Below are 72,089 nucleotides of genomic sequence, written 5' to 3' on the forward strand. Positions count from 1 at the left end.
AAGAAATTGTAAAAGTAGAGTGGGGCCCCTAAAGTTTTCAAGCGTAGGGTCTCGAAAATCGTTGATCCGCAGATGATATAGTGAAAAGTGATATACAGAAGCGACTATCTGGTGCGTCCTGTTACTAGAAATTCTCTGAAAATAATACATGTATTCTGAAGACAACATCGTCAAACCCGATGAAACCGGGTTACTTTTTAAACTTCCAATGGAAAAAAATGTGCCCGTGGAAAACTTTTCAAAGAAAGACTTCTGGGTTGGTACTTGCCAACATATCAGGATTTGAAAAGAGGAAGCTGTTTGTCAAATATCAATGGGTAGAACGAGCAGATGGTGTGATAACCAAGATCCCACCCACAATCATTATTAATTAATTATTTAATTTCTTCAAAATAACAAGAAAAGGTATGATTCTTGGAGAAAAATATTTCCCATACCAAAATCATTCATTTAAATAGTTCACAGTTCTTTCTAGTTTCTACACTACAATCAGTTCAATGAATTCTGAGGAGAATTTTAAAGGAACTATGCTTTTATGGCTGCAATCTCTAAGTTTATTGATCTGAGGCTACAATACACACCATCTGTAATGTCTAACATTATTAAATGTATAGAAGTCCTTTTCAGAAAATTCATCTATTGAAATATATATAAATAAATCAGTCTTCATTAATGTACAATGGTTAATTCAACTTGAATATTGAATCCACAGTGAACTTTTGTTAATGAATTGATTCAACTATATTAATTCAAATTCCTTCCAAAGTGCATTGAATTCTTTAGTAAATTTCTCAGTTATTCTATAATCATTAGTGAGAGTAATATGCTCATAATTAGAAAGCATGCCATTCAATGTGAAATTCATAGAGCCAAAAAACATTTTAGCTGAAGCTTTATCATCTTCATCTACAATACAAAACTTATGGTGTATACAGCTATTTTCTCCTTGAGTCTTAACAGGAATCCCTATAAAAATTATATTAATAAGAAATTTCTCTCAACATTAATATATATATATATATATATATATATATATATATAATTATTTTGGTAATGATCGTTAGGAATATGTTATTCTCAGGATAAGGGATGTCGATCAATGATTACGTGAGATATTATTTACTCTTTATTCATAAAGCCAAGCTTTCGAATAGTTATGAATAAAGAGTAAGTAATCATTGATCGACATCCCTTATCCTGAGATATGAAGCTTTTAGCGTTCGAATTCTATTTTTATTGAAATAATTATTCAAATTTTGGTTACCCAAATTTTACCTATTCTTCCAAGTTTCTGTAGTTTCGGAGAATTTACACCTATCATTTCTCTGTCCATAATTATTTTAACTTCTACGCCTTTATGATGTGCTTTTATAAGCTCTTCGAATATGTTGAATAACTGCAAGGTAAGTACACAAATACTTATCGATTGTTTTGCAGTTGCAATAAAATTCGTCAATAATATGAGATGATTTTGTGGACAATTATTATCACAAGGTTTCAACTTGATGAGGTGATCTCTACATGATTGAGTATAGAAAAGGAATATATTCTTGTAATAATATTTTTCCTGGCCATATAATTTAATTGATTCTTTTTTTTTTATCTTCACAAAATAAGCAAAGATAATAGGTGCTATTGTAAAGCACACATAAAGTAACTTAGAGAAAGTTTGCATATTTGTATCACAGATAACAGAGTGGTTTGTATTTATAACTTTTGAGGCACAGAATATCCATATTTTAGTCATAGACCTAATATCCATATGGATATTAGGTCTATGTTAAGTCATAGACCTAATATGGATATTAGATCTATGATTTAAGTAGATTTATGCTTTTATATTTACCTATTTATGGTACATACATATACTGCGTTCGGCAAATCCGCACCGGTGCAGAACGTGCGGTGTAAGGCGCGAACCAGGGGGGCGAAACCCAGTGTTACCAATGCTACTACATAGAATCCGAATTCTATGTAAAAAAAATCCGCGTCATCCGAAAAAAATCCGCTAGTTCATAGAACCATATATTATTTAACAAAAGTAAAAAAAATTGGATATTTTCCAGGCGCTCAAGTTGAAGAAAACATTTGACTGGCTCTTTCTGGTTTACAACGAATGCCCAATATTTATTTAACAATATGCAATATGGTTTCGCTGGGGCTGCTATCTAACATTAATATTTAACGGAATAGTTTGCCTATAAGTTCCAGCAATACATGTAGGTGGATTGTGAATTACAGGATTTTCAATCTAGAAGATCAATACGCTCTATTAGTGATGACGTCACACACCGCCATTTTAGTTCTCCTGTCAGTGTTCGGAATCCAAACAAAAAAATTGTCCTTCAAATTAGAACGTTGTCGTTGAAGAAATTGGCTTACATCGAAAATAAGATTATTTAAGGAACGATTTAACTATTAATTGATAGGCAGAAGAAACGATATTAATGCCAGTAAGTTCGAACTTGAAGTTCAACTAAGAAACAAGGATTTTTACAAAATCTGGGTAATGCTACAGGATTCAAACTTACTGGTATTAACCTCGTTCTTTCTGTCTATCAATTAATACTGAAATCGTTCCTCAAATACTCTTATTTATGAAAATAAGCCAATTTTTTCAACGACACCGTACTAATTTGAATGACAATTTATTTGTTTGGATTCCGAACACTGACAGGAGAACCAAAAATGGCGGTGTGTGACGTCACACTAATAGAGCGTATAGCGAAGGCGCAATATTCGAAAAGAATGAAGATTGAAATATTGGAATTCTTGTCCTGAACAAAACTTTTTTTCTGATACAGAAAAAAAAATACAAAACATATAATTCTAACAGTTCATTGCAATAAAATGCAATATTTGTAGGATTGCACTCTTGAATAGTTGAAATGGAAGTGTTAATGCACATAATAAAACCCAGATTGAAAACATTTCTTGATTCAAAACGAATCAACATCACAACATATTTCATCACATTGAAGCATTCTCAATAGAATGCATAAGCCGTCAGTGAGTAAATCCAAAAAAAAAATCCGCAATATTTTAAAATCCGAAAAAATCCGCCAGACCGAAAAAAATCAGCAGATTGGATTAAAGTCACATAAAAATATCTCTATTTATTGCATCAAAAAGCAAATACATAATTATTTTTTTCAAAACTATTGATAATAAATAACATACATCAATATTAATAATTAATTGATAATTAAACAATTTCGTTCATTTAATATTTTTTTATTATTACTATTACTTCCATAGGCGAATCAAAATAAGCGCTACGCCACCTGGTGACAATCAGAGTAACTCGAAATGTTTACATAGTTCAGGTTCTTGCCTCAGAGGTAGTCAGTCCTTTTCATTCTTCTGAGGTTCTTGCATTCTGCTTTGTTTTTGTGTGATATTCTACAAATATTTTTTTTAAATCATTTCAATAGTTATGAGACGTTCGAATCACTATTGTTCAGTTCGTCGGTGTTCTTCCTGGGAAAAACAAAGTTCATATATCAATTTCCATGCTTTTCCTGAAACTGGTAATAAATATCGTGTTTGGGTGGAAGGGAAATTGGGGAGTAAAGTGCTGATGGATCGACAAAAAGCTTGGCAACTGAAATTCAAAATCGATAAACCAGTGACAAGAAATATAAAAGTATGTTCCCTGTATTTTATCGATGATGATTATTTTTATCGACAGGGCCCCCGCAACCGCGCGTTCAACGCGTGCACCGCACGCGGGCGCCACTCTTAAGGGGCGCCAAAATCTCTTATAGACCGCATGAAAATCCGAAAGACCAAAGGTTTTTGAAAAAAATTTTTTTTTATTTTTTCAACAATTTTAAACATTCAAAGACATCTTTTACACATCCAAACAAGTACCCGAACGTCACAATCCCTATAAAATAACCTCGGCCACACATTGTAATTATACGATTCTTTACGAGTAAACAAATCATAAATAATCATCCCTTTGTCGGTACGGGATTTCTTTATGGACCACCTTGCACCGGACGGCGGGCACCATTTCTTCGATCATCACTAAAACGCATATGGTACACATAAACAATCATAAATACCGAAGCGATAGCTTTTAGCCAGGGGAATTACTGAAACTTTCTCCACCATCTGTAGGAAAAATACTACATGTTACAGAGAATTTCTGAAACTACCAAAATCTGCTTGCTATGCTATAACATCAGAAACCTATCCAAAAAATAGTTATTTTGTTTCGAAACGTTTAGGGGTTGAGGTCAAAACGCAAAAAATTAAAATACTCAGATAATTGGAAAGATTTGTATTTTGTGTAATTGTGGTTTGTTTTACTGTTTCTTGTTGTGATTAAATTAAATTTTATGAAATGGTAAGTACCTATCCACATACAGTGTTAGCATTTTTATTAGTTTATAAAATTCGATTTTTTTTTTCTGTTTAAAATGGTGCACATCCTAAATTAGCCATTACCTATATACTATATTATTATTTTTATTTGCTTCAAATAGGGAAGTATTGTTTGTAATCGTGAAAAAATTGAATCGACTTTGATATTTTGAATTTGTTACCTGGGGCCACCATCTTAATTTTTTTTTTAATATGCACCCTGGATCTGTATTATTTATTTGATGTTCGTAGCCGTTTGACATTCTAAAAAAATTATATTTCACTATTGCCCAAAATTAATTATTATAACAGGAACAGAGTATGTGCTTCAGATCGGTCTTAACTTATTATTACTATTAATATTAACTCCGTTTAGGTTTAAAGGCTCGGATTTAAGGTTTAAATTCATAACAATGAAAACATACGGGTTATTCTCAAAGGGATGGCGCAAAGTAAATCATGGGTGAATGTCCTTACCAATTTTGGATCAAGTTTTTCTTAAATTCTAGGAGCCATACAAGAGAAAACGACCTTCTGGTGCAAAATTTCGAGAGCAAAAAAAAGCTAGACTTCAACAAAGGGAGAAGATGGCTGGGAGTATGGAATAATATTTAATAATTATTAATAATAATATTATCATAATATTTTAATATAATATTATGAATAATTTAAAGAAGAATAAAGCTCGAGTTTTGAAAACTCTGCAGTTTCATTACAAAATTAAAATAAAATGCGGTTTTGATCGAATGCTTGAATAAAATAATGAAACATTTAAAAAATGTATTATGCAACAACTGACAGCATAAAGTTCTTAAGGCATTCAATGAAGGTTTCTGATAGTTTTTTTAACCCTTCTACAAATAAATTCCTAACAAAAACTGAAACATTTTTTGCCGATTATCCTGCGACGTTTTTCTCCACTTCCCCCCTTTTTGGGGCGCCAAAATATTTTCGGCACGCGGGCGTGGATGACCCTTGCGGGGGCCCTGTTTATCGAGGTAAGCACTGATAGCACATGGAATTTCAGATTATATTTATGGGGATAATAATAATAATCGTTTACAGATTCCAGCTCTACACAGAAAAAATGTTTGGAAATGACTGCTGTGTCTTCCAGAAATCTTACTGTTGGATCTACTACCACAAAGGAAGAACCTGAATGTTCTAGTAGTAGATCTGAAAGATTGAAGCAAAGAAATATCAACAAAGAAAAACTTGTTGCTGAAGAATGCTCTTGTTAAGAACAAATATTATTGTATGAAAATATTGTTCGAGGAAATTGTTTACATAAAACAATAAAAAATATATTTTTCAAATAATTATGTATTAGCTTTTTGATCCAATAAATGAAGATATTTTTATGTGAGAAAATAAAATGGATTAACCTAATTATTCATTTGAACTGTCGTTGAAATAGCATAAGAAAATAACATCATGGCATGCAGACAATTATAGTTTTCTTATATTAATTCACAGATATTGAAACCATTATTTCGTTAAAAAAGCGTTCGTAAACTCAAGGTAAATCTATAATTCAGCATAAAATGCAGGGCTCTTTCTCCAGCATTTTGCTGGTACAGCGCTGTCAGTCAAGCGCATTCAACAGCGCTGACTTTCCGAACTCGCTCATATATAGCATCCATAATTATTGCTCTATTACGGAACATATCCCTTAGCTGTCATTTTGATGCGCGCGTTGTTTCTTTCAAACGCTTGCCCAATGTATCTCCGCCATATTTCAATACTCGTGTGGTAAAAATTGCTTATAGAATGTATTGTATCAAGTCTATATAGGAAAGTGTTGTATTTATGGTCATAAATATTAAAATTTAAGTTGCAACCATGGAAACAAGTAATAGCAAAGATGATGCATTGCATGATACAACTAATTCTAAAGATTTGGATGAAGATGAGGTAAGATGAGGTTTTTGTCAAATATTCGCGCCTTCTGATAATAATGTATTATTTACAATTGATATGTTTCTATAATTCAACATTTAAGTGTTGGTATAGTTTTCCAAGTTTGAGTTTAATAAGACTCAAGATTGCATATTAATATTAAGACATTTTGAGGTTCGAATTTATATTACAGTTTGTCATTACTTATTCTGTGTTTAATCTTTTTTCAGTCCTTCGTGACTAAAGTACGTTCCAGAGTGTCTGGAATATTGAGCTCGTCTTTCTCAAGATTATTTAAGAATCCAAGTGAACGATCTGGTGTTGTAAGACTAAGATGTAATGAAGACGATGAAACCAATGAAAGTCAACCCCCCCGAAAAAGAGCCAGAGGAATTGAACATGATACAGTGTCTTCACATCATTTCCGAGATAATAATACTCTAATTCACTCCGAATTTGTGACTAAATTGAATAATGAATCAGAAGTTGCAAACACTATAGTAGAACCTATTGCCGGTCCATCTTTCATTTCCCGTAGAAGTACTCAGAAAACAGTTTCTAATGCTTCAGAAGAATTGTCTGATAAAGATAATCATTTATGCAGTGAACAAACCAGTGGGTATTTAACAATGACAAAATTATATGATAAGCAGACAGTTCTTGGAATGAAGAGTAGTACTCCTGCAAGTATGATCAAACCAGTTAAAAGTATATTTAATGAGAGGAAATCACTATTCCATAATTCAAGTAAGTTCATTTATATACACTTAACATTTATATTGATAGCCTAGATTGATAAGCTGAAAGGTTTTTGGAAAATCCTAATGCTTGTTAGTAATTTCTCTACTTAATTATTTATATTCACTAAAATGAAGTAGATTGTATGATGTGACTTGACAATTTGTATTATTTTAAAAATATTAGTGACAATAGCAATAAGAAACCAAATTTTCATTAATAATAATAGATTGGCATTTCTCTCTCTTTTTTTTTTGAGATGGTTGTTACCTGATTTAAAACTTTATCTCTAGACCTCCACAGTAACAGACAGGAGCGATCGAGAGAATGTCAATGATGGCAAGATTTTCACCTTATCTGAAAATTTATTAATATAATAATTACTGCTTTTGACAAATTACATAATAAGGTTGGGTCACAATAAAGTCCTGCATTTGGGAGGCTTATAACTTTTGATAGGAGAGTCATAGAGTACTCAAACTTTTATAAAGGGTGATTCCGGAGGAGACCGTCAGATTTTAGGAGAAGTTTACACTTATTAAGGCAGTTTCAAAACAATGTTTGGTTTATGAGAGCTTTATTGAGAGTCTACAGGGTGATTTGACCGATTTAACCGATTTTTCTTTTAATCATAACTTTGGTATGGCTTGATCAATATTGATGAAATTTTCAGTGTAGAACAATATGATTGTCTACTACCATAAATTTCAACACTTTTTCAAAAATATCGGGTGGATATTGTGATAAGTTCAGATTAAATTTGCAGGTTGAAAAAACACCCTGTACATCCCGTTTTCATAAATTCCCTACCTGCTTCAGATTCTACCATAAGTTTACATTTATTTTTTTGGCACACGTCCAGTTTTCCTATATCAAATTCTTAAAGATGAACAATAACGTGAATATTCTGAACTAGATAGTAAAGCTGTATCGTCCAATAATACAAAGCTCTTCCGAATGTATGCAAATTAGTTTTCATCAAATTGAATATTTTCCATGAATCTTAAATCCCAATTTAAATCAAGTTCTTTAAGATTCATGGTTACCATCGCAGTGAACTACAGAATGAGAATATTAAATAAATAATCTGTCACATGAAGTGTATTTCAACATGCTTAATTATTTACTCATGCGGAATATGCAGATATGATTTTTGTTTATGGTTTTTTGTAACGGCAATGGAAATGAAGCCAAAATGGAATGCCAAAGACGATTTCCTAACCGACGTCAACCAAATAAAGGTACGTTTGGACAAGTACTCCATTATTTTAAAGAACATAGGCAATATCCTAGTAAGGCAGAACAGATTGATAGGCCTACTCAAAATGAAATTTTCAATCAAATTGTTGAACGGGTGGAGGAGGAACTGTCTATTAGTACTTGTCAAATTAGTGTTTTAGTCTAGATGGTATCGTATGCAGACCTATGTGAAAAGTGCTCTGAATACTTTATAGTTTCTTCGAAGTTTGTCAAGTTTTTTTTTGTGAAAACAAATATAACACAAATTGTGCATCATTAAAAGACTATTCGTTGGAAATTTTATCTGAAAATCCAAATTTTTTTTGGACATGTGATCCATGCAAGGAGAAAGAAACATCTAGCAGGATAATCAGTGGAAATAACGACGTCCTATCCGCTGAAAATATATTGTTGCGTCAACTTATTGAAGAGAAAGATTCTAAAAACACGATTTTGCAAGAAAATATTCAACTTCTCACGGAAAAAGTTATTATCATGGGTGAAAAATTACGAAATTCGTTAAACAATACACAACAAAAAACCGTTCCGATAACGAACATTAACAATGCTCCACATATGCCATCATTCGCAAGTGCAGTAGAAAAGGATAAACAACCCAATACAGCCTACTAGTATAAACAAACAGTACGATCTTTTATCTGATAAATTTGAATTTGAAAATGTGGGTAGAGCTTCAAGTCATACAGAAAATAACGAAAGGAATTTCAAAAATCAAAATAACACTGATTGGATAAAAGTGAAACCTAAAAGACTTCATAATTTTGTGGTTGGTCAATGTAATGAGGCAGGAACAATTCAGACTGTACCGAAATTGGTCTCTCTACAAATCACCAGATTACATCCAAGTGCCAAAATGAGTGATTTAGTGGGCATCATAAAGAATAAATTTCCCAATGTTAGTTTTGAAGTAAATGCTTCTAAATACCTCAACAAATATGCCTCTATGAAGGTAACAGTCCGGCAAGAACATCTCTAAGAAGCCTGGAAACGAGAGATCTGGCCTTCTGGAGCAATTGTGTTGAGCTTTTTTGGCAAAAAGAGGGTGCTCAACAAGTAGAACCTCAAAACCATTAATTCAATTACTAAACACAATAAGCATTATCCATCAAAATGTACAGTCCTTAGGAAATAGTATTGACAAACTTGAACAGTTACTTGAGGACAACCCAGATTGTTCCATTTTCTGTATAACAGAACACTGGAAATCAAGGGAACAAATCTGCCAATTGGGATTGAAAAACTTCAAGTTAGCGGCCAGTATGTGTCGGGAAATAGGAAAACACGGTGGATCGGCAATTTTTATCAAGAATAACATTTCAGCAAATTAATGTGAATCCATTAGTAACCTATCTACCATTGGAGAATTTGAATTCAGGGATACAGAGTAAAGTGAATAAAATGAAGTTGATAATTGTATCAGTGTACAGATCTACAAATGGAACTATCGAGGTATTCTTTGAAAAACTTGAATGTTCGTTATCCGAAAAAATTGAACCCAAAACATCATATTTATAGCAGGGCACTACAACATCGAAATGAAGGAAAAGAATAACACTAAAAACAGGTTATTTACTCTTTTGAATCATTTTTATATTGAACCTCAAATTAATGACTATACCAGAGTAACTCATCTTTCAAAAAGTTCTCTTGATAATATATGTACTATCTTTGTGGGTAAGCTGGAAGCTGAGGTTTTAGAGTACCACATTTCTGATCATAGGGCTCAAAAAGTATGTTTTGAAATAATTAACACTTCTTAGAATACACTTTCTCGAAAAAGATTTTTCACTGAAGAAAACAAAGAACTTTTCCGAAGTAAACTTTCACAGCAAACATGGCCAAATGTTTATCTGTCTGAAAAATCTAATATAAAATAAAATTGATAATAAAATGGTTTATTCTGTAAGCTACAGGGTATAAACATATAATCACAGAGGCGTAAGCCTGTACGTGACTAATGTCAATGAACAATGGCGTGTTTTCAGGAATCAATTCATAAGCCTTTTCAATGAATGTTTTTCTTTAACTCTAGTACATACGAAAAAGAAAATTCACTTTGAACGAAATGAATTGAAAATTGAAGCAAACAAAAAATTGTTTGGATATTTTACTAGTTTTATCAAACAAACAAAAAATTGTTTGGATATTTTACTAGTTTAATCTGAATACAATTCATCATATAAAAATCAGTATTAAGAAAGAGTATGACAAAATGTTAAAACTGGAATAATATAGAGTTTTTGAAGAGAGAATAGCAAAATCGAATTGTAAGATGAAATCTATGTGGGCTATATGCGAAGAATTGACAGGAAAAAGTTGTAATGAGCAAAATTCAACACGAAATAATTCAAAAAAATTGGCCAATGACTTCAATGATTACCTTGTTAATATAGTACAAAATATTTCTGCTAATCGAAGCAATATCCCTTTTGAATGTATGATTCAAGATAATAATTGCTCTATATTTCTTAAACCGGTCACCACACATGAACTTGTAGATTTGTCTGATCATCTGAAAAATAAACTTTGTTCTGGTTATGACGACAATTAAAATTTGCTCTTATCAAACCAATATTTAATAAAGGGGATCCTGATGATGTGGGTAATTACAGACTGATTAGTTTGTTACCTGCTTTTTCAAAAATTTTCGAAATGGTGATGATTTCTAGACTGCTCAATTTTATGAATGAACACAATATTTTCTCCAAATTCCAACATTGCTATTTTAAAGGAAAATCAATAAATACCGCCATATATCAGTTCATAAATGCAATTTTGAATCACTTAGAGAACAAACATTCAGCTTTAGGTCTTTTCATTGATCTTAGCAAAGCTTTCGATTGCGTTAACCATGAGCTTTTACTGCTGAAATTAGATAAATATGGCATAAGAGGAAGAGCGAATGAATGGATACATTCTTTTCTCACAAATATAAAGCAACAGGTTTCAGGTGATAAGTCTATCAAATCTGATATCAAAATTGTCAATACCGGTATAGCACAAGGGAGTATAGCTGGACCCATTTTATGCTTAGTTTTTATACATGACCTTCCTTCACGATGTGTCGATGACACTAATATATCAGTGGAGTGGCCGGGAAAAATATACCAGAAGTTCTCGAAAAAGCAGAAACCATCTTTGTTGAGGCAAAACGTTGGTTCGATATGAATAAGCTGAAAATTAATGAATCTAAAACCAATTCAATGCTATTTAGAACCAAACAATCAAATTTGTCCAAACTAAAAATAATTGAATTTGAAAATCATACAATATATCCATTAACAACTACAAAATTCTTAGGGGTGAATATTGATGAACTTTTAAATTGGGAAACGCATATAAGTCAATTATGCTTGAAATTGGGAAGTATCGGATACGGAATCAAAACTGTCGCTAATTACATGAACATAAATACACTTAAAATTCTGTATTGGTATAATTTTTTGGGGAAGCAACTCTAAAATTCAATCAGTTTTCATTGTGCAGAAAAGAACTCTTAGAACAATATGTAACAAAAGGGACGACGCATTAACATTATCAGCGTGCTGGAAAGCAGTAATTAAAAAACATCGGAATAATGCTTCGAATGACCGCGATGAAGTCGAACAACCGTCTGATGGAAATGAAGGAGTGGGCATAATTCGAATGACACCCAGACGCGGTACAACCTGAGATGAAGAAGCAACAGCTGATTCAAATTAGTTTCAAATATTATCTTGAAAAAGACGCATGTGATTGTAGTCGAAACGTCGAAATAAATATGTTACCAATTATTTCACACGGAATAATATATAGATCGATTTAAACTGGTCAGAACTCTTCCAATATTTAGAGGTTAAAATTACATTTGTATCATCTGCATAAAGATACGTTCCTACTGTTGTTGTGGATGAAGGTATTAATGGCCTAGATTCAAATTCGTCCATAGGTTGAAATATATTTGGTAATTCGTTAATATAAACTGTAAATAAAATTGGCCCTAAAATTGTACCCTGTGGTACTCCTCTTAAAGTAATCTACTCTAATGATTCGACATGTCGATTTTCATTGTGCAGAACTACAACTTGTTTCCTGTTCGTGAGGTAGCTCTCAAAGAGTTTGGGTGGAATATTTACTACTACTTACCCTATGAATTAATTAGCATTCTGTCCATTTAGCCATTTCGTCAATTCATAATCCAACGATATTATTAGACAATGGTGTGTTAGTTTTTCTTCACTACTTCATTTTCATTCGATGGAACACTAAGTTACCATATATATTTTTATTTATTTATATAATGTAATTTTTTCCAATCCTTCTTTTATGTTGTAGTTCTTTCATATTTATAGACTTTTTTCCTATTTCACTTTTATCTTTTTTTTATTTTTCAATTCGATAAGAATTTTGTTTTTCTTCTTCATTCATTATTAGGCCTTTTTAGTCAATTTGAAAGTTTGACATAATTTTTTCGGGGTACCCCCAAATTTGCAGTTTCCCCCCTCCCCGAGGCCTGATAAACTATATGGAGTATGTCATTGGATTCAGTTTTCCTCTGTTTACCACATACTAAAAGCAGAAAACGGTTATGGATCTTTATTCAGGAAATATCCCCAAAATCGCATTTTCCCTCCTCCCCGAGACCTGACAAACTTTATGGAGGATGTCCAACAGAAGTTAAAGTGTTGAATTCTTGGTTTCGAATCAATAATTTATTTTTGTTTGTATTGTAACGAACTCGCAAGCCCTACGCCACTGCCTCTTTCTAGAAGGTACCGGACGCACTGAGAGCTCGTTAAAAAGATCAAGCCCTTTCTAGAGAGAGATGCCAGCGGTATATTCAGATTTCGTATGCGAGAGTGAACACATGTGTTTCGAGTGTGTCTACTGAAAATCAGTAAATTGAAGAGTTCATAATTTCGAAAAGTGACATTAAATAAGAAATAATATACCCAAATATCCTATACTTCGAAAATAGTTCACAAATTCATTCCAGGAGAGAAGTTTACGTGAATTTCCTATCTCAATTACATTCGCTGTAGAACAAGTAAACATGGGAGATAATAACACCAACAAAAAAGCCAAGCATAAGAAGAAAGTGATAAAGCAGGAATTACAATGTGGCGAATGCAACAAGGGAATTCCCAAATCAAAATTCAAGATTCCATGTGCTGGAAATTGCGGAAAATATTTTCATGAACTGTGCACTAAATTGGAAAAGGATGATTTGAGACAATTAAAGGATGGTAACTTGAATTGGTACTGTACCCGATGTCAAGACTGTGAAACAGTAGAGGAATCAACGACAGGAGCGGACTCAGACTCTGAGGATGATGAAAAATCGAACGATGAGAATGAAGGAAGAATCTTGCTCCATAAAGCCAGTGTAAAAAAAAACTGAAAGAAATACGACATTGAAGGATCTTGCAGAAAAACTGGATTTAATCTGGCGTACTATAAGTAATCAAACACAGGAGGTCACAGAAATCAAGAGGGAAGTTGAGGAGTTGAAAAAACAAAATATTGAATTCAAAAAACAACTTGAAACTTCAAAAGCGGAAAAGAGTGATGAGAAACAAAAATTGCTGGAAAACAATATAATTATATCTGGATGAGAGAAGAAAATTGAAACGAATGAAGAGATGAGAACGCTTTCATTGAAAACGGTACAACTCTTGAAAAAGGATATAAACAGGGACGATATCGAATGTAGTAAAGTTGGTTACAAGGAAAAAGCCAAGATTAGGATAACTTTCAAAAATTATGAAGATAAAAAAATTGTGGTGGCAGAAAAACGTAAAACAACATTGAGCACGAAAAATTAGGATTGCAAGAGGATAACGTTCACTATATCAACCACGAACTTACCAGGGAAAACCAATACCTCTTCAGAGAAGCTAGAGAGTTCGGGAAACAATTCAATTATAAATTCGTTTGGGCTAATGAAGAAAAGGTCTACCTAAGAAAAACTGAGACTAATAAAATTCTGTCTATCAATAAAGAGTCACAATTGATTGATCTGAAAACCCAAGAAAAAAAGAAAAAATCAATAAAAAGTACTGCTCTATCTAAATATAAGATCTCTAAAAACTAAATATAAACACGAAAACTTTAACTATTACCTATGCAAGCACGGTTATCCCGAAACTGTAATTCTAACAGAAACATGGCTATATGAGGATGATTGTAGATTTATCAAATTTGAGGGTTATACAAGATACTTCAGCTGTAGGAAAACTAGGGGTGGAGGTACAGCCATATTCATACGAAATGATATTAAACATGACGCTATATATAGTTATCAAGAAAATTTTGTAAACATTGTTGGTATAATAGGAGATATCAACTTGGATATCAAGAACCATAATAACATAACAACCAATTATAAAGAAATTGTTTTATCTAATAGTTATAAATTTTTAAATACCAAAAAATATACTAGAGTACAAAACGATTCGAAGACAATTATTGATCATATAATAATACCCCAAAAATTAAATGCATCATGTAAACTGTATGACACTCCAATATCTGATCACAAAAAAATTGTTGTAAATCTGCAAACGAAAAAAAAATCCTCCAACCATAAGAAATCTATTACTACAAAAATCTTGGATAAATCGAAATTCGTGAATATTGTAAAAAAAAAATTTAAAATTGGACACGGAATTTAATGGAGAAACTTTTATTAAAATAATCAAACAAGCAAAATTAGAGGCAACGATCCTCAAAAAGTACAAAAATATTGAAAATAACAAATGGTATAATAGAGGTATTGCAAAGGTAGTTGAAAAAATAGAACTATTTCGAGAACTAATGCATAAAATGAAAAAACAATTACTGTGCTGAAATCAGTATAAAAATACCTTTAAATTGAGGTATCACTCACCCCATCTTCCCTATTCAAAAATTGGGGGTGGGGGTTGTAGCAGCAAGGGTTGAAGCGCTATGCGTCCGTAACCTACATCTTAAGTTGTCCCCCTCGAAACAGAAATCGACCTGTCCGAGCATTTCTATCGAAAAACTTTATTTCGTCTATAATCTCGTCTGTTTCGTTTTCAAATGGCCACCCTGTATATTAATTAATTATACATTAATAAACACTGGAAATATGAATCGAAATATCATTCAAAAACTAAAAATCAATGGAAGAGAATATAAGGAACTAAATGAAATTTCTGATAGATTGAACAAATTTTTCATACATGTTGAATCGGACATTAAATGGGGTCCAATAAAACGAAGTGAGACTGAGTTGAACTGCGTTGATAGGTCTATATATTTGAGAAAATACTCAGAAAGTGAATTGAAGAAGATACTACAAAATCTTAAGAAAAATGCATCTCCAGGAAATGACCAAATTACAGCTAATGAGCTAATTCTTTTATATCCAGTTATGAGTGAACACCTGTCATATTATATAAACAATGCACTAAAATCAGGGATAATACCGACACAATGCCTAGAAAGCAAAATCATCCCAATATATAAAAAAGGAGATAAAACTGATCCCAACAATTATCGACCTATAGCACTTACATCAGTATTTTCTAAACTACTAGAGACAGTAATTAAAAACAGAATTTGCTCTTACTTCAGTTTTTCCAACTATTAATATGGCTTTCAGAGGCTCAACCCTTGGGGCCAAAACAGATCTAGTACAAAGAATAAGTATAGATGCGAGAAATTATGTGATAGTAGTGTTTATAGATTTGAGAAAGGCCTTTAACGTGGCTGATCACGGTTTACTGTTGGGGAAACTGAAAAAAATGGGAATAAACCTATATAATAAGCCTATACCCTTATAAAAACCTCTCTAATGCCCGCCACTCACGAAGCGTTTCTTCCAGCGTTTGGTAGCTAGCGTCGAAGAGATTCCAGTCGGGCAGTCAAGTTCATACTCTGATTTACAGTCGTACGGCCGTGTCCCGAGCTGTCTGACTGGAATCTCTTCGACGCTAGCTACCAAACGCTGGAAGAAACGCTTCGTGAGTGGCGGGCATAAGGAACAGAAGACATCACACAGTAGTAGAAATGACAAGAAGCTCAGAAGATCTAGAGACTGCGGGATTGGAGGCTCTGTTTGCTGACGACACAGCGTTGTTCTACGAGGGTAGGGATTTAGACACTTTGCAGCAGCGAGTTGAAGTTGACCCTAGAAAGTTTCAGAAATGGCTAACTGAAAACAGACTTATCTTGAATGTGGAAAAAACGGTTGCTTTCCTTTTCAAACAGAAAAATAAACCGTCAAAGCCGCTAAACATCAAAATAAATGGAATCAAAATCAATCAGAAAAATTTGCACAACTACCTCGGATTGAATATTGATACAAAACTGGAATGGACCGAACATATAGAATATTTGTCACGTAAACTTACACCTCTTATTGGAGCATTGAGAACAGTCAGTCCTTATCTTAGTAAGCAAGCAAAAAAGACATTATATTACTCGAATATTCATTCTGTGCTGGCATATTTGATTAGTATGTGGTCAAATACATCAGTCAGCAATTTACAAAGGGTACAAATATTGCAAAATCGAGCTTTGAAGGCAATATATAATCTACCATATGATACTCCAACAACTGAGTTATATGACACCCTAAAGATACCCAACATGAAGGCCACAAAGGTCGTTGAGCAGTGTAAACTGATATACAAGATGGTGCATGGCCTGCTCAAATTCAACACAGAACTCAAAAAAAGATTAGACGTACATAATGAACAGACAAGACAAATAAGCAATTACCATTTAGATAATATAAGAACAAATAGAGCCAAAAATTCACCGATCTACCAGGCTGCAATGGAATATAACAACTTACCTGAAGAAGTAAAGAAGAAAAATTCATTAAAATTGTTTAATAGATCACTTAAAAATTATAAATTGACACATTCATCATAGGGGTTTTTTACTTTTGCTTTGTACTAATTTTTACAAATAAAACATATCCATTCTATGGGAACATCAATGTATTGATGATTTGTAGAATTAATGTATTAAATAAATGAATAAAATAAATATAACCAATGGATGCCGCAGAGGAGGGCAGTGTCGACGTAAACGGGAGTCAGTGTCGTACACTCAAGTAGATATCAGTTGTGGAAAAAAATGAGTAGTTGAAATAAATAGTAAATAGTTGTTTATAGTTGTGTATCTGAAATAAATTAGTGTTAGTAAGAATTACCGATTTAATTAACCGAAAAACGTTACAGTATCATATATTTGTAAATTTTGTGTAAAACCGAAAAAAATAAATTGAATTGAATTAACCTTTGAAGCAATATTGCAAATCAGTCCTGTAACTACTCCTAACCCTATGTCCTACGTGAGCGACTAATGTTATGACGCGAACGACGCGAATTTTATGTACTGCGCGAACAATGAGAGCAGCGCGACTTTCAGTGTCCTACGTTGAAATCTACAAACACGAAACGATTAGACGAATATATGGTTGGGGTTGGGATTGTGCATTTCGGAAGAGCAGTCGCGTGAATTTCGCGCAGAACTATCACCCTATCGCTGTGTCCTACGTGAGCGAATTATTGCGAGCGATGAGAGCGACGCGACCAAACGCGATTTATCAAACCTTGGAATATAATAGCGCTGTCCTACGTGCACGTAGGACATAGGGTATGTCCTACGTGAGCGACTAATGTTACGACGCGAGCGACGCCAATTTTATGTACTGAGCGACCGATGTGAGCAGCGCGACATTTTTTGTCCTACGTTGAAATCTACAAACGCGACACGACGCGACATAAATATGGTTGGGTTGGGTTGGGATTGTGCATTGCGGAAGATCAGTCCGTTGTCATACCCTTGTAGAGAAACAGTTATAATGAGGTGGTCAAGAAAACGTAAATTATTCATATGTGAAAATGTGGCTTTAAAAATGCTAATTGTTAGACGCAGAAAAATGGGAAGAAAGAGAAATCCAACATATAAATTTTTTTTGGAACGAATGAATTTTGGAGAGGTTCACCACTTATATAAACAATTAAGGACTTCTCCAAATTCATTCCACAGTTATTGCTTCCTACAAAATTTGACTATATAGAAACAATCAAAAAAAAAATCTAAGAAATACGTTAACCATTACTGAATTTAAATATTTTTTTCAATCTGCATGGATACATATTACATATAAATAAGGTTTATTTATTAGTACTCAATGATATATTAACCTCAACTATATTTATTTCCTTCAAATGGACATTTCTTCAGCATTATTAATATAAGTTATGCGTAAATAAATGAAGTGTAATAATAAATGATGATTATTGGTGGGATTTCAAATAAATTACCTATTTATTTCCATGAAACTAATATTTGTTTGACCATAGATCCAATGAATGATTCATTAACTGAAATCCATTTTCGATAATATCAAATAAACACTTCTCTCAGTGTATATAATACTATAGTTAATTCGTCAATCTTACTTGTTTTCCCCCAGTTCATCGGCAATTCTACTCCATTCTCTATCCACCAACAGTCGATTATGATATCTTTTATCAGTGTTGTCCCAGAGTATACTGGAATTTCTAACAGCCAGTATTAAAACTTCGTTTAAATCATTCATTGTAGAGCGGTCGAAGTAAACGTGCCTGCATCAATAAGAACTACTGAAGTTCGCGCGAATTCCGCTTGGAAATATCAAATAATTCGATCGCCGACAGAGCGCGAAATTCGCCTGAAACAGTTTTACGACCGATACGACTGCACGTAGGACAGCGCTATTATATTCCAAGGTTTGATCAATCGCGTTTGGTCGCGTCGCTCTAATCGCTCGCAATAATTCGCTCACGTAGGACACAGCGTCACGCTGTGTCCTGCGTGAGCGAACTATTGCGAGCGACGCGACCAAAACGAATTTATCAAACCTTGGAATATAATAACGCTGTCCTAAGTGCAGTCGTATCGGTCGTAAAACGGTTTGAAGCGAATTTCGCGCGATGTCCGCGATTTTGATTAGGTTGTCGGATTGTGATATATGTATTTTCAAATTTACAATTTTACTACATCGTTATGAATGTATATTATATTGAATGAAATATATTTATTTGAGTGATTCCCGATTGAATATGCAAATTTCAATATTTGGAATCTGATATTTTTCCTAATTGTAAAAGTTATAGTAAGCAGAATATTTATTATTTTCTGTATATACCTGCTGAAATCCAAGGTTTGGCAACTATTGCGCTCCTAGTGTTATTGGTTGTTTCACGTCGTTTGGCGAGGCTGAAGTTGGTTTTCTGGATTGAGTATAGACATAGAATGGAATTGAGTGGAATATATACAGCTCCACTTAAGTTAAGGTAGTTAAAAAATTGTGTGACCCTTTCAAATGTTGCCAATTCTTGTCCACCAAATGTTCATTCATGAGAAATAAAATGTTTATTTTCTATATCTGAATGGGGTTATTGGTCTCAGCCCCAGTATGGACCCATTTCGAGTGAACTGATTTTGTACTACAAATACTAAAAATAATTTAGACAAGCGAATAAACATTTAGATCTTATTGAAGTTGCAATGATGACATTATGTTTCTTATAAACCTTGTACATTATTCAGTTATATAGATGAATCAAGGCTGTTATGTATGTCATAATAATTTAGAATTTTTAGTATTGTCAGAATAATACATATGTACATAATAAATACGATATATTTTATTTGAAGTTGAGATATTCAATAGATCTATCATATTTAAAAAATTGCTGAAAAAAAATTGAAACTTTTGAAACATTCTCAAAAGCTCTGAACTTCCTTAACTTTTGTGGAGCAGCATATATCTATGAAATTGAGTGAAATATCATAACACTGATATGTTTTTTATTTCCGCGCCCTTTATGTCAACTTTGGTAGTTCATGTTGGGGATAAAATTCGCTTACTGAAAATTAGGTAATTGTATATGGAATTCATTGTTATTATGTATATATTATCAGGATGAATAAACTTTATTATTATTATTACGTATGCTCCCTCTATGTTTATTACTCTGAGGTAAATATTAATGAATTCAGGTAGCTCTAATCATGGGAACATAAATCCTTAACAATTGTAAATTCTTATTATTACCATTTAGTTACTTGCTTATTTTCTATCCTCTAAAATTTTGAGTAATTTTTATTGGAACAACAAACTAATATTAATTTATTTATTTTCAGCTCCAGAAACACCAAATAGATCTTTATTTGCTGAGCAAAGTCTGAGTCCCCAGGATAAAAATACTTCTTTAAGTTCGAGAAGACCGTCCTTTCATACTTCAAATTTCAGTTCTCCAAGTTTAATAGATAGAACACTTACTACAAATAAAATTATAAACTCCCCTTTTTATAGTGGTTCAACTATTTATGGAGGGGCTTCTGCATATGGAAGACAATTTGGAACAAATGAAACAAGACAACAACAGTTGAAAAACTCTTTCATGGTAAAACCGATAAATAAGTCCACTGACACTAAATCATTTACTTCTCTCAGTAAAACTGCTAGAAGGATATTAGATACATTGGAACAGTGTAGTACTCCTCTGTCAGATGTTAAAAAAGTTCCAATGCCCACAAGAACAGATAGACAGGGACTATTTTCAAAGTATGTGGCAGCAAATCCTTATCAAAAGAACTCAAAAGTTTTGTCAAATAGAGAGTTGTTAGTTCCATCAGTATCAGAAAGACTTAAAATGAAACAGATTCAACGCTTACAAGATACAACGAATGAAATACGTCATATAGCATCTTCTTCCAATTCTAATTTGAATAATGAAGACTACAAAATTGCTATTGATAACCAACAAAAGCACACAAATAAAATGAAATCTAAAATAACTTCAACTAGAACCAAAGCTCCAACCATAGAGATTCTAGATAATTATATTTTGAACCCAGTCCCTTTAATGATTCCAGAAAATAAATTTCCAAAGTTTGAAATATCAGAATTTAATACACCTCTAGAAAATTCCAATAAAGACAAAGATCCTGTTTTGGAAAAGGAAAAACTGAACACTATAAAGACAAATGAGGTAACTATAGAAAAGGAACAATTGAGAATTGATCAGATAAATCCTTCTTCAGAAAAAGGACGAACTTTGGAAAATGAAACAAATACAAATAAATTCCAAACTGTTGCAAAAAAATGTGAAAACCCAAAGAAAGACTTCATTACAGAATACATATTTTCTAAGCCACTTATAATTGCCAATAATTCAAGATCTATAATTGCAATTAATAATTTCAAATTTAGTGAACCTTTGTCGAAAAAAATTAAAATGAATGAAAGAGCTGGTGAAATGGTACAGAAGAAATGTAATTATAGTGGTAATAATAAATTGACTAATGGAAATATTTCTTGTGAACCAAATCTTGTAGACGTCAACAAATCTAGTGATCTATTTTTGCAAAAATTCAAAACACCTGAAGGTCATTGGGAATGTCAAACTTGTTTGATTAGAAATAAAGCGGAAGTCTTGAAATGTGTAGCCTGTGAAACGCCCAGATTACAAAAAAATGATAATTTGAAAAAAGATTCTTTATCTAGTTTTGGTCTACAGTTCACGAAAAAATCAGATGAATGGGATTGTACTACATGCTTGGTGAGGAATAAGGTTCAAAGCAATGTGTGTGTTGCTTGCTCCACTCCTAGAATTTCAGAAACTGAGACTAACGGGATTGGAAATAAATTACAAAAGGCTGCAAAAGATTGGGAGTGTGATAGCTGTTGGGTAAGAAATAAAGCCGAATCTTTGAAGTGTGTTGCTTGTGAGAGTATAAGGAAAGATTCTTCTTCAAAATTAAGTGATGAATATATTACAAGCTCAAGCAGTTGTCAGAAATGTTTCAACAAAATCAATGGAGTAGAAAATAAATGTATAGTATGTGATCAGAAAACTAATAATGTCAAATCAGATTTCCCAAGCTATTTAAAACCTTCCAGTGATACTTGGGAGTGTGCGACTTGTCTGATAAGAAATAAAAATGTTTTAAAAACTTGTGCTGCTTGTGAAACTCCAAGAGAAAAATCTAGTAATGAAATAAAAACAGAAGCTTTGAGTAAAAAGTCCGATAAATGGGAATGTCCCACTTGCATGGTAAGAAATAATTCTGAAGTTGAAAAATGTCCATGTTGTGAAACTGCAAAACCAGGAATTACCTTAGTGAATAAGAGTAATGTAAATATGTTTAACTTTGGAGTCAATAAAATGCAATTCAGTTTTGGTATTCCACAAGGTACACCAAGCAGTAATCCATCAATAGTAAGTTCACCATCATCATTATTCGCCAAAAATGTTAGTGAAACATCAACAAGTTCACAAGTATTTAAATTTGGAATCGTACCAGAAACTAAGGAAAGTAATGAAACCAAAACAGAGCAAAATTTTTCTCTTGCTAATTCTAAATCAGAAAGCGCTGATGAAAAAGAAAAATCTTCATCTGCAGGTGCTTTCGAGTTCAAAACACCTTCAGTTGAGTCAAACAATGGTCTTCCTGTTTTCAAGTTTGGTACTTCATCAAAAGAATCTCCAAAAGATACATTGTCTGCGAATCCTATGTTTAAATTCAATTCTTCTAAAACAGATTCAAAACAAAATAGCTTTATAAAAATATCATCTGAAGATCAGAAAAAAACAGAAAGTGGAACTATTCCAATTTCCCAATCTGAAAGTGATTCTAGTAAGCCTTCATTCAGTTTTGAAAGTAAAGATACCCACTCAAAAGATGCCACTTCAAAACCGATGTTCAATTTTGGAAGTTCCTCATTTGCTACTCCAGGAGGGGGATTTAATTTTAACCCAGTCAAAAATGATTTGAAGCAACAATCTTCTATTTGCACTGATTCTCAACAATTGCTAAGCTCAAATTCTGGAGGTACAAAATTGAAGAATGGAGGTTTCAACTTTGGTACTAATATGAATAGCAATCAAGCAGCTGTGTTTAGTTTTGGAGCAACTCAAAACCTTACTGAGTCATCATTACCAAAAGGAGGATATGATTTTACATCTGCAGTGAGTATATTGTTCTTAAAAAGTCAGTAGTTTTTTGTTTGCATTTTATCATTAATACAGCTTGACTTTTTTGAGAATCAGTACAGTAAAAATAGGGGATATACATCTGAGAAGAGATTTGAGCAAGTCAAAATTTTGCATTTTCAAACAGTATAACATTCTCCCAAGCCTTTAAGGAACTCCACTATTCTTCATCAGAAAATGAAATTGTAGAAATTGAATATTTACTTTTTGGTTTTTTATTGAAAGTAATGAACCAAAAATGAAATGAAGGAGTATATGGAATCAGAAGTTTTTTTTTCTTTTTTGAGAGGCCACTTATACCTATTAATAGTTTTGTGGTCTTTCAAAGCCCAATTGACTCGAGAGAGAATGGTTGGGTTGGGTCCTCTGTTCCCAGAAAAAATGGTTTCTGGCCCTACCCACTGTACCAACCAATCAAAATATAATGGCGTGAAATTTCACCCAAAAATTAATTTTTTACTTGTATTGATTATTTTAACTCTAAATCTGATTGAAGAATTTTAAAGAAAAACATGCAACCACAAAATTGAATGCATTATGTGCATTGGTCTGGCGATCTTGTATTTAGTACCTTTTATTTCGAAGCTGTAATTATTACAAAGCTATAAAATTTTGAGAATTCATTACGAAATACAAAACAAATAATCAAAAGTCTTCAGTAAAATAGGTTTTTTTTTTTTCAAGAGATTTAAAGTAAATAGAAATCATTGTGTAAAATTGGAATGTGTATTTTATTTGGCTAAGTGATGGTTGAAATATCTTGGCCTCATGGGTCCAAGTTCCTGTTGGGATTGTTTGCTTTTCTCATTAAAAATACATGAATTCATTTATTACAGATAAAACCCACAGGTGGTTTCAACTTTACCGCACCTGCTCCTCCTTTATCTGATAATGGTCCCAAACCATTCAATTTCACTGGAGGATCAATACCAACATTCTCGTAAGTAGTCCATTGGATCCATGTTTTAATTGATTTTATTGTTTTAAGAGAATAATGATATAACAAAATGATACCGATTTTGAAGGCTCCCAATTGGACCTTAAATTACCTGAGCGGTTTTCACGTGTGACCTTATGTCTGAACGTTAACTGGGAAACTGCATAGTGTTCTCAGGTTTTTACTCCTGTTTTCACTCTGGTATTAATCATTGGCCTGTACAAAAGTTTCCAATTTTCTCCAATAAATTGCGCAGTTTCCTAAGTTTATTAGAGATTTTGGTAAGTTCTAATGTGTCATACCAGTTTGTTCCTTATCGGCAAAAATTAACAAAAAAATTCGAGAAAAAAAATTATTAACTTGGAATCATGCGGTTTTGAGCACTTATTTATTTATGCTCTGATGGAGAATACAGAACTATATACAGTCTTGGTTGGCCCATCTACCTCTTGATATGGTAAGATCTAATAACAAATAAAAAATCTCACCATTTAAATAAGGATTGAATGAGGAACAATCCCCTTTTGAACATCTTTTTGAGGGAATGTACACATAGTCGTGTTTGAGATGAGTCCGTCTAGGACTCCACTCAAATTCTGATTTAGGATATGGTCCGTATATCACTTTGGTTAGTAAGTTGGTGGTTTGTATATGTCAAAGTCCTCAAAAACCGGTGACTATTTCCTCAAACTTCGGAGAGTTATCTGTCACCAGAACAACCGCACTTTTATTCTGGTTAGATTCGGTAACCACGCCCACTCCGGTTGGCAGTTGTCATTTTAATTTTCAGATTATTGAAGAATATCGAAAGAGAATTACCCCCCAATATTTCCATGACCACAAAACCGACGGAACTGAGATTTCGGACTTTGATATGGTAAAAAAAATTGAAAGTTTCAGGCTGATCACATCAGAACCATAAAAAATGAACCATAGAAAGTTCAAGAAGTATATTGAAAATAAAATACTCAATATTTCCTTGATTACAAATCTCATCCAATTGATATTTTGACATGGTTATAAAGAAGGACCATTTCAAGCTTGATGCGAAGTTTAAAGTATTTCACATCATCAGGAGAATTGAAAACCCAAGAAGAAGATTGTAAATGAGTCCCCTCTTATTTCTGTGATTACTGATCTTATTGGATTGAGATTTTGCGTATATATATAGAGGGACCGTTTCAAACTTAATGCGAAATTTCATTCAGCTAGCTCAACCCGAACTGTAGAAAATTCAAGAATCGAATAAAACAAAAGAAACCTAATATTACAATGACAACTGGGACCGTATTCTCGACAAGTGATCTTTCAAAACGTATACGTTCTTTCAATGCTCCGAACACTGAATGTACGTATACGTTTTGAAAGATCACTTGTCGAGAATACGGTCCCAGATCCGATCGAGTCGGGAGAGTGAATTCAGGATACAAATATATATCTATATACTGCTCTGTGATCTCTAAGGGCGCAACTGGCACATGCATGAATGAGCGCTCAAGCTCCTGACTTCACGCAGTGCTTTTTAACTAGTTTTTCTAACAAACACTGCATGATGCATTGTCACCGAAGTTATGTGAACCTGCCAAATTTCAAATCAATCGGACTATTGCCAGTGGGTCAAATTTAACTTGCAAGATTTGATTTAGGACACACACAGACAGGTGAAACTAGATAAAAGCTTGTATATAAAAAAAGGTAAGATATTTTCAAACGTCAGCGGATTGAAGGAAATCAATTTGGCTGAAAATTGAAGGTTTTCAGGACGTGAAGAAGCTTTTATGATTCTCATCGTCATTACGGAAAGTAATATGAATTTGTGGCTATCAAGCTAAAAATCGAAAGTCTAAATTTTGAATTAATTTATATGTCCCAATTTTTTAAAGGAAATTATTGATTATAATTTACACTACACCAAGTGAAATTAATTTAAGTGAGAAATATAATTATTTATTACTGAATAATGGAATCAAATACTGTGATATATTTACTTCAATATTATTTCGTTATTAATATTGAATCGAAAGATGACGTCTATATTGAGGTCTTGAATCTCTTTCGTCTCATGAGAAAATAGTTATGCCGTCTCAAAAATCGAATCTTATGACGTAGTATGGTACGTTGAATGAAAGTTGGTGTATATTTTTAGTTCACGTGAATCTTGCTTCGGGGGCGCTGCAATAGGTGAAAGTTTTTATAATTCCAATATACATCCTTCAAGAAAGGCATAATAGTGCGTCCTAAATTTGGCAACAGTGGATACTATTAAAACACATTTGTTCGCTCAACCGTAATGATTCTTTCTTGGCACCAGCTGCTGTTTATATAAATCGGAATCTGTCGTTCGAGCACTTGTGGACGTGCGATTGAAGTGCGGTCATTTTCATTCGGGATTCTCACTGGAAACAGATTCAAGACCTCAATAATGACGTCATCTTTCGATTCAATATTAATAATGAAATAATATTGAAGTGAATATATTATAGTATTTGATTTCAATATTAGTATTTATTAACAGGCAGACGCCTACCTATATGAACTACCAGCTCATATAAGAAAGAAGAAGAATCCAATATTCAGTAATAAATAATTATATTTCTCACTTAAATTAATTCCACTTGGTGTAGTGTAAATTATAATTAAGATTACATTGAGCCTTTAAAAATTGGGACATATAAATTTATTTAAAATTTAGACTGTTTCTCAGCCTAATTGATATCACATAACGTAGTGATAATGAAAATCATAAAAGCTTTTTTACATATCCTGAAAACATTTAATTTTCAGTCAAATCAATTTCCTTCAATCCACTGACGTTTGAAAATATCGTACCTTTTTTATATACAAGCTTTTATCTAGTTTCACCTGTCTGTGTAAATCAAATATTGCAAGTTAAATTTGACCCACTTGCAATAGAACGATTGATTTGAAATTTAGCAGGTTTACATACTTAGGTGACAATGCAGCATGCAGTGTTTGTTAGAAAAACTAGTTGAAAAGCACTAACGTGATGTTAGGAGTTTGAGCGCTAGTTCATGCTTGTGTCAGTTGCGCCCTTCGAGATCACATAACTATATTTAGATATACATTTCTATCCTGACTTCACTCTCTCGATTCGATCGGATCAGTTGTCATTGAAATATTTGGTAAATGTTTACTATATAGAATTAATTTTAATAATGATCCAAAAGTGATGAAATTTTGCAGACTTATTTTGGGTCTTAGATCACGAATCCGGTGACATAAATTCCTCAATCCTGCTACAGTCCATTCAGGAATTATTGACGTCCCGGGTGGCTGTGAAAAATCGAAATTGAGTTGGTACTGGCTAAGATGTCTAAAAACATGGTGAATGCACTCGTCAAATTTTGAATGCAATGACATTCGACCAATTACAATCAATTACAAGAATTACTTCCATAGATCATAATTATAATGAAAGATATACATATAGGTACATAATGGCACAAAACTCGTAAATATAAATAACAAGAATCTTAATTTGTTGATAGCGCTACCTACAGTTGACATAACGAAGCTTAACTAATATTCTCAAAATTGGCAAAACAAAAGCTAATCAGTTCATACACCTGGTTTTTAGACATCTTAGTACTGGCTAATTCAGTAACATTTTGAATTGCAGATTTCGGGTTGGCATTGGAAATGTCATTGACAGGAGATTAGATTGTTCAGTTTGTTTGTGTTATTGGTTTTGATCCAAGAAATTTTGAAACTAAAAAGTTGTATCAATTTCAAACACACATTGATTAGTTTATTTCAGTATTTTTCACAGTACTGTTTGAAAAAAGAAGAAAGCAAGTCATTACAGCCTGTATTATTAGCGGAAGAAAACCTGTGCTATACGATTTCACCTTCAAAGAATCATTGAATGATTTGATTATTAACAAAAGCAACCAATATATCAGTCTGGATAAAATTTGACCAAAAAGCATCTGGATTTTGATTAATCAAAGACAACATTACATAAAATTAATTGGTTACAAGTTCAAAACAGTTAATATGAGGAAAATTCTTATTGATAAAAAATTGAGTACCATATTATGGTGAATACAGAGAATATTTGCCACAAAATGTGATTAAAAACTTGATTATTTGAAAATGGCAGCCTTATTCAACAGTGAATTCTAGAAAGAAAACAAAGAGTTTTTCAAGTATATTCAAGGGTAAAAGTAGAAGGAGCGCTATTTTAAATGCTGGATTGATGGATTTTTACCTGGATATTTTGTTTTGATAGTGGTGATCATTAGGATTATATAAATCTATGAAGCGAGAATTATTTTATAATTGAGTTGATAAATTAATACCTTTTCTGCAGATACTTGGAATAATGTGTTCAGAGAACAAATGATGAATTTCAAAAATTCATGGAGCATGACCGAAGTTATATTATATTAGGCTATATGAAAAAGACCTGTAAACAAAGTCTTGGCACTGCATCTATAGTTTATTTATATTCTATTTTGAAATTAAGTTTTGTTTTATCTGTTTTTTGTTCTTCAATGAGTAATCCTAAAATTTAATAAATTCTAATTGCTTTATAGAATTCTTACTGAATATTTAATCGAGAAATATATTCAGAAGAGTAAATTTGAGAATTTCTTCACCTCCTAACCTCTTAAAGATGATAACGGAATGCAATAAAATTTTAAAATTCCCAAATTGAGAATAATTTCATGCAAAAATGCATTTAGTGAGTAAATCAAAGCTGTTATGGGCAAAATACTTTATGTAATTTAATAGTATAAAAGCATTTCAATAAAAAATAGAAAACTTGAGTGTACAAATATATCTATATTTTTCATACAAGCTTAATCAATCATTCATGTCATGAACAGTTTCAATAAATAGTGACTTTAGAAAGTAATTTACACATCGGCTGATAAATTGGTTCCAATTTAGAAAGTTACAGTACATTTATGTTGAAATTCTTCATATACTAAATCAGTCCTTTAAATTTTATTTCTGTCTCATTATGATTTTGTCAATTCATTCACTTAGCCACTCAATTCAAAGTATCAAGACGTTTTTTCTGATTGCTTCACCAGTTCAGCAACCACAGCTAAAATGATCCATAATCGCTGGGATAAAATAACACGTTCAGAGTTATACGATTAAAATTTTGAACACAGTCTCCATAAAGAATGCAACAATTATTGAAGAGCTTCTGGTGAGAAGGGATATGCATATTTCAATGATCTTTAATGGGATCTTTCATTGGCGACTCTTAAATGAATGGATATCTCTTCTCTTCATTGGAGTTGCTTGAAATTTGAAGGCATTCCACTTTATTTTTTCGTTATCGAATCTGAATTCCCTTATATTAAATCATGAGCTAGCTCACCTGCCTTCCTAATTTCGAAATTTTGGGTTCTTTAAGATAGAAAAATGATATGAATAATATCTATTTACTGATTATTTCTATGATGAACCATAGCAATTTTTAGTGATATTTTGTAACTAGAAATAATGCCGCGACTAGACGTTCACGGCCTGCTTCGATGTCAATAATTCCTGAATGGACTGTAGTTTTTTTTTTTAATTGTAAAGTTGGCCTAATGAAGGTGAGGTTATCCACATTAATAGCTAGTTTTCTTGTATTTTATCAACTGATTCTCGTTAGAAATGATTAATTAACCACATTTCAAGCTTTTCCTAAAAAAAATGCCTTTTTTCGTCAAAAACTACTATTTTATTCATTGTTCATATCCGGTGGCGGCCATACGTAACGTCTGTTAAATGCGAAATAATCTGCAACGTTGCCAGTATGCCCAGATCTTGATGGGATCGGTCTTTACTTGGTGGAAATTCATATTAATAAATTGTTTGAGATTATGACGTATTATAAAACTGTATGGAAACCCATAATTTTCGCGCACCTATTTGAATAGAAAATTCGGCAAGTTCATTATAATTTATATATTACAAACTGATTTTGAGGTTTATTTATTGCGAAAATAAGTATTTTGGCCCATCTTTGTTAACTTGCTCCAACATATTCCTACTATGATATGGTTGGAAAAGCTATCCAGCAAAGACCACGAGGAGGTGTAGGCCACCTTTGCCAGGAAAGGATAATGGAAATGAGGAAAACTTGGGTTTTGGAAAAAAATGAGAAAAATTTGGAACGAGCAAGAACAACATGAATAGAAGTAGAATATAGTAAAATAAAGTGAAATATAGTAAATTAGAGTGAAATATAGAAGTGAAATATACTTTGATGAAGCTAATCTTTAGATGGAAATATATAATCAAAATAAAAGTAACTACTGGTACCCTCCCCTTCATGTTGAGTGTATATGGGGGGATATACTTCAGTATATTTTTGAGTGGTGCTTTTTCAGTTGTTTGAATTTATTTTTATCCTTTTAAAAAACATCCAAAATTGTTTTGTTTTTCAGAGCAAATTCTACAGAAGGAGAAAGCGGACCTATTCCTGTACGTAAATTCAAAAAAGCACTTAGAAGAACTCAGCGATAGTTTTGGAAAATTTGTATATAGGGGATGAGTGTGATTGTATGGATCAGTTTCAAGTAAATCATTGAAGTAAAGTGTGTTCCTGTTTATTGTATATATATTCAGAATTTTTTATTGCTCCATAGCCAATACTATTAATTTTTTATTCAGATCTTTTCCTCAGACCTATGAAGTGTTACTTTAATATATTTTTAAAAGGTGAACTAGCAATCTGTGAAAATTTAGTGTCCAACACGGTCTATCTGTAATATAATGTTGATACTTTTCTAGAATATGTAATCATTAAATGGATATGGTTATTTCCTTGACTAATATTATGCAAACAAAACAGATTTATTCTTCAGTATTCCTTGTTGTAGGGAAATCTGTAAAAAGCAAAAGTTTGACTATATTTATATAAAAGATGGGAATAACTAGGTTTTATCTATTTTGTTTTTTGTCCATTATGACACTTATTCAATTCGAAAATTGGTCAATACTTCTTATGAAGTTTTTCTGAATTGAAACTTTTTTTTTGAACCAATGTTGTATATTTTTTTAATAATTCAATATATTTATTATTATACTCATTGTTATGTTGATTGTTTATACACAAATATTGTCTGAAGAATCAAGTCTGCTCTTTGGAAGTCCTGTAGAAGAATAAACCTAACTGAAATTGTTGTACCAGATTAATATTCACAGATGTGCCAGTTTATAAACAGAAGTTAATAATATTTATCCTGAAGTATACCATACCATAAACACTTGAGAGGTCTGATCCATAGAATGTAATTTTTTAATTTTTCATGTCTGAAGTGAACATTAAAAAAAATGTTGACATTATATATTGAATATTTGTGTAATTTTCCTGAAATTATTGAGAACTGTGATATTCTAATGGGTCAGGCCCTATACTATTTACATGAAACTACATATACCAGGTGAATTTTTTTTTCCTTGAGATAATAGGGCAAAAACCCTTGATTAGAATACTGGGAATATATTATTCTAATGCAGAAATATAGGAAAAAGATTGATAATTCTCTTCGATAGTAGGAATATATTAAAAACATACAAATAATTGCATTGTTTTTAAATTATATTGTATAAAGATGAAATTCATTTTTTATTTAAAATTTCTTCATTTTTATTGATGAGATAATTATTTGTGTACGATTTACCAGATTTATTGATACATTGAATATCATAAATAACTTTCAAAGGTCATTACATACTATTTCATACTATCTTGGAATAGTGTTTCAAGTAGCTTTCTATCCATTTTTATCATTTTTTTTATAGATATTTTTTATTTGGTTTGAGAAATAATTCCATTGAAGCATTTTTTACACAATTTAAAATAAATTCATTTTTATTCAAAAATTCCGGTTATCCATAATTCGTAACTTGACTTGTTTAAAATTTGGTAATTTTTTATGTAAAAAAATTTGTACAGTAGGCAAGCATAATCTCAATAGTATTCTCCAGTCTCAAGTGAAAAATTCACTCTGTATGTATTCAAATATATAGAGATATATGTTTCCCTGTAAATTATTTATTCAAAAATTGCACAGACAAACATATTTTCATTATTGCATTTATGTTCATAATAAATTAACATCATTTTTGGTTGACAATAGTTTTGAACTATTTTAAAGATATACAAGCTCCATATAGATATGTATTACCTTTCTATGAGTTGAAATTCTGACAAGATATAACTCAGTTTTCATTAAATTAGAAATTATTAAATATCGGCATAAAATTTGTTGTTTGTCTTTATTGAAAAATCTATTGTTTTTGTTATTTAATGCTTTCTTGAATAAGTTCGTTATTTTCCTCCTTGCTGATTAATAAAGAGCTTGATAGTGTTACATGTCATTTTAACTTAGTTGTGGAGGACATTTGATGTTAATTTATTGGAATATATTTTTTTTAGTTTGTAGGAACTATTTTTTTTTTCAATTTTGAAAAAATGCGCGGTTGGGTTGTAGGTTATGTCTGTGTGAGATCTTTCAAAGTAGGCTCACTCCTAGATTATAAGTTTTAATCTTTTCTGGTACAAACTTTTTCATTTTTTTAACATCAAGTTTTTTTAACAACAACCATATGAGAAGAGGAGTTAGGCTGCTTCTGCAAGTTTAACCTTAAAATAATTTGTATTATAAGTCTAATTTGTTGATCTATGATCTTGTTTAACAGTGAAAATCATTTTCACTTTACTTGTCTGAACTTCGAATCAGTTAACATGGCCATTATTTTAATGTTATTTCAATTTGAAATTAACTTATCATTCCTACAAATGAATTGAATTGAAATTTTCTCGTTAAATTATTTTGGTTTTAATAAAAATGAACTCGATATGAATAATTTGATTTGATCTCTTAAGCTATCCTTGAGACTTTTATAATACGTAAAAGCACAAGTTTTTTATCTGAAAAACTTTTATTTCTACCAACACCAGATCACTTGAAATCGAACAAGTACAGTGTGGGCAAATTTCGATGTTTTAGCACTACAACTTTTAAACCAAAGGAGGTAGACAAAATCTGATACCTCATTCTCGTTTTCTTTTTCGGAGAAACAAGAGTAGTATTCATTTTTGGCCACCTTCTTTCGTTTTCGAGTTATAGGCGAAAAATGGCAATATCGAAAAACATTTATATCTCCGCTAATACTGATGATAGAACTTTGAAATTAAAACATCTTAGAGGCACTTTTTTACGTAGAATCCAGTGGCATAATCGTCTTTTCAACAGGGTTTTCAATTACGAAGCTATGACCCAAAGTTATGTTATTTGGTGCCAGAAATCTAACATCTGATTTTAGATGTTTTTAATGTGCTGATTCCAAAAATGCCACCAGATTTTTTCTATCAGCTCTAGTTTTTGAGATACACGTTACAGGTTAAATGATATATTTTTTTCTGATAAAGGACAACAAATAAAGAGATAAATATGTACTTTATCGTCAAAATAGAAATTTCCTAGAATCTAATTAGCCAAATGGATACCTGGAATTGTCCCTGACCCAATGTTCCTATACTAGGAACTACTCAATATATATATATATATTCTTTTGAGAAAGAGCAAATACAAAATATTAATTTCAAACAATCAAGCATATGTGTCGATGAATCTCAGTATTAGCAGAGGAAATGTAACGGGGCATCATACATTTCAATGAATGCTACAAGAGAACAGATAAAAACCTCAGCAAAAACTCTGTCTCCCCGTATCGGTGTAGTGACTGGTTTGTGTAAACGTTTACAGAATAAGCTGACATAATTTATATTGAAGGACTTCCTCTTCAACCAAAACAAAATTTCCTTTATCCTCTCTTTTCGGTTGACGACTCTATAATTTCCAATTGGATCCTAAAACAAAAAGAAAAGAAGCAGAAAGGAGTACTAAATATTAGTTTTCATTATATCGATTTGAAGTTAACTACCCATTCTAAAAAAGAATCTGAAACTGAATGGATAGCTTGGAAACCATCTTGAAATTTATAAATCGGACAATCATTCACCAAGTGGTCAATGGTCTCTTCTACACCACACTCACATAGTGGGCTATCAATAGAACACCATTTGAAGAGGGTACTATTACAACGACCATGACCAGTTCTAAGTCTATTCAAAATACACCAAATTTTCCTAGGAAGATTGAAACCTAGAACTTTCTCTGAGGGATCAACAATAAGACTTTTGTTGAAAACGTTAGAAGAAGTCCATCCCGAACGCCAAATTTCCTTGTCGCTTTCATTGAATTCAAGGAAGGTGTTAGTCCATAAAGGTTTGCGTGATTTCAATCTAGCAGTTCTAGAATCTGGGAAATAGGATAAAATAGGAAATGAGTTCGGATAGAAATGAAATTTATCCCAAGATTTCTTGACTGCAACCTGTCTACGAATATGAGGTGGAACTATATGTGATAGCACCGGTAACCAAACTAAAGGAGTAGATCTAATAGTCCCACTAATAATTCTCATAGAAACATTAAGCTGTGCATCAATTTTATGAACATGAGCACTATTAAACCAAACAGAACAACAGTATTCAGCAGCAGAAAAAACCAAGGCCAAAGCTGCTGTACGAAGAGTGTTGGCATCAGCACCCCATGAAGATCCTGCTAATTTTTGGAGGATATTATTCCTCGACTTTAATTTCAAACGCAAATTTTCTAAGTGAACCTTGAAATTCAAAGAAGAATCAAGTTTAACTCCAAGATATTTGGGGGCAAAATTATGATTCAAGACGGAATTATTGAAAGTTACTCTCAATTTTCTGTGTTTTTGATGATTATTTAAATGGAAACAGGAGACTTCTGTTTTATTTGGATTAGGGCATAAGCGCCACTCAAGAAAATAATTTTCCATAATTTTTAGATCTTCATTGAAAGTATTTTCAATAATTCCAAAATCAGAATGACGAAACAAAAGAGCAATATCATCGGCATAAATGAATTTTTCAGATGAAGTAACTGGGATATCACACAAATATAAATTAAAAAGTATGGGAGACAAAACCGATCCCTGCGGAAGACCAATGCGCTCTTAATTACTTTTATACCTGTAATTGCCTATGACCCGATCCTTCTATACCTGCTTGGCTGTACTTGATTTAGTATATTACTGAGTTTTCCCAAGTAAAGTTGTGCTATCATTTTGTGTAAATTTTGGTCGTTTTGTAGTATCAAGACACTAAACTGAAACAATGGCATCCACAAGCAGACGTACCTGTGTAAATCATCCCGATGTTTTTTGTTATGTGTGTGGTGAATACACTTTGAAAGAGAGCAGAAAAACGATTTCTGACTTTGTGAGAAGAGCTTATTTTGGCGTTCATTTAGGAGATCAAGATAAATCTTGGGCCCCACATTTCATATGTAAAACATGTGTTGAACATTTGCAACAGTGGACAACTGGAAAGAGGAAGTGCCTAAAGTTTTGTGTACCAATGGTTTGGAGAGAACCGCGGAACCATCATGACGACTGCTATTTTTGTCTCGTTAATATTAAAGGCATAAATAGAAACAATAGACACAAATGGACATATCCTGATCTAGATTCTGCAAGAAGGCCTGTAGTGCATTCGGAAGAAATACCCGTTCCATCATTCAGCAGTCTACCCGAACTGACAGAAGATGATACGGAAACATGAACGTCTTTTTTTTTTTTTTATACGCATGTCTCGGGAAAAGACTGAGCTTATAACGCCCTTTCAAGCGCCCCGAGATGAATTTAGAAGAAATCGGTTTGTGCGTGTCTTAAACTGCTGTAAGTTGTAACCAAGGGGGAATACATCTTGAGGTAGGGTATTCCATAGCCTTGCAGTTCGGTAAAGAAAAGCCTTCTGATACACCGATGTCCTAGCTGTAGAAAGATGCACGACAAACTGGTGACTATTATCGGCTAGCCTTGTTCGTCGATCAAATTGAGCCCCTGGAGGAATCATGGAGGCAATGGCAGCAGAACACCTTCCGTGGTAGTATCTGTAAAAAAGGCATAAGTCTCCAACCTTCCTACGGTGATCGAGACTATGAAGGTTGGCAGTTAACGTTGGATCGTCTATTAGGCGCACTGCTCTTTTTTGAATGGAATCAAGTAGGAGTAACGAGTGCTTAGGAGCTGAACCCCAAGCATGAGAGCAATATTCCATAGCTGGACGCACTTGAAACTTATAAAGTAATAAAAGCTGCTTTGGAGTGAACAATTTCCTCGCACGAAATAGATAGCTAAGCTTCTGTGCAGCTGACTTGGCAACTGAGCAGACATGCTCATGCCAGGTTGCATTTGGACTGATATTGATCCCTAGAAGCTTAAGTCCATTGGTTGGTTTTATTGTTTTATTGTCCATTATTAGTTGGGGTGCAACTGTCGATGTTTTTCTTGTGAGCAGAGTAGCCTGGGTCTTAGAGGCATTGAATTCAACCAGATTGTCAGAACCCCATTTTAGAATAACTTCTAGATCTTTGTTGATTGTTACAGCTTGAGCTATTCTTTGGGAACTGGATGTTGACGCTGATACAGGCTTCTTGTTTGTCGTGGACGCTATAAGAGTGCTGTCATCTGCAAAGCTTAAAATCTGATTCTTGGTTGAATTTAAAAGGTCATTAATATGCATTAGGAACAGAGTCGGGGACAAGATTGAGCCCTGAGGTACACCGGCGTTGACGGAATGAAGTGCAGACTCCGCACCATCGACCACAACACAAAGTTGTCTCTCGTGGAGGCAGTGCTGCCAACCCACTGAGCTCAAATAAAGGTAGATAGAGGTTCGAAATTTAGGTAGATGTTGCCAAATTTAGGTAGATTATTTTTTCCTTTTTTTTTAGGAGTTTTGAAAGAACTGAGTCCATAGAATTATACTTTATTAATGATAAATATTGATGAATTAATAAAAAAAATATAAGAATTCACATAATAAAAAAAATTTGAAAAACAAAGAAATATATTTATGTAATAATTTAAAATTAAAATTCAAATATATATAAAATAATGATAATTTTTCCCAATCACTCTTATAGGTCTGGTAATACTTTCTTTTCTTCGGTAATGGACCACGACTTGTTCCTCCGCCTCCACTATCACTGGCACTCATATTTTCGATAAATTCAGCAAAAAACTTACCTATACAAAACGACACCTTATCTGTTTCGTCAAAATCGCAATATCCCGATTCAGCAATTCTACTAAAGCAGCCTGCTTTAAAGAAAGTTGTTCTCTTTACTACTTGAACACGAAAGAATAAATAGTCTTTCAAATATTTCATTTCAACAGATGTGGATAATTTGCAAGAAAACGCTTGTTGTCCAAAACTTTTATTATTTTAACACCCAAAAGGGTCTTTTATTGCTTCCCGACAGCAGCCTTCGATGCATTCAGAGGGTCTCATCTCATTCCTTTCGACGATCTTATTTTATTCTGGTTTTTTTTAAGCATAATGATCGATTCAATTAATCTGCGAGCAATACGAACCTATCTATTTTTCCTACGTACATGCAACCATATTTACTATCGCTATTTTTCTATCAAGCAAGTGCGTATTGAGGCGCAGCCATCGTTATTTATCAGTTTATTACCAATTTCGGTCCTTTCTTTGCATCTCTATGTTTCTGAAAATCCGCCGCTGATCTTCGGAGATCTTCGTATCCAATGGCGTGCGTAAAAATTAAGATGTGAAATCGTTAATAAGGAATAAATTTTTTTCATAGTCACGTTACCGGTAAAACGGTTTTTCGTTGATCTAAAACCGTAAAGTTCGCGCGGAGCTGAATTAAGGTAGATCGAGCTCAAAAAAGGTAGATAGGTAGATTAGTTCGGATTTAGGTAGATCTACCTAAATTTAGGTAGGGTTGGCAGCACTGCGTGGAGGAAACTTCCGAGCCAGCTGCAAAGTCCTTCCGGGAGACCGTAAGATGGAAGCTTAGATAGTAATGCTCTGTGCCATAAACGATCGAAGGCCTTGGATATGTCTAGGGCAACTGCAATTGATTCCCCATGCTTTTCTATAGCATTTGTCCAAAGATGGGTGACGTAGGTGAGCAAGTCACCCGTTGAACGACAGCGCCGAAAACCGTATTGTTTTGTCGCTAATGAGATTGTTTTCCTCTAGGTGTTTTACTATCTGCAAATTAATAGCAGTCTCCATTACTTTGGACAAAATGGGTAGTAGTAGTAGTAGATATCGGACGATAATTTCGAGGCATGCACTTTTTCCCCTTTTTTGGTATTGGCTGAACTCTAGCAACCTTCCAGATGTTTGGGAAAGTTTTCTGCTCGTAGGACAGCTTAAACAGCCGACACAACAGAGGTACGAGCTCGGGTGCGCACTTTTTCAGAACAATAGCTGGTATTCCATCGGGTCCTGTTGACTTTCTGCTGTTCAGCTGTTTCAGGATTCGGCAGATGCCCCTTGTACGGAATTTAACTTCTGGCATCGAAGCCTGAACCTTGGGAATATTGGGGGGTTCTTTGTGGCCTGCTTCTAGAGTAGAATTTTTGGCAAATATAGCTGCAAAAAGGTCAGCCTTTTCTTTGGAGCTAGTTGCCAGAGCACCGTCGTCTTTAAGAAGTGGTGGAAAAGTCGAATGGCAAGTTAACGGCATGACGAAGTTAACAGAATTCAATCAGAAAACGACAGCGATTTTGAAGCAGACTTAGCAACTCCGCAGTGTTTCAATCAAGAAGAACTAAACGATCTTATAAGAGACCTGAATCCCTCAAAGGAATCCGCTGAATTACTTGCATCCAGATTAAAAGACAAAAATCTACTTTGTTGAGGTACTAATATTACATTTTATCGTAAAAGAGATAAGGATCTGCTCCCTTTTTTCACTCAGGAAAATGACTTGGTATTCTGTAACAATATAAAAGGGCTCTTAGAAAAAATGGGTTTGCCTGAATACACTCCAGATGATTGGCGCCTTTTTATTGACAGTTCAAAACTTAGTTTAAAATGTGTTCTTTTACATAACGGTAACAAATATGGCTCAATTCCTATTGGTCATTCTACTACCATGAAGGAAGAATATGAAACAATAGCATTAGTTTTGAGAAAAATTAAATACGAAGAACATCAGTGGTCATTTTGTGTTGAATTGAAAATGGTTAACTTCCTCCTTGAACAGCAGAGTGGTTATACAAAATATCCTTGTTTTTTGTGCCTTTGGGACAGCAGAGCTAAAAATGAGCACGGGGTTAACAAAAATTGGCCTTCAAGAGATGTCATGATTCAAGGAATACAAAACGTGATCAACGAACCTTTGGTTTCAAGAGAAAAAATCTTACTTCCGCCCTTGCATATCAAGCTAGGCCTAATGAAGCAATTTGTGAAGGCCTTAAATCGAGATGGAAATTGTTTTGGGTATTTGTCACGTAAATTTCCTGGCATTAGCACGGAAAAACTAAAAGCTGGTATATTTGATGGTCCTCAAATAAGGCAACTTGTTAAAGATCCACAATTCACCACATCAATGAACGAGACTGAATCTAACGCTTGGAGTTCATTTATTCAAGTAGTACAAAATTTTCTTGGCAATCATAAAGCAGAGAATTACGTAGAATTAGTGGAAACTATGCTTTCAAATTTTAATATTCTCGGCTGTAACATGAGTATAAAAGTTCACTACCTCCACAGCCACCTAGATAGACAAAATCTGAGAACTTTTTTACATTCTGCATCCAAAAATTACTCAGGAACAGTTGAAAAATCGCAGGCACCAAAATGTGTGTTGGCCTGTGTTATAGATATATTTCATAAATTTTTTATTACAAAATGGATTCGGAAATAACGAAAAGATCCACATGTTCGACTGTTTCAATCGAGAGAGTTGTAATGAGATGGATACATCAGAAGATTATTTCCATAGGTCTCTAGAATTACTGCGTTCGGTATATGCCACACCGTTCGCACCATTCCCACCGTAAGCTCCCTAAGCGCATTGGACAAGTATTTATACTTACTCTATGCCTGAGCGTTCGGCAAATCACACCACAGTATAGGAACTATACAGTAGTAACACCACAGAACACTAAATATATAAGAAGTGCTAACGCCGTGCTAAATCAAGGCAACAATGGGCGCGTTCAGCAGACACAACAGTTGTCAATATTCTATGAATTTTCTGCTGAACGCGTTCGATCAGTTTCAGCTAGGGAGTGTATGCTACGCCGCTACGGAGCGGTCGCCATTTTCGTTAGCGAATTTATTTTAAGCTCCTTTTTGGTAACGTGTTGAGTTAGTGACAAGTGACATTTGTTTTGGGACGAAATTTGAATTTCAAACATAGAAAAGATGGAAACTTTTAGATATTCTTTTAATAATATTACTTATGATGTGACAGAAACTCCACAAATTCATCAGAGACTACAAAATGGTAAGTAAATGCGTGAAATGTTATAGGTTAATGTTTCTGTTGATTGAAATAAAAATTTTCTGTTCGTAATGATATCCTAATCGGAACGCATTTTTTTTTTATTTTCGTACTAAGAAAGAAATTACTTTTTCCAGATATTGTTTTCTGCCAGAAATACTTTGAGGGGGACGCTTCAAAATCGGACCATTCATTATCATCCTCAGAGTGTCCTGATTCACCCTGCATTTCAAAAGAATCAAATTCTAGAAAAAGACCTCGATCTGAAAGTAATGATACGTCAGAAGAGAAAGAGAAAAAAAAGACGCGAAATAAATCATTATATGACCATAGAAAAAAAATGGTTGAAATTGAAGAGAGGCGATTGGACCTCCTTTCCCAAATATCAAAGGATTTGAAGGAACAGACTACAAGGTTGATGGCTGAAAAGAATAGGTTGACGGCAGAAAGGAATGATATATTAAGGAAATTGTTACCTAACAACTCAAAAGAAAAGAACTAATATAAAAATCAACTCGCAAATTAATTTTATATGGACCACTTGAATTTGCTGGGATAATACGGGAAAGATCCTACAATTGCATAAATAAGATTTCATTTATTGTTGAATTTGAATGAATAAATAAATATTGTTTTTTTTACACTTGTTATGAGTGTATTAGCTAAAAGCCTCTGTGCCAGTTTTGTAGTATGAAATAAATGATTTGAAAAAAAAAATTATATTTTTCCTTGATTACTTTTGGTTCAATACAATAAGAATATTTGCATCTAAAAACTTAGAACAGGGATTCTACTCATGAGAAAGCCCAAAGCAGTCACCACTTGCTAAAAAGCATTCCTGCTTTGCGATCATCTAAAGTGTGAATAACATTTTTTTGTTCCAAAGGAATTTTATGTGGACCGCTCGAATTTGCAGCGATAATATGGGAAAGATCCTAAAATAGCAAAAATTAGAAGATTTCAGTTATACATAGAATTGTTGCTTTATTTTTTCTTGAAACTGAATTATTGTTGTTTAAAAATTTTTATGTAAACTCAGTCTCTGATACCAGCAGATTTTGCTGTTTGGAAGAGAGGAATGAATGAATAAATAAATATATATATATATATATATATATATATATATATATATATATATATATATATATATATATATATATATATATATATATATATCGTGAATCTATTATATATATATATATTTTTTTTTTTTTTCTTCACCATTCATCGGGTTGGTACGTGAGACAACCGGGCTGATTCTTCAGCCAAGATTGTTCTCAGGAGCTGGTCAAGAACCTCCTGACTATCCGCGTAGTGCCCAAAATCACTTGCTTTTGGGCTTGACTAATCAAGTAAGTAGCAAGTTGCAGCCTATATATATATATATATATATATATATATATATATATATATATATATATATATATATATATATATATATATATATATATGTACATATAAAGTACATACATCAAAAGCTGTTCGGGACATTCTGAAATGTTCTTTGAATAGATCTCCCATGTCAAGAAGAATTGTATTTTTATAAAATTTTCATTTTTTGGAATGAATGCTCTATTTTCACTTTCCAAATTAGGCAAAGGCTCAGCCAACTCTAGAACGGGTCCAATTATTGTATTGATTATATTTATTTCTTCGTCGTCATTAAAAATGAATGGAATAACTCTCAAATCCATGATCAATGTTTGGAAGGTGTTGCAATAAAAGAGTAATAGTATCGAAGGGCGAAAGCAAACTTAGAAATTAAAATCTATAATATAACAGAAAGTCATTTTTAATCATAACATAACCTTCAAGAAGGAACCACAGAACTGACAGTCAAAAAAAGGAGCAACCCGTCCAGCAGAGAAAATCAATGTTACCAAACTGATACCTATCAGTAGCGGAGCTACCGGTACTTACGCTACCGATCTTTCTGCTGAAAGCGCCCAATATGGCCGATATTTTGTCCGCCATCACTGAGTGTTTTACAATGGCGGGAAAATTTGAATATGAAGGCATGGCAATTCATTGAAATTGTTGGAATATTTTTTGAATTTATTTTAGGTTATGCTGCTATAATTTCGAATTAAAACAAAAAATATCATTCAGAAGTTTTATTAATCAAACTCAATTCACATTTTTTCTTAAAATAGTAATTATTTATAAAAATCAATACATTATATTGGGAGATTAACACTATACCTGACTGAAAAAAAATACCTATTTATACCTACTTTATAAAATTATATCTGATGAACAACTGAATTGATACATTTCGGAAGCAATATTCAAATTTCTACACATACATGAAAGATAAAAATCTTCAGTTGGTTTAATCTATCTTCCTGCGTTACAGTGCTCATTTCGTAATTCACTTTAATTATCACAGGTCTTCTTTGGTACTTCATTTTCAGCTCATTTGGAGGTTGTAGGTGGATATGAAAAAAAAAAGATTATAAATAGCGATCAATTAGTAGGTAATTCATTTTAATTTGATATGATAATTCTGGATCACGTAGATGGTTATTGTTAGAATCATTAATACTTAATAATGATAATAATGTCTTTATTGAAGAGAATAAAAAAATATTACAATTCCAAAAAAAACATAAGAAAAAATCAATCATAGGGCGGAGTTCAGATGGTGATGAAGCCATACACCCCTGCTCTTCCACTCAAACCCTGACGAAAAATATATGAAAAAAGCCTTGTACATCTCGAGACAATAATGATCGAAAAAGAGAAAAAAAAATAATGTAACAAAGAAAAAATTTCAATAGTTTTCTAGTTTCAAAGTTTATTTATAAGCGAGTCATATGACAAAAAAAAAGAGAGAATTACTGATTACTGAGCCCGCACTGATCCCTATAAACTACATCCCTGATTTTAGCTCTGAAAGATGATACAGACAAATTTACAAATGAACTACAAATGTATCTGTTATAAAATCTATAAATGGAAAAACCAAAAGATTCCCATACAAGAAACATTTGGGGAAGTTCTACAATCATAGGGCTGATGATTATAAATTTGATACTTCAGTAAATGCCGAGGAACAGAATTTACTTTAATATAGTTAGTTTTGAAGGATTATTATAATCACAAGTAAGGATCTCAGATATATTAGAACATTGAAATACAATATGAGGAAAAATCGGGTCTTATTTTGTTCTAATTTTATTTTCTCATGGATTACCTGACCTTACCTTACCTGAAACCTAAAACAGAACTTGTAATAAATAAGTGACAATAATAATAATAATAATAATAATAAGGTAGGGTAGCGGTAGGTGAATCTCTAGCGATTCACCTATCAGGAGAGTTGAATCGACTCCTGCCCACCGCAGATTCCAGGAGCTCTCTGACCCGGGAAGCTGAAACCTGTCGAAGGGTCCCTGTCCAGGGAAACGGACGAAGCCGTGTGGAAAGCAGCTCAAGAATTCTCCCACCGTAGCTCTGCGGATCGTAAAAAGCGATCAAAGGCCGTCTCCCCCACGACACGGAGGAACCCATGAATGATGGTGAATTTAAGGAATAGGAATATAGAGCCGCTGCCTGAGGTTCGTCAGGGCGTGTCTGGAGCCGGCGCTGGACATGACAGTATGCGGGACGTCGGTGACAGAGTGCTAAGGAGACGGGCGTCTGTCGAACAAAATGCTACGCCTCCACAATCTCAACATTCTAGGAGAAGAATAACACGAGTTTCTCCGACCGCTGAAGGTGCTGCGCAGGATCCCCAACCAGCACTCACCCAAGCAGGTCTACCAAGAAGACGCATGAAATGGACAAGTTCGATAAATGAAACGATCATGCGCATATATTATGAAGTGACTAATATGGAAGAGGATAAAATAGGCTACCGTCAAAAATTATTTGCAGAATTCCACAGAAACTATCCCGAACTTCAAGTTTCTGAGCAAAGAGTAGCCGACCAATACCGGGTCATATTGAGAAATAAACTTGTACCCGATGAGAAACTTAACACCATAAAAAATGAAGTCCAACTGAGGCTACAGAATAGGAACCTCACTAACAACGAAACGACAATTGAAGAAAACTACGATTGTGCTGAAAACCAACACAACATCAATGCACAAATGAACTCTGAGGAACAAAACAACGCAGATGTGTTAGCAATAAGTGATGCTCAACGACGGAATATATATGCTGCACCCGTCGTAAATCCAGAAGAAGACCAAAGAGAACTACTGGAGCGATTATTTGCCACAATGAATAGATGCGTTATAGATTTTGAGGGCACAGATCCATTGAGACGACCGACTCTGCCAAGATTGAGGACATCTAAGAAACTATCTCATCTTCTGGTCATGACCAACAAGGAGATTATACCCAAATATCTTTCTGACTACCATGATCTCGAATCATTACACCTCATCATATACTGTGCAGCATTTTCAATAGCAACAGTGCTAGGTGTGAAGCCAAAACCTAAAAGTCAGCAACCAGCCAGAGAAAAACAACAAAATAAACCACATTGGCAAAAAAGGCTAGAAGACAAAGTTCATAGCATCCGCCAAGAAATTGGGAGGCTCACCCAATTTGCAAAAGGTTCGCCGTCTAGAAGATTACAAAAAATGGTGCATATATTAATGGATCGTCACCGGCAACATACAACGTATGATCCAAACAATGAAAATGCTCAACAAATTTTAGACACACTGAAACAAAAACTTAGTGTGTACTCCGAAAGACTCAGAAGATACAATGAGAGCTATAGAAGAAAACATGATAATATGATTTTTGAAAATTCCGAAAGAAAATTTTATAGAATGTTAAACAATAATATGTCAGCAACACCAGGAAGTTATCCAACCGTCGAGGATATTGAGAATTTTTGGACAGATCAACTGGCTACACCAACCCCCTACAACTCCCAGGCTGATTGGATAAGAAATGAAGAGAAATCCTGTGAGACAATGGAACAAATGCCGCATAACGCAGTTTCTATAGAAGAATTCCATGAAATATTGAAAAACACACACAATTGGAAATCACCCGGCCCAGATGGAATCCACAACTTTTGGTTGAAAAAATTTTGGTGTATACACGGCAGGCTAGTTGAAACCATAAATGATGTTATAAGTAATCCAACGGAAATGCCCAAATTTTTAACAACAGGGACCACTTACCTCTTACCGAAGGATATGCAACACACAGCGGATCCATCAAAATACAGACCAATTACATGTCTACCAACAATATATAAAATCATCACATCATGTATAGCATCTCGTATCTACAAACATTGCGAGACAAATAATATAATGACAGCACAGCAGAAAGGATGTTCCAAGAATGCACTAGGATCGAAGGAACTGCTGATAATAGATTCCATCATATGCAACCAAGCCTTCAAAAAACACAGAAATCTTTTTATGACATATTTTGACTATAAGAAGGCTTTCGACTCTATTCCACATGGGTGGCTGACAAAAATTTTGGAAATATACAAGATCGATCCAATTACAATAAACTTTCTCAAGTATGCAATGTGCAACTGGAGAACGAATATCGAACTCTCTACAGCGAACATAACTACTAAAGATATTCCAATAAAAAGGGGAATTTTCCAAGGAGATTCGTTGAGTCCCTTATGGTTCTGCTTGGCGCTGAACCCCCTTTCTAAACAACTGAATGCTACTGAAAAAGGTTTCAATGTGAAAGGAAACAGAAATAATATTGCACTCAATCATTTGCTATACATGGATGACCTCAAACTTATAACAGGCAACAAAAACCACTTGCAAATTATGGTCAAACTGGTGGAAAATTTTTCGGAAGACGTGGGGATGAAATTCGGATTGGACAAGTGTAGTACTATTAGCGTAGTGCGTGGAAAAATCCAAGATGAACCGATAGCTCTCTCCAATGGACAGGAGATAGAAGCAATGAAATCGGACGATCTTTATAAATACCTAGGAATGAAACAAAACCGACGAATAAACCATCAAAGAATGAAGGAAGACTTAACAACTGAGTTCATTAGGAGAATCAACAAAATTTTGAAAACAAACCTCAACAGCAAGAACATGACGAGAGCTATCAATACATATGCATGTTCAATTCTTACATACTCTTTCGGTATCATTCCATGGACCAAAACAGATATGGAAAACCTGCAACGCAAAATGAGAACCTTGATGACGAAAGCACACAAGCACCATCCGAAAAGTAGCATTGAGAGGACGACACTGCCGAGGAATAAAGGAGGCAGAGGTCTGCTAGACATCATGGAACTTGCCCATGGTCAAATTGAATGCCTACGAACATACTTCAAAGACAAATCAGGCACGTCAGAGATCTACAAAGTACTGTGTGAAGCAGACGAATCAACACCTTTACAACTGCACAAGGAGCAATTGTCATACAACCACCAGACAATCCAAGAAAAACTGCAAAGATGGAGAGAAAAGCCCCTACATGGACGACATTTCAACGAGGTGAACCAGGATCATGTCGACATTGAAGCGTCGAACTATTGGCTCACATCAGGTGCGATGTATCCAGAAACGGAAGGATTTCTTTTAGCAATCCAAGATCAAGTGATCTCAACAAAAAATTACTGCAAACATATCATAAAGGATCGAACTATTACTGACGATCGATGCCGTTATGGTTGTCCAACGAACGAGACAATCCAACATATCACGGGAGGATGTCAAATGTTTGCAGGAAATGAATATAAAGAGAGACACGATGCAGTAGGAAAGATACTACACCAAGAAATGGCAACTAAATTAACACTAATTAATTCTGAAAAAGTGCCATACTACAAGTACCGACCGGAAACCATCCTGGAAAACGAACGCTATAAACTGTACTGGGATCGTACAGTTTTGACTGATAAAACAGTCCCTCACAACAGGCCAGATATATTGCTAGTTGATAAACAACAAAAGGCAGCAATACTCATCGACGTAGCAATACCTAATAACAACAACATGCGTCAAAAAGAGGTCGAAAAAATTTCAAAATATAGGGACCTCGAATTTCAGATAAAGCGCCAGTGGGGAATGATATCAACGAGAACTATTCCAATTATCATCTCAACAACAGGAATAGTACCCAAAAATCTCAAGAGAAATATCAAGCAACTAGGACTTAGTGAGTATATATGTAATATAATGCAAAAAGCTGTTCTTTTAGGTACTGCAAGGACGGTGAGAAAATTCCTAGGAAGCGAAGGACAGGTCCAAGGATCGCGTGTAAGAGGACCAGAAGTTCGACGAGAACCAGGGGGACCACAAGGACCGGACACGACCGAGCTCAGCCCTTCTGATATTTTAAATATCTGGGATTGAGTGAATGTTCCTCTTAGCGAGGAGTGAGAAGCCGACGGCGAGGAAAAATCCTACGCGTATAGGCAAAAGTCGGATAATAATTATTTAGCGGGTAGCGGTAGGTGAATCTCTAGCGATTCACCTATCAGGAGAGTTGAATCGACTCCTGCCCACCGCAGATTCCAGGAGCTCTCTGACCCGGGAAGCTGAAACCTGTCGAAGGGTCCCTGTCCAGGGTAACGGACGAAGCCGTGTGGAAAGCAGCTCAAGAATTCTCCCACCGTAGCTCTGCGGATCGTAAAAAGCGATCAAAGGCCGTCTCCCCCACGACACGGGGGAACCCATGAATGATGGTGAATTTGAGGAATAGGAATATAGAGCCGCTGCCTCAGGTTCGTCAGGGCGTGTCTGGAGCCGGCGCTGGACATGACAGTATGCGGGACGTCGGTGACAGAGTGCTTAGGAGACGGGCGTCTGTCGAACAAAATGCTACGCCTCCACAATCTCAACATTCTAGGAGAAGAATAACACGAGTTTCTCCGACCGCTGAAGGTGCTGCGCAGGATCCCCAACTAGCACTCACCCAAGCAGGTCTACCAAGAAGACGCATGAAATGGACAAGTTCGATAAATGAAACGATCATGCGCATATACTATGAAGTGACTAATATGGAAGAGGATAAAATAGGCTACCGGCAAAAATTATTTGCAGAATTCCACAGAAACTATCCCGAACTCCAAGTTTCTGAGCAAAGAGTAGCCGACCAATACCGGGTCATATTGAGAAATAAACTTGTACCCGATGAGAGACTTAACACCATAAAAAATAAAGTCCAATTGAGGCTACAGAATAGAGACCTCACTAACAACGAAACGACAATTGAAGAAAACTACGATTGTACTGAAAACCAACAGAACATCAATGCACAAATGAACACTGAGGAATAATAATATTTCTTTTTATTCATGCTATTACATTTTTAACAATGCTTACATACGTCAATTTCAAAAGGAAAAAAATATTTATACTTATATCGGGTGTCCCAAGGTGAGTGGCCTATTAGATTATTATGGAAACTATTGATGGCAAAGATTTCAAATTTTGTGGATAGATATTTGGCCATGTAAGGTACATTTTTAAAATAATTTCACATTTCCAGTGTTGCCGGATGTACGACAATTTGGCAACAACTTTGTTATTTTGAATGGGACATCCGGTATTTCTATTTTTTTTATGATACTCCATGAAATATTAAATCTATTCACTCTTACTTTTCCATCCCTATCTTTAACGGTTTTTGAGTTATTAATTATTTTTCTAAATTTTAGATCAAATTGGCGTATTACGAAAATGACTCTAGTTCGCTCAATATTTGAGATTTAAGTCAGAAATTTTGCAAGTCGTTAGATCTTGATCTGATCTGTGTCACTGTTTTTGAATTATGGTTGTCAATAATACAGGACGGACCAAAAAAAATCATCATTTGCCAAGTTACAAAATTGTGAAAAAGTCTATTTTTTCAAATTAGACACCAAGCATATTTTTCAATTTTTGGAATCAGTACAACACACTCTACAATTTTTCTATTCACGTCCCTATACCTATCTCAACTGGATTCCGAGTTATATGCGTTATATGTGTATATCTTTCTTGAGCCATTATTTATAGAAAAACCTCGGAACAAAACACCTGTTGGGCAATAATTGTTTATTTTGTCATTTATGGATTGAACTGATTCATTGATATATCGATCTATGAACGACATAGAGAAAATAACAATACAAAAGAAATTAACGCTTATTGAATCAATGTGAAATCTAATAAACGCATATAACTCGGAATCCAGTTGAGATAGGTATAGGGACGTGAAAAGAAAAATTGTAGAGTGTGTTGTACTGATTCCAAAAATTGAAAAATATACTAGGTGTCTAATTTGAAAAAATAGACTTTTTTACAATTTTGTAACTTGGAAAATGATGATTTTTTTGGTCCGTCCTGTATTATTGACAACCATAATTCAAAAACAGTGACACAGATCAGATCAAGATCTAACGACTTGCAAAATTTCTGACTTAAATCTCAAATATTGAGCGAACTAGAGTCATTTTCGTAATACGCCAATTTGATCTAAAATTTCGAAAAATAATTAATAACTCAAAAACCGTTAAAGATAGGGATGGAAAAGTAAGAGTGAATAGATTTAATATTTTATGGAGTATCATAAAAAAAATAGAAATACCGGATGTCCCATTTAAAATAACAAAGTTGTTGCCAAATTGTCGTACATCCGGCAACACTGGAAATGTGAAATTATTTTAAAAATGTACCTTACATGGCCAAATATCTATCCACAAAATTTGAAATCTTTACCATCAATAGTTTCCATAATAATCTAATAGGCCACTCACCTTGGGACACCCGATATACTTATGAAAAATCCTGAAAATCATTCAAATAATATTCATCTAAAGAAAAAAAACATTTACTTAGCAAATATTCCTTCAAACAAAGCTTGAATTGTTTATTAGGCATCGCCCTCACCGTGGGTGGCAGGCTGTTGAAAAGCTTAGGCCCATAGTAAGTTACACCGCACTTTATCCTATTGATTCTATGGAAATCAGGATAAATTAGATCTCTTCTGCGTGTGTTATGTGCATGAATATCCTGGTGTGTTCTATATTCCTCTATATGGGACTTTACAAATAACAAACATTGAAAAATGAACAGACACGGGACAGTAAGTATTTTTTTAACTTGAAACACATGTTTGCATTCATCTCTGTAATTAAATCTACCCAAAACTCTGATAGCCTTTCTTTGCAATCCAAAGTGTCGTTTCACACCTGCATCATGACCCCAGCACAAAATACCATATGTTATTCTAGATTCTATGAATCCACGATACACAGACAATAATACAGAATCCGATACAACCTCAGTTAATGATCGTAATGCAAAAACACCTGACGTAATATAGTTACAGACTTTATCGATGTGAGCATTCCAAGACAAATTACCCTCCATATGTACACCTAAAAATTTGATTGGCTCAAGTGAATTCATTCCTTCTAGATCTCTCATTGAAAAATACATATACACTGTCTTCGTTTCATTCAAGCTGAGCTGGTTGCTATTGAACCATTCCGAAACAACAGAAGACAACTCTCTCAAAATTTGAAGTATAAGCTCTCTAGACTGAGCCTTTTTGAGCACAGTTGTGTCATCAGCAAAAAGAACAAAGTCCGCATCGGGGTCACAACTTACAAGATCATTGACGTAGATGAGAAAAAGAAGCGGCCCGAGAACCGATCCCTGTGGCACACCACAATCAACACTCGACAAGTCAGACATATCTCCCCCGAGATCAACACACTGCACCCTATCAGACAGATAGGAGCCCAAAGGTCAATTGCACCCTGATCGAAGCGATACCTCTGTAATTTATAAATAAGATGCTCTCTAGACACGCAATCAAAAGCCTTGCTCAAGTCACAGAAAAGTCCACCCACGTATAAACCATCACTATATCCTTCATTAATTATTTTCATAAGCTCTGTTATGGCAGCAGTTGTAGAGAGGCCGCTTCTGAAACCGAATTGGGAGCTATTAAAGAGGCAATTGTTCTCAGAATAGGAGGTTAACTGTAGCTGCATAACCTTTTCCAAGACTTTCGAGAATAATGGTATAATCGATATTGGTCTATAGTTGTTGACCAACTGCACTGAACCCTTTTTATGAACGGGAACAACTCTTGCTACCTTAAGTATTTTCGGGAAGATGTTATCTTTCAAGCATAAATTGATCAATTTGGTAAGTGGACCAATTAATTCATTCACAAGACTCTTCAGTATTTTGGTATTGAATCCATAATAGTCTCGACTACTCTTATTATTTAGTTTTAAAATGATATCTCTTACCGAAGCCTCAGATACAAGGGAGAACTTAAACAGAATATCATGTAATTTGGACCCTATTGAACTACAGTAATTATTCATAAATTCCGCTGATGTCTTTCTAGATAGTGGTATCTTCGTGATGATCTCTTTGGGTGCATCAATGAAAATTTGGTTGAATTTATTGGCGGGGATATTATTTTTACATGTAATTTTTTTCTTCAACAGATTGGTATTACTTTTGACAACATTCCATACAGATCTTGGATTATAATTGTGTTTCCGGATATAGTTGTCATTGTATTGCTTTTTTGCAATCTTGATTTCACGTCGATATGATTTTTGATATTCACTTACTATTTTCTTCGCATTAGGTGTCTTATAAACTTCAACAAGATCTCTATAAAAAATTAATCTCTCGCGCATATTCTTCAGATCATTACTGAACCAAGAAATAGGCAAGGAGTTAACAGAATGCTTATATGTTTTTGGCGGAAATGATAAATCTACACAATTCTTTATAAATGTAATAAACATATCAAACTTTCTCTCAGTACCAATATTAGTATCCTCTATATAATCCCAACAAATATCCCTCACCAGATATTTGAGAGTATCCATTCCCACCCTAGTAAGTGGTCTACACACAGTCACATTATTAACTCCCTGTGTTCCTACGTCACAAACAAATTCAGTCTCTATGCCCAAGTGGTCAGAGAAACCGAGATCAATCACGCAACCACTACATTCATCAACATTTGTGAAAATGTTATCCAAACATGCACTTCCTCTAGTAGCAGACGACACAATACCATGGAGCCCATATGAGGAAAAAAGATCCCCGATCGCAGATTTATTAGTGCTATCTCTAAGAAAATTAACATTAAAATCCCCCAGGACGAAAACACGAAAGTCACACCCATTTATTAATTCTAAAATACTTGCAATTACATCCAAAAAAATATTGAAGTTACCAAGTGGAGATCGATAAATAGCTATAATTAAGGTCTTTAATTGAGTGGACTGGATTGCACAAACCTCAGTTTCCACTTCCACTGTTTTTGAGTTTATATCATTTCTGGGTACAAATTTATCAATATGAGAATTTCTAACAGCGGCCGCCACACCACCATGACCACGATGCCTACGGGAATAGGAGGAAATAGTTGCTCCCACATTTTTAGAACTTCTGGTTTTCCTAACATGGCCACCACAGAATACTAAATATATAAGAAGTGCTAACGCCGTGTTAAATCAAGGCAACCATATGGCCGATATTTTGTCCGCCATCACTTAGAGCCCGTTCACATGACGAGCGGTCTACGCGCGGTTTGAAACCGCGCGTTCACAAGTACATGAATTTTCTTCGAAGCGTACACATGCCTCCGCGCGTTTTTATGGACCGCGCGTAGAGCGCTGTTCTAGAGCTTGCCCGTAGTAACCGCGCGTTGGCTCGCGCTTTGAGATCATAGGTTTCTAATGTAACCGTTCAGATGACCGCGCGGGCACGAGCTGATAGATGCCAGAGACGTATTTACGTATTTTCCTTCGATCCGTTCGGTCAGAAATATTTCAAAATGGAACCGGACGCTCCTAAATTATTCATAGATGAAATTGAGAATTTTCCTGTAATATGCGACATGACAAGTAGTGTATATTCAGATAAAAACTCAAGGAGACGGGCTTGGGAAGAACTCGTCATCATATCCTGTGAAGGAGATGCTAATGAAGAAAAAAAATTTATTATGTGACCACATTAAAAATGATAATAGCTCTTTATTTAGAAATCATGAGAAACACGTAGAACAAATACAAATGAAGAGAAATAGTATCAAAATAACATTCACCTACCACTTAAAAGCAGAAATCTACTATACTAAGTATATGAGGCGCATATCTACATCACCACGGACAGCCAAACCACGCTGAGATCCCTGGAATCGTGCTGTCAGGGGTCTCTGCTGACTTGGGAGTGCCGTAACACCATAAAGCAACTGGCCAGAGGAAATAAGGTGACTCTACTATGGGTACCAGGGCACTGTGGGGTTGAAGGAAATGAGAGAGCGGACGAGCTTGCAAAAAGTGCATCAAGGTTAAGACCTGCTGGACCTGGGCCTTTCTGTGGGATAGGAAAATACCAATACAAAGCTGCGGTCCAGCTATGGGAGTTGAACAGTAGGACAATCCACTGGACTAACACTCCTAGACTTGCTCAGGCAAAGAAATTCGTGAAGATTTCACCTACTTACACCAGAAAACTCCTGAAGCTGTCACGAGCGGAGCTTCGGGTGATGGTGGGACTGCTGACGGGACACTGTCGGTACAAACATCATTTGTACCGTATGGGTAAGTCAGCAGACGAGATTTGCAGGCTCTGTGGATCGGAAGTAGAAACGGCTGAACACTTGATATGCAAGTGTCCAGAGCTGGCTTACCGAAGCAGAACGACCCCAGTTCAAATAATAATAAGTATATGGTTCTAATTATAATTATTCAACAATAAATTAAATATTATATTCTTAAATGGTTTATAATTATTTATTTCTTTGATTTCATTAGGCAGTCTATTGCAAAACTTTAAACAACTGTATTCTAGCTGCTACTTGTGTTGAATTTAATTTACTTTTTTTTCTGTCGAGCCACGTTTCCTGCCCACTGCCACTTCAATTCTGCAACACGCGCTATAATATCTACGACTCTAGTTCTTTGTCGGATTTCTTCATTCCTTTTTCTGTCTCTGAGACTGACATTGAGCATAGTTCTTTCCATCGCTCTCTGCATCACCCTCAGCTGGTTTGCGGTCTTCTTAGTTATTGCCATAGTTTCCAGGCCATATGTCGCTACCGGTAATATGCAGGCATCGAAAACTTTCCTTTTAAGGTTTATGGGATGTCGTTATTCCTGAATATATATTTCATCTTTCCAAAAGCATCCAAGTTAGCCTGATTCTCCTTTTTATCTCTGCTGTTTGATTTTCTTTGCCGATTCTAATTGAGTGTCTTAAATATTATATATTCTTCTACATTTTCAAGTTGTGTGCCGTCAATGTTTATGTGTTCTGTGGTGTTGTTGATAAGTTTGGTCTTCGAAACATTAATTTTCAAACCGACTTTTTTCAGAGCATCAATAAGTTGTTTTAACATCTCGCTCAATTCCTGCATGTTGCTACTTATTAGGACGATGTCATCGGCAAAACGAAGATGATTTAAGTAGGATCAGTTTTAATTGATGAATAATAGAAACTATTCGATCTATAATTACCTATCAAAACTCAAAAAAGTGTTCACCTAAATCTGATACTGAATCCAGATTCAAACCAAAATGTAGAATTCAAACTGAATACGGGCCGTTACGGCAACGCGCGTTCACCGCTTGGCAACCCGTTCCATGTGAACGGTATCCAATTATCCACCGCTCATTCAAACGCGCGTAGACCGCTTGTCATGTGAACGTGCTCTAGAACAGCGCTCTACTCGCGGTCCATAAAAACGCGCGGAGGCATGTGTACGCTTCGAAGAAAATTCATGTACTTGTAAACGCGCGGTTTCAAACTGCGCGTAGACCGCTCGTCATGTGAACGGGCTCTTAGTGTTATATGGCGGGAAAATTTGAATATGAAGTTATGACAGTTCACTGAAATTGTTGGAATATTATTAGTATTTATTTTAGGTTATGTTGTTATAATTTCGAATTAAAACAAAAAATATCATTGAAAAGGTTTATTTATCAAAGGAAATTTACATATTTGCTTAAAATAATAATTATTTATAAAAATCAATACATAATATACATTATATTGGGAGATTTACACTATACCTGACTGAAAAAAAATACCTATTTATAAAATTATATCTGATGAACAACTGAATTGATACATTTCTGAAGCAATATTCAAATTTCTACACATACATGAGAGATAAAAATCTTCAGTTGGTTTAATCTATCTTCCTGCGTTATAGTGCTCATTTTGTAATTCACTTTAATTATCACAGGTCTTCTTTGGTACTTCATTTTCAGCTCATTTGGAGGTTGTAGGTGGATATGAAAAAAAAAAAGATTATAAATAGCGATCAATTAGTAGGTAATTCATTTTAATTTGATATGATAATTCTGGATCACGTAGATAGTTATTGTTAGAATCATTAATATTTTCCATACAAGAAACATTTGGGGAAGTTCTACAATCATAGGGCTGATGATTTTAAATTTGATACTTCAGTAAATGCCGAGGAACAGAATTTAACTTTAATATAGTTGGTTCTGAAGGATTATTATAATCACAAGTAAGGATCTCAGATATATTAGAACATTGAAATACAATATGAAGAAAAACCCGGTCTTATTTTGTTCTAAATTCATTTTCTCATGGATTACCTGACCTTACCTTACCTGAAACCTAAAACAGAACTTATAATAAATAAGTAACAATAAAAACTACTTCATCTGTTCATTGCCACCATACAAATACAAACACAATTTATTGTTGGTTATAAAATCATATTGAAAAACTCGAACGCTGATTGGCTTATTATGAGAATAAAATTTTTACATCGTGATATGTATGCATGATGTATACCGTGTATACTGAGTGTTTGTGACGTCACATCTGTTGCCAATGCTAGCACTAGCGGTTTCACCCCCGTGATGGCCATCTTCGTTACCTATGTTCGAATCTTGCACAGATGCTTCGCTAATTAACTGCAGATTAGATACGTTCTTAGACCCAGATGTAAAACTGTTCTGTTGTTTTTCCGCATTATAAGTTGTTGTAGTCGGAAAACAACTTTGTTTTTGTTGTGTCGGCATTTCAATTTTATTTATTACCAATTTCTGCAAATTAATTGTATAATCCAAATCATTTATGGACTTTTGCATCAATTCTTTTTCACGGTTCAAATATAATATCTCCATTTTAAGTTTTTCATTATCATCATGTGGAATAACAGACGATTCCCCCAATGTTTTCAGTTTTTCACAGCATGAATCGCAAAACCATTTCACATTTTTATTTTCCGAGAAAATTTTCAACCATGAATCCTTTAAAGATGCACAATTTACATGTAGTTTCACTGCACATAATGCACATTTTATTAATTTGGTGTTAACCACAAAGTTATCAGAGCACTTCTTACATACATCCGCACTCTCCAACATCTTGAAAATCAATCAATAAAAACTACTTTATCTGTTCATAGCTACCATACAAGAATTACAAATACAAACATTACAAACACAATTTATTGTTGGTTATAAAATCATATTGAAAAACTAGAACGCTGATTGGCTTATTATGAGAATAAAATTTTTACATCGTGATATGTATGCATGATGTATGCCGTGTATGCTGAGTGTTTGTGACGTCACATCTGTTGCCAATGCTAGCACTAGCGGTTTCACTCCCCTGAGTAACACTCTCGATAAAATGAACTGAAATTTTGTTCCAATCGAGAATTCGCGCATTCCTCCCAGCGCAGGATGAAGCCATTAGGATCTTCATTCATTTGAGCGGGAATTCAAAAATATTGGTGGATTTATGCACCAGTCCTAAGAACTAAGGCTAAACCTAAGAATTGAACGCTAACAAATCAATGAGGGCGTTTATGCACGTTTCCTAAGAACTAACACTAGCAGGCAGTGTGACCATCTTTCGAAAAGCGAATCTACTACGAGGGTGATAGAAATCTACTAAAATCTACTACATATCAGCTTTGCGCATGCGCATAACAATATTTGTAAGCTATCTGTGAAGTTTGATGACACTGAAATTAGGTAGCAGCGTATACTGTTTTTGCAGGTTTCTTTAACCATTTTTTCAAATGAAAAATCTTCAAATACATTGTTATTTGAAACATATACTATTTTCCATGAAATTTATCGATTATATTTAAAGCTGACAAAATACTGATCCAAATATAAAATAAATAAATAAATAACGTCTTCATTCATAGCATTATCACATAAAGTAAATTTATATATCTCAACATATTATTGGCCCTTTCGAAGCAACATTTTGTTCATGAATCTATTCCTATCTTTTGTTTTTATTCTATTGATTTCGGAAAATATTCTTTCGCATTTAACATTAGGCAATGGCAAACATAGCATTTGCTTAGCAAATTTCGAAATGTGCGAATATTTTTCGATGTTGGCTTAGCCAGAGTCTTGGTGGTTTCAAATTTTGAAACCACTGAAACTCATTGCGAATATTGCCATCTAGTACCTAAGAGACAAACAAAGCAGAAATCTACTATAATCTACTATGAAAAATTTATCTACCATGGGTGGCCTGAAAACTACTATAATAGTAGATTTCTACTATAGATGGTCACACAGCTAGCAGGCCAACTGTTGACTAAGAACTAAGGGCTCAAGTAAAATATAGAAGTGCGCGTGCACCTCATAGAATTTCAATATTAACGAGTGCCAGTTTCTATTATTTTATGTTCTTTATTCGTTTTTATCGATGAAAAGTATTAGGTGTATTTGAAAAAATTAAATTGAATTTTTTCACAAAAAATATCAAAGTAGAGAACAAATAGAAAGTAGTTCGAGCACGCGTGCGCAAGCCGTAACTAAGAACTAACAAGGGAGTGCATACACGCCACTGAATTATTAAGTTTAGTTTTTTACTCTTTTATATGTGGTTTAGTTCATAGTTCTTAGGTACGGTGCATAAATCCACCATAAGAATTGACCATATTCACCGTCGCCATATTGTTGTGCGACAATACCAACTACCCAGTGTTCCCAACGGAGAAATATTGAGTTTATTAGAAAAATATCGCTTATATCAAAAATACTATCAGTCATAGAGATTATTCTTCCACTGACTATTTCCAAAAATGGAGCGAAGCCTTCATTTATACACTCGGCCACAGTTAATTTGTATATAAAACTACCTTTCACTAATGTTTTTATTTCTAAAAGGTGAAATTTTTGCGAAATATTGTACCAAACAAGCCTATCTGGCATAGTAGCCAGAAAAGTTACACATAAACTTCACTTATAAACTTCATATTGTGGAATTTTTCTAGTAAACTCAATATTTCTTCGTTTGGAACACTGGGTAATTGGTATTGTCGCACAACAATATGGCGACGGTGAATATGGTCAATTGAACGCTAACATATCAATGAGGGCGCTTATGCACGTTTCCTAAGAACTAACACTAGCAGGCAGCGTTGCCAGGTCGACAAGCCTAAAATATCGTACCGCGTGAAAAAATGCATCGAATTTTACTTATGACATCGTGAAAATTGTTTCTGTTATTTTTGTTTTTTTTTAGAAATTACTCATTTCCATAAAAGTTCTCTTCCCAAATAACTTAGAATATTGCAAAAAACATGTAATCGTCGACAAAGATCTAAAAGAAACCGAATAAAAAATACCCCAATACAAAATTCTTTGAATAAAAGTGTTCGAGGTACTAGATATGTTTCGAAATTGAATCTGAAATACTAATAAAAAATACGTTTTTCGGAAATAATTCAGAGATCCTATTATTTAATGATACCTATACATATACTTAGGGTTGAAGTTTGTATGTACGATTTCAAGTAACAAATTTATTTTGATAATTATATTTGACTTCAATAGTCTTTCTGAATTAAAATTAATGAATTTAATTAACATGCATTGTCATGTATTTCTTTTTCATATTAATTCAATTAAATATCTCTAGTGTGCTTTTTTGCAGATACGCCCTTTTCAATTGAAATGGCAGTATATTTTTGATGGTCTTTGTTATGTGCTTTCAACAATTGAATATTTGCTCCCATTACCACATATTATAAAATAATATGAATCTAAATAATTGAATTGATTGGAAATACGAAGAAATATCTTCGTAAAAATTCTCTATAAAATAAAGGTCATCAAAAAAATTGTTGTGTGACATGAATATATTCAAATCTGAAATATTCAGCCACTCAAATATGTCAATGAAATTCCTGTTACAACAATTTTTTTTCAGTAAATGGAATACCGCAAATATGAGATAATGGTATATTTTCAACTGAAGTTTGAACACCATCTGTTTTTAATGAGGCACCTACCCTTCGGATATTCCATGATTCTTTGTATTTATTTTCAGCCGACAGCCACCAAAGAAGTTTTATGATTTTATTATGTTTAAGTAGGTTCGTTCTTCTAAATCCACGTAGAACGTAGAACCCCAATGAACGATGAATTGATTCATCGGAACATCTAGAGTCTAGACATTCCCAACGAATCCCAACCGTCTCGGTTAGATTTTTAAAACTACTAAAATCTACCAAATGATTTCTTCCTACTAAAAACTTCATGAAAATGCAAAAAATCTACTGAAAAAGTAGATTTTTACTAAATCTGGCCATACTGAGTTTCACGGGTGTGAACCTAGCAGACCGTTTCCAGCAGACCGTTTGACGGAAAAACCCGAACGCGGTCACCAATGGCGTACTGACAAAAGCCGAAATTTATATTGAAATAACGTTACAACATGCAATAGAGGACAAGAGGATTCCGTAGTTGATGATTTTGAAGTGAAACAATGGAATGGTATACAGAAAAATCAATTATAGAATTTATTTCTGGGAATTAATGAAGTTTTCATTCATGTTTATCTACATTCCTCTATTTCAGAAAGTATTTGTCGAAGCATAATCATATTTGGAATGTGAAGTCGTTATACCAATATGATTAACCAGGAAAAAATCATAGACTCGCATAGGGATACAGGGGTTGATTTGTCATCCCTTATATCCGAAAATTTTATAAGTCGGGAACCGTTCGCCGGAGCACAACCATATTTGGCATGCGGAATCGTTATTCTGATGTGATTAACCACTGAAAAAATCAGCGACTCGCATAGGGATACAGGGGTTGATTTGTCATCCCTTATATCCGAAAATTTTATAAGTCGGGAACCGTTCGCCGGAGCACAACCATATTTGGCATGCGGAATCGTTATTCTGATGTGATTAACCACTGAAAAAATCAGCGACTCGCATAGGGATACAGGGGTTGATTTGTCATCCCTTATATCCGAAAATTTTATAAGTCGGGAACCGTTCGCCGGAGCATAACTATATTTGGCATGCGGAATCGTTATTCTGATGTGATTAACCACTGAAAAAATCGAACGAAGAAAATTTCAATATTTCGAGAGATGCAGACTGTATCCCTATGCGAGTCGCTGATTTTTTCAGTGGTTAATCATATCGGAATAACGATTCCGCATGCCAAATATGGTTATGCTCCGGCGAACGGTTCCCGACTTATAAAATTTTCGGATATAAGGGATGACAAATCAACCCCTGTATCCCTATGCGAGTCGCTGATATTTTCAGTGGTTAATCAGATCGAAATAACGATTCCGCATGCCAAATATGGTTGTGCTCCGGCGAACGGTTCCCGACTTATAAAATTTTCGGATATAAGGGATGACAAATCAACCCCTGTATCCCTATGCGAGTCGCTGATTTTTTCAGTGGTTAATCACATCAGAATAACGATTCCGCATGCCAAATATGGTTATGCTCCGGCGAACGGTTCCCGACTTATAAAATTTTCGGATATGAGGGATGACAAATCAACCCCTGTATCCCTATGCGAGTCGCTGATTTTTTCAGTGGTTAATCATATCGGAATAACGATTCCGCATGCCAAATATGGTTATGCTCCGGCGAACGGTTCCCGACTTATAAAATTTTCGGATGTAAAGGATGACAAATCAACCCCTGTATCCCTATGCGAGTCGCTGATTTTTTTCCTGGTTAATCATATCGAAATAAAGATTCCGCATGCCAAAAATGATTATGCTCCGGCGAACGGTTCCCGATAAATACTTTCTGAAATAGAGAAATGTAGATAAACATGAATGAAAACTTCATTAATTCCTAGAAATAAATTCTATAATTGATTTTTCTGTATGCCATCCCATTGTTTCGCTTCAAAATCATCAACTACGAAATCCTCATGTCCTCTATTGCATGTTGTAACGTTATTTCAATATAAATTTCGGCTTTTGTCAGTACGCCACTGGTGACCGCGTTCGGGTGTTTCCGTCAAACGGTCTGCTGGAAACCGTCTGCTAGGTTCACACCAGTCTGAGTTTCATCATATTTTTAGTGTCTATGGACACTTTAGCTCAAATGATAGGTAGACTGAAATTATCGTACAAAACGATAATTATCGTACGAACGGCAACGCTGCTAGCAGGCCAACACGCTCTATTAGTGTGACGTCACACACCTCCATTTTTGGTTCTCCTGTCAGTGTTCGAAATCCAAAAAAATAAATTGTCATTCAAATTAGTACGGTGTCGTTGAAGGAATTGGCTTATTTTCATAAATAAGAGTATTTGAGGAACGATTTCAGTATTAATTGATAGATAGAAGGAACGAGGTTGATACCAGTAAGTTTGAATCCTGTATCATTTTCCAGATGTTGTAAAAAGCCGTGTTTATTAGTTGAACTTCAAGTTGGAACTTACTGGCTTTAATCTCGTTCCTTTTCTGTCTATCAATTAATATGGTTTCGTGCAAATAGGTTAAAACACTGAATAAAGAAAAAACTCAACATCTAAATTTCGATACTAACCTGAAAACAAGCGCTTCCCTCAAGTTCCTAGGCGTGTTTCTACAACCAAATCTAAAATTCACGGTACAAACAGAAGATCTCGTCAAAAGACTGTCAATGGCCACGTACATGATAAGGAGGACGAAGCAGGGGTAGGATTCTGTAACTTTCGTTATCATAGCAAACGAAAGCGATAACGTTACGAAGCGAAGCTAAGCGAAGCGAATGCGGTATTCTGTAAGCGTCTTTTTCTTTATCGTTTCGTTATCTTTACGCTTTTAGTTTCGTTGTCGGAGCTTACCGACTTTACACGAAGGAACATTGGCAACGTTGCAAATAAGTAGATATTTAAGCTACTCTAGGATTCTGCAGGTTTTGACATATGAGGTACCTGAGATAATCTCTAATAAGAGCAATGAGATAAGAGTCCCTTTTATGGACTCTAGCTGTAATGTCCTTTGAATAATCCACAGTATTTAACTTGAGTATTGTCAGAAATTATATTTTGATTTATGACTCTCATTGGAAGTTACTTAACAAAGGGTTTCATACCATTTTAAACTGTTTAGTTTATCATTAAGAATGAATTAGCTAATTGAATATAGCACCTGAATGCAAATATTGAGTATTACAAAAAGTCTTATTTGAGCACTGGAAGAAATTCGAAATGAAACCTCGTTCAATGGATTATAATTTAAAACCTTCATTCTTATTCCAGTTACAAAACCTTCCCATACTACAAAATAAGTTTGGGGAGTCAACTAATAGTGTGTATAGGTATAAAGAAATATTCATCATGTTTTCAATGATTCTGATCATCGACGAGGAAATCTCAAGAAGAGTTCGTCTAACTCTTACAAGAGAGGAGAACAGATTTCTTCGAGATAGAAGTGATCCATTTAACTTAACGGATGAGAGATTCATAGACGTTTTCCGTTTGTCGAAACATTTAGTTCACGTTCTATTCGATGAATTGGAACCATTTATGGATAATTATTGGAGGAACATGAGAACGCCATTTGAACAGCGAATATTGATAACTCTGAGATTTTTTGCCAGTGGAAATTACCAACGCGGTATTGGACAAGAATATTTGCTAGCAGTAAGTCAACCCATGGTCAGTCGTTGTGTTAGTGAAGTGACTAAATTGATGGTTAATCAATTCCATGTATTCCAAGGAAGAATTAAATTCCCTAATGATTCTGAGAAGACCCAAAATAAAAGGAAATTTTTTGAAAAATGTGGAATACCAGGAATAATTGGAGCAATCGACTGTACACACATAAAAATCTTGAAGCCATCAGAAGAAGAGCATTCCTTTTTGAACAGAAAAGGATATCACTCAATTAATGTGTAGTTGATTTGCAATTCTGATCTTTTAATATTGAATGCCAATGCTCGATTTCCTGGAAGTTGTCATGACTCCTTTATATGGCGCAAATTTTAAGCGCTCGAAGAAAATCTGACTGGAACCTCGTTCAATAGAGAAAAGCACTTGAAGATATTTCGAAATGAAAAAGGAACCTTATCTGTCGAATCAATTGGGTACTCCACTTTCACGCATAAAAGTTGTCCTACTCCATCGTTCTTCTTTTTCTTTTCTTGAAGATAACTTTCATAACGCAATTTTTCAATAATTAATAGAATGAATTTCAAACTTAATATTAAGAATTGTGATATTGTGAAGCAAAACATTCAAAATTATAACCTCGAAATCGAAATCATTCAAGTGTCATAATATGACGCTTAAGACTTGGTCACGTGGTAAAAGTAAACCAATCAAAAACGTCGTCGGACTTTTCGTAATGACAACGAACCCTAAAATGTTTCGTTATCGTCATGAGGTCGTTCTTTGCTTCGGCAAACACGACTATTGCCGAATCCCTTTACAGAATACCGAACCGAGCAAAACTGTCGTTTCGTCACGTTGTCGCTTCGCTTTGCCGTTACAGAATCCCACCACAGATCGCAGGGAAGCAGGCATCTCGCCACGCATATTTCGGATACTTCCACAGTCTCATCAGCTGTGGACTGTTATTTTGGGGTAGAGAAAATGATAGCAAGAAGATCTTTATAAAACAAAAGAATGCTATACGTATCATCTGTGGTCTGAATAGTACTGAAAGTTGCAGAGGTTATTTCCAGCTGGAAGGTATTCTGACGCTCACTTCTCTGTACATACTTGCTTGTATCCTGTACATCCATGAAAACAAGGATAATTTATCTAAAAACTGTGAATATCACAAGTATGAAACAAGAAATGCAGGAATGTTCACAGCACCGTACCACAGAATAAATGCTGCTCAACTGAGTATCAACCATGATGAGGCTATCCAAGTATACAATAAGATCCCAGAACGATTAAAAATCATGGACAAAAGGAAAATGAAAAACGAGATCAAAAAGATACTTGCTCAAAAGGCCTACTACTCGACGAAAGAATACTGGAGTGATCAGTTTTGGTAGTTCATCTCAGGAAATGTTGAAAATGTTTGTAATTCTGTAGATTTCATTTTGTGTTTTATATATTTGACTAATTTTGTATTTCTGACACCCCATGTAAATTTTGATGGGTCGAAGTTGTTCACAGTATTTGTATTTATAGTGTGAATAAATATTATTATTATTATCGTAAAATCGTTCCTTAAATAATCTTATTTATTAAAATAAGCCAATTTTTTCAACGACAACGTACTAATCTGAATGACAATTTGTTTGTTTGGATTCCGAACACTGACAGGAGAACTAAAATGGCGGTGTGTGACGTAATCACTAATAGAGCGTATTCAGTGGCGTTTAGGCACTCTCTTGTTAGTTCTTAGTTAAGATACCAATTAGAAGAGAGTAAAAGGAATTTTATAATGTATTCTTTGAACATGGATGAAAGATTTCTTCGCTGAGATACAATTATGTACTTTGTAAAATAAACCTTTATTTTTAATAATAATATTCGTTTCCTAATTGCCTTCAATATACAAACATAAGAAAAAACTCTGAATATATAAAGGGATTTTGCATTATAAGGTTATAATTCATAATTATTGTATTTCCAAAATTCTCAGATTCGCGCATGATGCTCAAAGACAAGCAATGCATGTACCTATTTTCAAGGCAATCCTTACTTTCTGATTTCTAGGTTCAAAGCTTAATTCGATCCACCGAATTTCAAGAGAAATTTGATATAATCAAAAAAGGCATCAATTGTAATATTTGAAATGCCCGGTTCAGTCTCCTCTATAAAAATATATTCATTTCTTATTGAAAAGCCTCCAATTTTCTCCTTGGATTATCTCCTTTCAACTCTTTCAAGATGAACACATTATGATATCTCGAGGAGACAAATTAGATCTAGTCTGACCGTCTCCAATAATTTCAATCGACGAAATTGTTTTTTTCGTTTCACAAAACACATTCGAAAATTCTTCGATAACAGCTTCGTGAGCTCTGTCATCGTTCGGCAAAACACGCACGCACCTCTAGCACCGTGGTCACGTGATCTATCAACCGTTCGCACCTTACACCGCACGCTCCGCACCGGTGTGGATTTGCCGAAAGCAGTAAATGAATACGCACAAGTAGGGGAGATCGGGGCGAGTTGGTCATAGCATTGTTTCCTTAAACAATGGTCATAGGGGTAAGCACAGATAACGGATAACATCCGTAATCTGTGGGGGTAAGTTTCATAGGTGGGGCACCATTTTGTTAGAAGAAAAATATTTCCTCTCTCGATAAGAGGTAAATTATCTAAATAATGATTTGTCGTTATATTTTTTTCTGGGGACATATTAAGGACAAACTCTATAAAAATAGTTGAGAAAATATAAATGAACTCGGAGAACATTTCCTAGGTTGCTTGAACACAGTTTCAAATATTCATCTGTTGAATTCGGTGCGAAGTATCTAGAAGAGGTGACGATTGTGCATTGCTGCGGATGGTCAACGATTTGAGCATCTTCTGTAAAAACTTGATCCTCATTCAAAGTTCTCACTGACCTATTGTTATCACCATTGAGTTAAATAATATTTCTTGTTTGTTCCTTTCCACATTGAATTGTTGAGGTTAATCTTATATCTATGCGTTTATTTCATATGCTATTTGAAATTGATTTGTACTTGTGCGTATTCATTCTGGAGACTTATGAAAATAATCTTCTGATCTCAATTCATCGATCAAGTGGTTCTTTTTTAAATGAAAAATTTATAAAATATCTAGATTCGAATTTTGTAGAAATTAGGAAGAAGCATAGAAATAATCACATTGACGGAAGGACACTGATTTTGTTAAAGCAAGCTCTATTTTTCTGTGCTTATCAACAGTTGAAACCAAAGATTAGGGATCCTTAATTTTTGGTTGAAACTATAGAAATATTATATTAAATATTGTTCCAAGTGAATGTACCAAATTCATGGGTGTCTATATAGACCGAAATCTAAGTTGGACTACCCATGTTGATTATCTCTGCAAAAAACTCAACACCACTTTTTTTGCAATACTAAGAGTTAAAAATGTACTTCCTGTTGGTTCACTATTAGACATTTATTATAGCCTGGTTTATTGCATTTATATTTTGAAATGTCTTGTGTATGCAAAGGAAAATGAAAAAAACTGGACAAGACTATCCAGCAACCATGAATACAAGACCAGGAATTCACAGATTCTTTTAGTGCCTAAGCACCGAACTCACAAATTTGAATGCTCTCCACTTTATCAGAGCATTCAATCATTTACCATCTTCTGCGAAATCACTGGACTTACGTAAATTCAAACTTGAAGTAAAGGAAATTTTGTTGAAAAAATGTTATTATTCAGTTGGGGAATATTGTATTGATATTTTGTCTTAGATTTAAGCTTCTATGTAAATATTTTTTTTTCATGTTGACTTATCCTATATACCTTTTGTATGGTGTCTTAATGGATGAATAAACTTATTATTATTAGGACTCTTAGATGAAAAAAGTTTTTGACCATTTTCTATTATTTATATTGATACAAACCATATATATTTTCGAAATCAGGAAAAATTAAGCTTTCAAAAAATGGAACAGAAATCCAGTGTTCCCCTTTGAAAAACATAACTTTGGGTCATAGCTTCGTAATTGAAAACCCTGTTTAAAAGATGATCATGCCACTGGATTCAACGTTAAAAAGTGCCTCTAAGATGTTTTAATTTCAAAGTTCTATCATCAGTATTAGCAGAGATATAAATGTTTTCGATATCGCCATTTTTCCAATTTTCGCTTATAACTCGAAAACAAAAGAAGGTGACTAAAAATGAATACTACTCTTGTTAGTTCCTCAGAATAAGAGAACGAGAAGGGTATCAGATTTTGTCTTTCTTCTCTGGTTTAAAATTTGTAGTGCTAAAACATCGAAATTTGCCCACCCTGTACAATTGAGCCAGGTGAATGAAGTCAATGAAGGACGACATCTGATGTTGAAATGTTTTTATTAATACTGTTTGTTTGAGTTGAATTGATAATGATACACTAAAAACACACTGACTTAAAATCGGAAGCAATTTATGATTTGGAAAGTGTAGAATCCAAAAAAGGAAAAAAAAGCAGTCTCTGTGCCATCCAGGGGCCATGGGGGCCGTGGCCCCCCTCGCGGACCTTATAAAAATAAAAGTGTATCCTGAATTACCGAAAATATGCACTCATTCAGTTTTTACTATCTTTTTTCCAATAGATAGCTTCAGTTATCTGTATTTCGCGTTTAATGAGTCCCATCGGATTTCACTAAATGGCGTTAGATTTAGAAAGATGATATTTCGTACTACATGCTCTTTTGCGGCAGTTTTGTGATTAGTTTCCTCAGTTTAGTTTGAGCGCGCGTTAAAAATGGACAACAAAGAAAAAATACGTTATATTTGAGTTTTTCTAAAAGATAAAGGTGAAAATGCAAGCCAAGCGGCTGAAAATTTGAATAGTGTTTATGGTCATGATACTGTAATAGCCAATCATGCGCAATTTTGGTTTTGTCGATTCCGTTCCGGTAATTTCTATGTCAAAGATGCATCACGCACTGGAGATCAATTGTCGAAATTATCGACAAAATCATGGACATTGTCGAGTCCTGTTTTCATTGCTCAAGAGTTGAAGATTGCACAAAAAACCGTTTGGAACCATTTGCATAAGGCTGGTCTCAAGAAGAAGCTAGATGTATGGGTACCACACGAGTTCCGCAAAAAACCTCTTGGACCGAATAAAAAGGGCATTTTGAGTTATCGCAGCCTACTACTTGAAAACTGATCACTGAGCATGCTAGGTGGTTCTTAAAATTTGAAACTCTGTGGTACTCAGAATAAGAGAGATAGACCAATTATATGTATATATTCGAAATTAGGGGAAAAAGGGCTAGTCAAATATAGAAAAATATACAGGGTATTCCATTTGAAAAAATGAAGTTGCGATCAATATGTTGCCCACTCTCTATATATATCATTTTTTGAAATTATTTTAAAAAACACTAGTCGATTTCGTGAAACTTTTATTGGAAACATTTTTTTGTACCTCTTTTAGTAACAAAGTTAAAGGAGGGGTCAAATTATGGTGAAAAACCCGGTACATGAGCAAAATGTAAATTTAAAGTGAAAGTAGAGTTTCCTGGATTCGTACAATTGAACAAATTTAATGCTTATTGCATAGCTGCTTCAATCCTTGAGTTTAAAAAAAATCGGGTTGATTTTGGACAAACTTGTAGCACAAGGTTATGATGGATGCTCAACAAGGGCTGGTGAAATTCACGGGGTTCAAAAAATCATAAGAGATAAATACAAGAAAGCAATTTATTTCCATTATGCCTCCCATAGGTTGAATTTAGTAGTAAATGACATCAGTAAAATTACTGAAAATCGTAATAGCATTGGCACCGTTAAGGACATTATAGTCTTTTTTCGAGAGAATACTTTAAGAAGAAATCTGATTCCAAATATTCCTTAGTTTTGTGAAACACGTTGGTCAGCTTAATATAAATCTTTGCGAGTTTTCGCTGTAAATTTTAATACTATATTCAAAATTCTTTTTGCTATAAAATCGAGAGAAATTTCAATCAATTCTTCAACAACAAAAAGAGCTGCTCAGTTATGGGTTGCAATTAACTCTTTCACTTTTGTGGTTTGTTTGACGGTAGCAAGTAAATATTAAAATACATTGGTTCCAATAGCAAAAACACTACAAGATGTTTCTATTAATTTTGTAGATGTTCACCGTCATATAAATTTAATTATAGAAATATGTGGAAAACATCACTCCGATGATGCATGCTTCACAGAAATTTTTTCCAAAGCATCATCTATTGCTCAGAATCTCAATATAGAGATTGGAAAACCACGAATTTGCGGTAGACAAATGTACAGATCTAATTATGAAGCAGATTCAGCTGAAGATTACATCAAAAAATCTATATTCATCCCATATTTATATCATTCCGATTTCAGCCCTTGAAACGAGATTCTCAAAACAACATGTAATGCTTTTTTCTTTGTTCAATTTTTTGCTAGAGAATTCAAAATTACTAGATATTGAATCTTTCGCATCTAAGGTCGGCAATATGTATAACATTGAAAATTTAGAAAGTGAATTGAACATTTAGAATGAGAGTATTCATCTAAATCACAAATGGATGAAAACATAAAAATTGAGGATTTTATCGGACATGTTGCAAGTGGTACTTGCTTTTTAAGATTGTTGCCTTAAAAGGTTTCCCCAACATGGACCAGTGACAATGTTTACTTAAGATTTAACACATTTGTATCCATGGAATCTTTTTGCACTCTTGTTTTAACACACTTTTGATGTTTCTTGATCGTCCTATGACAACTATGTTATCACTATTCATTATCCTAATCTTTCCATTTAGGGCTTGTTCCTTCACACGTGAAAAAAAATAATTCCTAGGCGCAGGTCTTATGCATGGATAAAACCTGTGCTGCAGCAATACATTTTTTTATTCGCATGTGTAAAAACAGGCCCTAAATGGAAATATTCTTCTTACAAAAATTATTCAAAGTAAATGTGGTTATGCAGATATGCACTCTCTTATAGTCAACGGTAACCACTATAGCATGAAAGTAAAATATATATATTAAAAACACTTTATTCAAAATTTGATATTTTATATACAATATACAAGTAGCTGTATTTACATGTTGTTTTTGAAATTTTTTTATATCAAATTTACACTAAAATTAAGCTTTCAGTAAGATTTTCGAGTTATACTGAGTTGTCTTCATTTAATACTTGATTCATTTATTTAGTCAGATTTCTATCCATAATTTAAATACCTCATTCTAAAACTACCATGATTTACGGCAAGTCTTTTTTCTGCTACTCCTTCTGATATTTTCGTGTTCTTTAATTTGTAAAACATTTTCAGCCCTCCTTGACAATCTTTCAGGCAATACTCTTAATATCCTAGTAGGTTGTTTCTTTTTCATTAAATCAGTTGCAATGCTCTTTTTCATTTTACTCACGTATTTTTTACCTGGAGTTTTATTTTCTTTGATTTTTCTTTTCTTAGTTCCTTTTATTTTTGTTTCAGTTCTTTTAATTGTTTTAATTTCGTGTTTTAATAATTTAGGTTTGTTATTTTTAACTTTACCTTTCCTACTTTTTCTTTTGATTTTCACAGGTTTTTGATTTTCAGCAATTTTACATTTTGCTGTTTCATTTACCTTGTCCAATCGCAAATATTCTGTATTTCTTTTCCTAGATGAGTATTTTTTGTTATTACTATTTTTGACTTCTATTGCTTCACGGTTTGTGTTTTGTACTTGTTTATTTGATTTCACCACATTTCTTGAATGCTGTCCTAATTTCATGGTTTTTCTATTTATTATCTTTCGCTTTCTTTCTTCTGGTTTATAAATTTCTGAGACCCAGGAATATTGTGCGAACTGAGTTTCAAAATCTCCCCCTTCACAAACTGTCCAATATGAAAATCTACATTTTGATGTATTTTTTATCCTTATAAATTTTTTGTTGACTGATAAAGTATGTCTTACACAATTTTTCCAACCTTCCTTTCCTTTTTTATCTATGTCTTTGAAAAAAGGCACATGTTCTGTGATATACTGATAAATTTCTGTTAAAATCATACGTTTCTCAGGTGATGAATTGATGGCATCTGTGATAAGATCGCAGTAATTAGCCAGTTGTAATGGTTTTCGGGGACTTTTTTCTTTGGGAGCATTTTTAAGTTTTGGGACCAACTCAGGTGTTTTCCAGTTGATAATTTTAGAAGAACTGAAAAATATTAGGGATATTTTATCGATTCCAACAATCGTAATTATTTATTTAGTTGTGTCAAAACTAAAGTTTGAAACAAACAATCAACCAAGCTATAGTTTCATTACTGGAGGTCTTCCAATCTAGCTAACCACTATAAATGCTTTATTCAAGAAATGAGAATCAATTGAACCTTAGAATTACTAGTCAATAGAAAAGTTATAGGGATGGTACATTATTCATAAATTGATCTTACAAGGCGGATATTTTGAGGAAATATTCTCTTAATAGTATAAAGGTGGCCTCTCACGAGGCATCCGTGGTCGAGCGTTCAGAGCATTTTACAGTCGGATGAAGACTGAATTTGATTGCTCGACTGGAATCCTTTTCGAATACAGGTGCCTCGTGGGTGGCCGCTTCTAAACATATAATTAAAGAGCCAGCGTAATATGATGGTTGTAAGTATCTGCCAGATGAGTTTACAAGATGATCGATGGCACAATAGGTCATTGATTGTATTAGAGACCCTATCATATTCTTGTAGT

The 72,089-nt window shown here is 34.0% G+C and overlaps 4 protein-coding genes across 4 annotated transcripts in view; 2 read left to right on the plus strand and 2 right to left on the minus strand.

Annotated features, from left to right (window-relative positions):
- Positions 1-617: 617 nt before the first annotated feature.
- LOC123673196 (mitochondrial cardiolipin hydrolase) lies at positions 618-1,733 on the minus strand. The gene is made up of 2 exons (XM_045607651.1): positions 1,276-1,733; positions 618-966 (listed from the first exon to the last, which is right to left on the minus strand). The coding sequence occupies exons 1-2, from the start codon at positions 1,673-1,675 to the stop codon at positions 740-742; spliced, it is 627 nt and encodes a 208-aa protein (XP_045463607.1). The 5' UTR covers positions 1,676-1,733; the 3' UTR covers positions 618-739.
- A 4,343-nt stretch (positions 1,734-6,076) lies between these two features.
- Positions 6,077-30,779, plus strand: LOC123671998 (nuclear pore complex protein Nup153). The gene is made up of 5 exons (XM_045605938.1): positions 6,077-6,285; positions 6,501-7,017; positions 20,422-23,252; positions 24,113-24,216; positions 30,630-30,779. Exons 1-5 carry the CDS (start codon positions 6,214-6,216, stop codon positions 30,706-30,708), a joined length of 3,603 nt encoding a protein of 1,200 aa, XP_045461894.1. The 5' UTR covers positions 6,077-6,213; the 3' UTR covers positions 30,709-30,779.
- Positions 30,780-40,170: 9,391 nt separating this feature from the next.
- LOC123673174 lies at positions 40,171-41,595 on the plus strand. Its single transcript, XM_045607632.1, has 2 exons — positions 40,171-40,565; positions 40,700-41,595. Exons 1-2 carry the CDS (start codon positions 40,484-40,486, stop codon positions 41,062-41,064), a joined length of 447 nt encoding a protein of 148 aa, XP_045463588.1. The 5' UTR covers positions 40,171-40,483; the 3' UTR covers positions 41,065-41,595.
- Positions 41,596-70,400: 28,805 nt separating this feature from the next.
- LOC123673135 (pre-rRNA-processing protein FHL1-like) overlaps positions 70,401-72,089 on the minus strand; it is a 3,650-nt gene continuing 1,961 nt past the window's right edge. Inside the window, exon 3 of the mRNA XM_045607575.1 lies at positions 70,401-71,562. Coding sequence (XP_045463531.1) covers positions 70,614-71,562 — 949 coding nt within the window. The 3' untranslated portion in view covers positions 70,401-70,613. The remainder of the gene's footprint in view (positions 71,563-72,089) is intronic.

The sequence above is a fragment of the Harmonia axyridis genome, chromosome 2, assembly GCF_914767665.1.
Source record: "Harmonia axyridis chromosome 2, icHarAxyr1.1, whole genome shotgun sequence".
In the NCBI taxonomy this organism is placed as follows: Eukaryota; Metazoa; Arthropoda; class Insecta; order Coleoptera; family Coccinellidae; genus Harmonia; species Harmonia axyridis.

Bases quoted from the DNA above. Each gene is read 5' to 3' on its own strand.
- LOC123673196 (XM_045607651.1), bottom strand. From the start codon at position 1,675: ATGCAAACTTTCTCTAAGTTACTTTATGTGTGCTTTACAATAGCACCT. The intron at 967-1,275 runs GTAAAATTTGGG...TAATTTTTATAG, and splicing joins ACAGAAACTTGGAAGAATAG to GGATTCCTGTTAAGACTCAA.
- LOC123671998 (XM_045605938.1), top strand. From the start codon at position 6,214: ATGGAAACAAGTAATAGCAAAGATGATGCATTGCATGATACAACTAAT. The intron at 6,286-6,500 runs GTAAGATGAGGT...ATCTTTTTTCAG, and splicing joins AAGATTTGGATGAAGATGAG to TCCTTCGTGACTAAAGTACG. The intron at 24,217-30,629 runs GTAAGTAGTCCA...TTTGTTTTTCAG, and splicing joins GGATCAATACCAACATTCTC to AGCAAATTCTACAGAAGGAG.
- LOC123673174 (XM_045607632.1), top strand. From the start codon at position 40,484: ATGGAAACTTTTAGATATTCTTTTAATAATATTACTTATGATGTGACA. The intron at 40,566-40,699 runs GTAAGTAAATGC...TACTTTTTCCAG, and splicing joins TCATCAGAGACTACAAAATG to ATATTGTTTTCTGCCAGAAA.